At 40.9% G+C, this 71,930-nt stretch overlaps 2 protein-coding genes across 6 annotated transcripts; one reads left to right on the top strand and one right to left on the bottom strand.

Moving 5' to 3' along the window:
- The first annotated feature begins 34,127 nt into the window (after positions 1-34,127).
- PTER (phosphotriesterase related) lies at positions 34,128-54,691 on the top strand. Of its 5 annotated transcripts, none has more exons than XM_066316765.1 (5): positions 34,128-34,214; positions 44,596-45,069; positions 46,782-47,047; positions 50,423-50,563; positions 53,861-54,691. In XM_066316765.1, exons 2-5 carry the CDS (start codon positions 44,638-44,640, stop codon positions 54,069-54,071), a joined length of 1,050 nt encoding a protein of 349 aa, XP_066172862.1. In that variant the 5' UTR covers positions 34,128-34,214; positions 44,596-44,637; the 3' UTR covers positions 54,072-54,691. The 5 variants fall into 5 exon arrangements, with proteins under 5 accessions (XP_066172862.1, XP_066172859.1, XP_066172867.1 ...); XM_066316762.1 differs by lacking the exon at positions 34,128-34,214 and adding an exon at positions 34,990-35,069; XM_066316763.1 differs by lacking the exon at positions 34,128-34,214 and adding an exon at positions 38,492-38,650.
- Positions 54,692-55,974: 1,283 nt separating this feature from the next.
- Positions 55,975-62,711, bottom strand: C1QL3 (complement C1q like 3). The gene is made up of 2 exons (XM_066316753.1): positions 62,094-62,711; positions 55,975-57,559 (listed from the first exon to the last, which is right to left on the bottom strand). The coding sequence occupies exons 1-2, from the start codon at positions 62,679-62,681 to the stop codon at positions 57,380-57,382; spliced, it is 768 nt and encodes a 255-aa protein (XP_066172850.1). The 5' UTR covers positions 62,682-62,711; the 3' UTR covers positions 55,975-57,379.
- Between the last annotated feature and the right edge of the window lie 9,219 nt (positions 62,712-71,930).

The raw sequence follows: 71,930 nt of genomic DNA, 5'->3' as shown, positions 1-71,930 counted from the left end.
TTTTTTTTTTTTTTTTTTGGCAAACCGTTCTGCTCTCTGCAGTAATGCTTCAGCTTTGATCTGAAAGCCCTAGGGCCTGAGAGCTGGGAGGAAGGATTCGGGCAGTGCTAACATCAAAAGCCCCTTCCCTCTCAGAGCACTTTCAGCACCAGTCCTCATAGGGATTTACTGGGCCACCTCCCCAACATGCACAGCAAGGGGGAATGAAGGAGACGAAGAGAGGTGTGGTCTTGCTGGATGTCATGCTTGCTTTGACAGTGCTCTGTAATTCTGAATGGGTGGGTTTGGACACAGAGGCTCACAAAGCATTTGAGTCAGGTGCTAGTTTGCAATCAACTTCAAAAAACAATTGAAGTAGTGCCTACCAATGGAATGACCAAGGAATCAGAGACTGCATGGCTACATTTTGTCAACCCAGCATTATGCCAGCTGGTGGATGGGGTCCGCCGCTTGGGACCCAGAGAGCCACAGCCACCCCAAAGGATGTCTCGCTAGAAACAGCTCCTTAGGGGGTCAGGGCGCTCCTCAGCTGGCAGAGGGGCTTCTCAGCAGCGGGCAGAGCAGTGATTTTTCAGCTCAGTGATTTCAGCTTTCAGTGATTTCAGCTCAGTGCTCTTAGCTCATGCCCTTGTGAGTTTGCCCCTCTTTTAGCCGGCCATAGTGAGAGAGAGAGAGAGGTTTTGTATGGAATTTCCGCAGGTGGTACTTTATTGGAATGGTACCAGCGAAAGGGATCCAGGGACGAGGAACCTCTGCCGACCAGAGGAAACTCAGGGGTTTTTATGGGACACCAGGGTGGGAGGAAAAGGGTACAGAACCAATCAATTGTAACAGATCTACATAAAATCCCAAGGGGGCTTGTGGGTCTCCAGACAGGTCGCCGTTGCTAGGAGGTTTGCCTTTTGTCCTAAGGGCTCAGAGTGAAGCTGCGAAATTCTTCCTTGACTCCTCAGCCTGGCTCCCTCCAGGGCAGAGCAGCCGGGGCTCTGCCCACCTCCACACAGCATAAAGGTCTATGGGACATAATATAATAATTGCTGTTTGAAAGACACATAGGTGGGGCTGTGCTTGAAAAGCAGCATCCCTTATTTGGACAGTCCCAACCTGAGCAACACCCCAACCTCCAAGTCCCTCGGTTAATATGTTATGTATATAAACTTAGCTTACACACATCAATTCACATGTCCTTCTACTTTAAGAAGCTTAAGAATTTCTAACCATGTTTTCTTTGCAGAAAACATTGTTTTGTAAGCACACTAAGAGCAAGAGTACAGTAATGGGTTTCTAAGTCCTTGGCCTTTCACAGACTGTAATGAACACCTCCACACTTCAGGAAGTGATGATATAATCATCTTTATAAATAATAGAAAGAATTCTGCTTTGCTTTGCTGTTCTCCTGCTCTGAACTTAAGGAAAGACCCAGAGAAGCAGAGGAATGCAAACTACATCTGTTTCCAACTCTGTGGCCTTATAACACTTCATAAACAGACAAAGCAGATTATCCCACTCATTACAGGAAAAAGGAGGCAGTATATTGCTCAATGGCCAATAGAGTGATCAATATTCTTCATTGCCTTCAGAGACCATAACATTCAGGAGAACTAGTGAAATTTAGAGCAAGAGGAAACTTTGAAGCCACTGGAGCTTGAGGAAACTCAGCCTTCTGTAGGATTAAGCACAAGAGGGTAGAGAGGGCATAGAATGATTTTGCCTCTCTTATTTTTACCTATCTACCAGACTGCTGCTTTGATCTTGGTTTCCTTACTTTTAAAGTACTAGGATATTATTTTAAAGGCTTAAACTCTGCTGCAATTTCCTGCAAGTAAGAATGGTTGTATATGTTCACTAATTATCATTATTTACAACAACAATTTCAAAGACTTAATTGCTCACAGTATCATAGAATAAACTAGGTTGGAAAAGACCTTTGAAGCCATCAGGTCCAACCTATGTTCCAACACCACCATGTTAAATAAACCATGGCACTGAGTGCCACCTCCAGTCTTTTCTTAAGCACCTCTAGGAACAGTGACTCCACCACCTTCCTGGGAAGCCCATTCCAATGCCCAGTCACCTTTTCTGTGAAGAACTTCTTCCTAATGTCCAACTTAAACCTCCCCTGGTGCAGGTTAAGGCTATGTCCTCTTGTTCTGTCACTGTTTGCTTGGGAGAAAAGACCGACCCCAACTTGGCTACAGCCTCCCTTCAGAGAGTTGGAGGGAGTGATAAGGTCTCCTCTGAGCCTTTTCCTCCCAGGTTACTCTTAACAATTAAAATAATTTTCAAAAGCTGGAGGCTGTTGACGCTATAAAAACAGAATTGAATCAATAGACCCTCAGTCTATTTTTTTGACAATTCTGCTCCCGGGGAACCTCAACCAGCACCAATGAACACCCTGCTGACTCCTTGAGGATAAGAAGCACCCTAAAGTGTCATCTGAGTGGTACTTCTTCTTTGTAAGATTGGTAGAGTGGCTTAGATCATCTGTTGCAGAGCTGTGATAACCACTAGGTTGAAAATAAACATGGCACCCTGTAAAACTGAAAAGAGAACAAACTCTTTACAGAAGAAAGATGGGTTACAAAATATTCTATGTCAATGTTGAACTGAACATATTCAGCCAGAAGAAATGGAGAAATTAGCCAGTGAAGATAAATTTATCTTTATTTTTAACTGGTGATACATACTGATTTAAATAAGTATCAAATACAAGTAACATACAGACCAATTGGATTTCTTCTTAAGAAGAGGCTGTGTTCTGGTCTTTTGTCTAATACAGGATGCTGGGCAGAGAATGTAGGCCACACCTGTTTGGTGGTATGATGTTGTTTTACACTACAGTGACACAGACTCTGAGATTCAGAAGGCTGAAAATAACTCTTTTATTCTTGGGATGTGTTTCTTTTTTATACTATTTTACACAGACCAATTTGATTGGGAAACAAAGGTGAACTTTTTCAATCATGTTGGTCAGACCAGAGAGACATCAAGAAGAAGTCCCTCCTAGGAAAAGGAATTAATGACAAAGTTACAGTTACAAAAACATCTCTTCTGTTTACAGAAAATTCCCTGGAAAAGAATTTCAGAAAACCAAAACACCTCAGGCATGGAACCAGGGCTACAGTGGTATATCATGAAATGCCAAATTCTAAAAATCACAGACCATCTAATGAGTACAAAATCCTTATCCCATGGCTGTAGTTGCATATGCAGTTTTCTTTCACTGTAGGCACAATATTAGCACTACTGTTGTGCAAGTCTTTTCTATTTTATTCCTAAAGATAGCTCAGTCTAGCCTGAAGCTAAGATTTTTTAAATAGTAAAATCACTTTTCATTAAAAAACTCTATTTTTAAGCTGCAATTAAACATTATAGCAACAAGCAAACAAGAATTTGATGTAAGTTCAAATATACTAAGTGCAAAATACAAAACAATAAGCACATATATACACCTTTGGATCTTAAGGATTTGTCTGGAGTTTGGTTTTGTTGTTGTGTTGTTTCGGGATCTTTTTGTTTGGATTGGTTTGGTTTTGTGGCTTGTTTCTGTACCTCAGGTCTCTGGAAAACTACCCTAAGCTACAGAATATTTTGTAATATTTAGAAGTGAAGCACACGGAAGTGAGATGAAAGGAAGGAGTTCAGGTAGGCAGGTGGTTAGAGCACTGTAAGCACTTGGAAAGATTTCTTATACATTAATAAAAGTTTTGTTAAATGGCTACCAAAGCACTCCTGTCACACACCAGGTGGATCAGCAGCTCTGCAAGAGCACAGTGGTGCACATGCATTAGGGACAGCACTTCTGGCTACATGCACCCAGACAGGGCTGTGACTCTGCTGGAGGGAGCAGAGAGCTGCTGGCCAGGATGTTCAAGCACGACAGCACATGTAGACATTGAAGCTCAGCCTCTCCTCTGCTCCCCTTTCTCACAGATGCAAAAAGCCTGAAGCCCCTTCTGCTCATCACACAGGGAGACCCCAAGACATCAAGGCCAATGTCAGCTGTCACTATAGGGCCTGCTCCTACAACACTAACACTTGAGAACAGCTTTGTACATTTTCTTATAAATTATTCCTAAAGGCTAGACTTCCACCATTTGCCCCAACTGAAGAGCAAACCTACAGCATATTGTAAAATACATGTTTCATTCCTCAGCAGATGCAGATAATGGCACAAATTTCTTAGATTAGGCTGGAGAAATTATTTGATGCCTCAAAATAATTAAAATGGTCTGTCATGGAAATGTCAAAATGGAAGAAATTTAGCAGAAAATGGAGGAAAAGTGGCCAGATCTTCCTATTATCACTTGCTGTACATCTCACAAGACAGCTGATTCCCAGCTCTGTATGGGTTCCAGCATTCAGTGATTTATTGGGTAATTCAGCATTTGCCAGTATGTCTTGTGCTAATTAAATGCATTGCACTCTATTCAGAAATGTCACAATTTATTTGTCTTTTGCAAGCACTGACTTTATTTCAATCTTCTAAAAAAGATTTTATGAGCCCTAGATAACTTATCCTGGCACATTCATCTCCCAGGGCAGCTTCTGCATCTGAGGGCAGTATGGGAAGAAACCAACAGTGAACATCCAATACAAATGTCCTCTTTGGACAGCTTATTTATCTCATATATGCTGTATATCCAGGAGTGTGCAGCTTATATGGTGAAATTACAAGTGGGTCTATTAATGTATAAAAACACTAAAACATGACAGAAGTTAATATACTGTATTGGCAGGTTTTATTGGCTGATAGACTGAGCCAAAGAGCCATGAGACTGAAAACACTGTAATCTGTAACAAGGTGCTTATTTACAAGTGGTATTGTGACTGAATTTGGCTATTAACTAAATTGCATCAAGAGAAAACAAGCATAAAATAAGTCTCTCTAAATATAAGATGCCAAAGCATGCTTAGTATAATATTCAGAACCTGAGGACAATCCTGTCATTTTAATTCAGTGCTTTTCCCCACACGCTATGCATAACTGAGTGCTGAGGGTGAATTGCAGCTTTTGTGACTCAGCCATGGAGAACACATTTACAGTGTACAGTAGAAAACTGCTTTGTTCTGAAAAAGTACAATTCCTCACACGAAATTGTGGTTGCAATTTAATCGAAATTGAAAATCTGTGATGCAAGACAAGAAAGGGCACTTTTCATGTGACACAGGAGAAAATAATTACCTGTTTTAAGGCAGGGAATGATTATTCAGACAGCCAGCAGAAGGGTCAGTGCAAATATTTTGAGTATTTCACTATAAACCAATAATTTTCTATTACTACTGTCCCAGACCCTTTTCTGCTTAGATTCTTCTGTGACAGAAATTGTTGCAGGGAGGCAACTTGCTGCCTTGACAAGAAACTTTATGGAATAGGCTCAAATCAGTTAAACACAGTTTGAATTTGTCATTTGTCACATTAGCAACTGAGTGTTGCATTTGTAGCAGTTTGGTGTAAAGCAGAGGGAGGACACTGTGTCTATTTTTTGCAGCACAAGCTTCTGCTGCTGGGCCCTAACCAAGGATGCCTCCTATAAGTGGCTGTCTGAGATATTGCAGCAGTGGTGACATTTAGCTGGAAGACGGTGATTCACACAATTTACTCCCTGGTGACAGACAGTGACTCTTTACACACTGTCTGAAGAAAAGCCATGGCCATGAACGTGGTTATTTGGCTATGCCTGTTTATCTTGCCAGAGCATGGATGGGTATGGAGTAGAACTGGACTCCTGGTTCAAGGTTCCTGGTCATTTGCACATCTCTGTTGTCTCCTCTTTGCTGATTTGTGTGTGAAAGTGAGAAAATACAGTATGTGAACTGGAATAGGAAGGTCTTGGGTCCTTTATTCTGCCATACATTCAGGCAGCCATACTATATACTTCTTCCCATAAACTCATCTGTTCAGGCTGCTGAAATTACCTCTCACGTGAGACTGTTTCACAATCTCACCAACAATTACAAATACTTTACCTCTGATTTCCATCTTAAAATATGTATTTATTTGTTCTGAGCTTATATGATTCTTCTGCTTAAATAGCTCTTCTTATTCTGACTACATATGTCCTTTATGCATTTATAGAGCACTATCATATGTTCTCCCAGTTTCCACCCAGCCAGCCTGCTAAGCTGTACCAACCAACTGTTTTAACATCTATTCCTCTGGTCATCCTTACTCCCTGCACCAATTCTAATTTCATTTAATGTTTCTAGCACAGTGAGAGTCAGAGCTATTTCAAATAATCTATATTATACAATGACTTTTTTACTTTCCTCCTTTTGTTCTGATTCTGCTTCATATGCTACATTAGTACCAAATCCGAGTCTTTCACAATTGCATGATAATTACTGCTTACAGGGACACTGTCATACAGTAACAGGCTTTGGTTTTCTTCTTTTTCCTTTCAAACCTATGAATTCCCAGTTTACATGAAATGATCATATCACTCTTCCTTAAGTGCAATTACATTTTATCCAGTTTTCTATTACCCAATCTATTTTATTCCTCTGGTTACTCAGTTCTTCATAATACTCTGATTTGTTGTTGTTTTCTGGTGCAAAAATTCCATTTGCTATATTCACAATGTATTTCACATAAAACTACACAAATATACTGTTTACATGACAGAGAGGAAGATTACACACCAGACATCTTTGCTGCAACCATATCTTGGTATTGCTTTATTTTCTCATTGACTGACAAAGAGGGTGCCATGGAAGTAGCTGTCCTGTCACTAGTAAAAAGAGCATCTGCTTCTGTAATACAGGGTAGACATTTGTCTACAGAAGTATTTTAGGATATCATTACTGCAAAAGGCTGAAACAGATCACAGGAAAGCAATATTTTAAAAAACTGCAGTTTTTCATAACTGACTGTTGGAAAGTAAGAACTAGTAGTTCAGCAAAAGTGGTATTTTAGAAAACTGAGATAAAGGAACAAATCTAGTTAATGAAGAGGATCATATCACATATGGAAACTTAGCTGATTAGTAGAGTCATGGAATATGCTTCTAATTCATCAGGAAAACTTTCTGGTAATCCAGAAAGCTCAAATCTAACACAGTATCTGGTGCTTTGATAAGTTTTGCTTTTAGCTGCGATTGCCAAGCCGCTCTTTCAAGTCACTAGTGGTAGGTGATGCAGAGTAACCTCCAGAGCATTCACTGCTCATTTGCCAACACAAGAAGCCATGGACCACTTACTCTGTTGTATCGTCCAACACAAAGTTTTACCATCAGGAATCATGTTTTTGGAAGGGGCTTCCAAATTTGCAAATTGAGTTTAACATCCCACCTATCCCACCTGTTGTGTTTGGTAAGTCTTCCTAAAACTTTTGCAAACAGGGTAGTGGCAAAGATGTGGCTGAGAGAGATGGATGAGAATTGATACCCCTCCCCTGCTGCATATGCAGTAGTGAAGGTCATGTTGGTCAAATGGGGTCTCACTGCATGTGTAGTGGAGACACTGACAACAGCATCACTTCTTGGTCTGTCTTGGCACACGCCAGCACTTGCGGGGCAGGGGGTGCTGGAGTCTTAATCTCTGAAGAAAGAACATCCTCATACACTCTGCTGTGTGAGACTTCTCTCATTTCTGCTAAACTTAGCTTCCATCTTGAGCTTATTGCATTCCATGGGGGGGGGGCGGGGGAAGGGGTGCAGACATTAGATTAAATGTTCTAATTGGAAGTTAGAGTAAAAATGTACAATTACCACCTGGAAGATAGAAGCAATGAATCTCTATTTCCTGAAGCACTTTCTAATGGGACAGTTGCTAATGCAGCTGCTTTTCCTTCTATACATGCAAAGCTGATGCACTTCTTTGCACATTCTCTTTCTTGCCAATTTGCCCAAATTCGTGTCATTGGCAAAACTCCCATTGATCGTGCAGGCAGCATGATCAATGCCTTTGGTACCTGGATGTTTGTGTTCCTTTTTAGGAGATATTTGACTGATTTTCTTCTTACTAGCTCACTTGTTCTGCCTATGTGGGCTTCCCTTGATGGCACTGTCAAAAATGAAGATGGTGATTTAACAGAGGTGAGCAAAATCTTACCTCTGAGTCTTTCTAGGTGGTAAAATCAGAAAAGGAGATAGCTAGACAGGTCATAGCGTGCATTTCTACCAGTATTTAGATTAAAAACTATGTAGAAGGATCTTAGAAGGTACGTAGGGGAAGTCTAGTTGCTGACTTTCAGGGCACATGAATCATACACATCCTTTTTCTTAGACCCCTCAGATACAAATGCACCACAGACAATTTCTATTTTAGAGCACTCCATGGTCCACAAATCCATCTTCGCTACCTCAAGTCCTGGGAGAAGTGTGTCCTTCCTTCCTGGCTATGGTATTGCTCTCCTCTGCCTTGGAGAGGTCAGAGTATGCTATTGTGGGCAATATACGTACGTTTCTCTTCCTTCCCACACCATCCACTCTTCTTAGCCAGTAAATGAACGACATTTTCTCTGTTTCTGCATCATCTTTTTGCAGTCCCTCTCTCTCTGTAATGCCCCAAAAGCTCCAGTCTCTCCAGTGCAGTTCCCCAGGGCGGGTTACAATGTGCCATCCCGACCACTTTTCTTTCTAAGAGTGTCAGATTTCACTGGATGAGATGCAAACCCTGAAGACAGAGAAGGGCTCTCTCTAAGACTATGCAGAACTGTTCTACCCTTATTTTTATTTAGACTTCCGTGAAATAAAAGCAAGCATTCGCTGTCTGAGCTGCGTCCTCCCACTGTGGCAACAAACACAGGTTCTTAGAGAGGAGAAAGGAAAACAGGTTATGGGGCAATCATGTACACAGGACAAGGTGCTGAGCCCGCCCTTCTGGCTCCGTGAGCCGCCCCGGCTCCTGGGAGGTGCTGCGGGCTCCCACACGGTGCTGCGCTCCCGGCCCCCGCTCCATCAGCGCCGGTGCCAGGGAGCCTCCGCGCCCGCCGAGGCACGGCCCGGCCCGGCAGCCCGCTTGCACCGGCACTACTGCGCTCCTCCGGGCTCCTCACCTTCCCCACAGCTTCCGAGGAGAAAGCCAAAAAAGCCTTCTCCTCTCAGTCCTTCCTGAAAGACGGGCATTCTCCCCACAGAAGCAAGAAAGCTATGTTTCTTTCATTTGCAATTAAAATCGAGTTCTTAAGCACCACATTTTAAAGCAGAAGCAAAATAAACAATAAATCAACAAAAGCATAGTTTGTTAGTTGAGAGAAAACTGCTACATTCTGCCTTTGCTGCTCGCTTTCTGGAGTATGAAAGACTCCAGTCAGCCTCTGTGTGCCAAGGATTCAAATAAAAAATACATACATAAAAACAGACAGTTACTTCTAGCAGAAAGCCAGGATTCGTGCATGATAGGCACTAGAATAGATATTACTCACTAGTTGCATCTGCTGAAAGTCTGGATCATTCCCTGAAATCTGTCATCTTAGCTTCAAGCCACAAACTAAAGCAAGGGACTTCTCAGGCACTGCGAGCTTGTGTCGGCTGTGAGGGTGAAGATGGCCACAGGTGCTCAGGACAGCTGAGACAGCTGTGTGCAGCTAGAACACTGAAAAATATTAGTCCTACTGTCAGAAAACTGCCAGCAATTGAATGATTTGTCTTTTTGGTGTACAGCCACTGAGTTTCTTTTAATTAGCTGTACACATCTAAATGAGCTGCATGTGGCCAAATCTGACATCCTGATCAGTTTGCAGCATAAGAAATTATGTGCAGAAAACTGCAAGTGGGCGGCTTATCCTGGGCAAGGTTCAGAGTTGTTGGAAGTGGCCCCAAAAAGCATTGAGTAAATTTGCTATATCCCTGAACCCTCCACGTTTCCCCATTCAGTTCTTCCTGTCTGTCATTCCTTTGGTGGTAGAAGTGCTCCACATCAAATTTCTGCACCCGTTACTTTCCTAAAACACCAGAAAGATCTTCCCTTGGTATGAGTGTGGCTATTCACAGTGACACGAGTCTGCAGAGTTTCAATCCTGGCTTAGAAGACACCCACTGTAATTGATAGATGAGGTGATTACCAGCAGAAACACTACCCCAAGGAAAGGAAAAAAAGCAACTAAGCGCTAACTAAATCCTGCCGTCAAGTGGCAACCAAGTTGCAGAATATGAGTCTCGCCTGTTAATTGTTGTGATTTGCTTCTGAGGCAGCTGAAGGTCAGCAAGAAAAAAAATTGTTTTGTTCAGTGGAAAATAAAAGCACTTCTGGGATGTAACACAGTTTTTTTGATTACTCACCTGGGCAAGGTCAGACATAAACTTCATAATTTTATTTGGAAAAGAGTCCTAATGAAGGAAGAATGTTTAGGCAAGTGGGGAAAAATTTCCTCTTTATGATTCCTATGATTTGAACTTGAGTGAGAATTAACCCTTGAAGTCTGGACAGGAGGAAGTAGAAAAGGCACTGACAAGCAAGACTTTGTTTCTCCCTGACTTCTTGTGCTGACACTGACAGGGAACATGATGACAAGCAGAAAGGACAGAAAAGGTGGTCAGATGTCACCTAGGAATAAAAACAAAATGCTTTCGTGCAAAAAGCACAAAGAAATGGGTCAAACGGGGAATTAAAAGGAAGGTTAAGAAAGCAGATCACAAACAAACAACCAAAAAAAAAAACAAACCAAAAAAACACCAAGAAACACCAAACCAAATAATGATTAAGAAGGAAGAGGGGAAATACCAATAAAATGGGGAAAGGACCTACCTAAAAATTTACTGTGGTCCAGGAGAAGAAAATAACTGGACTTGTAGTAGAAGCTCCTCAATCTAAACATCCGTAGGTAACAGAAGTAGCAAGACAGGTCTGTGTAACTTGCTACATCCTCAGCTGCCTTCAGGAAATCAGTACATGTCAACTGAAGTGATACTAATGGAGTTCCTGGCCCAAAGATTTCAAATATTTGTGATTAGCTGGCTGTCAATAGCAGATGTGTAACTGAAGAAAAATCCTTCCTTAAGTGAAGCTGCAAGTGCATCATCAAACACAAATCACAATGAAACCCAAAAACTGGAGGACTCATCCCTGCTGACTCAGTGATGTTTGAGAGATCCAACTTGGTCATAGAGTCTTGTTTTTCAAATTGGACAGAACAATATTTACACTCTGAACTTGGGAAGCTTCATAGCTTTGAGTGTAAGCAATACTTACATGAATCTGGACCAGCTGATCATCTCCGCTTGAATGGTGGGATTATGGTGGCAAACAGCCACATCTGCAGAGCTGGTTTCTGTTATTGTAATTCATGCTCAGAATAGCATGAATTACCAGGTTTAGAAAACTGGTTTCTGTTATTGCTATTCATGCTCAAATGTCTTTCAGCAATTAAATTGCAACTCTACATTTGACAAGCCTAGTTAGAAGGAAATTAGGATGGCATGTAGGTCAGCCAACATAGCCAGCAAAGGAATCCTTCTGTTCTTATTGGAAGACACATGGTGAAATATGACAAAAAGCAAGAAAGTTGCAGCGGGAATGGTGAGGGTTGATCAAGCGCACTGATTTTGGGGATCCTTAGAAACAAATCTGGCCGGCTGTAAAGCTCCTGTAAAGATTCTACCAAAGCAGAGTCATTAGATATGACTTCAACACCAGTCAATGTCGCCCATTCAATATTCCTCGCAGTGTTAACAATAATTACTTCTCCTCAATACAGAAAGTCTAACAAAAGTCTGTTAATGACAATGAGGAGAGCGAAATAGTTCCTTCTCTCATTGCTAGTCCACTCCTCTTGCAAATGCAGATGGACCTATATGTTGGTGAGAACATGGGTTGGCAGGCAGTCTGCAACACACAAGAACTTACTGTAATCAGCTCTGCATGGAGGGCTGGTCTCTAACGGGACTCTGAAAAGTCTAACAAGAATGTCACTGAACCTCAGTGCCAAGAAAATTAAAAAAAAAAAGTTGGAAATAATTCTTTTCTTTTTTGCCATCCTTTTACTTTCCATTTTATGAAGTCTTTCTTACTATTAAACAGTCTTTCTTTAGAGTATTTGCAATAGTTTTAGACCAGATGGAGTCACTCGCTGATAGGCAATACTGCATAACAAGTGTCCACTAATTAATAATTCCTTGGCATTTCATAATTTGTTATAAAAATCATCATACGCTAATTTACTGCAAGTATGAATCCAACAGGCAATTCCAGATGACTGCTATAGCTTGGCATCGGCTCATGTTATTCATGTATGTATGGTACAGGATTTTCATTTTATAAAAGAGGTCCAGCAAAACTTTACAACGAAAATACACAGAAAAAAATCACTAGCTCTCTTCCACACAATGCCCTTTTCTGTGTCAATAAAGAGCGTAGATCTTCTGATAGAAACATTGTACTTTTCTGATGGCAACCTTGCTACCACATCCAGAGCAACGAAAATTCTCCTGTGCAAAAGCAGTAGGCTAAAATTTTACTGTATTTAAAGGAAATGAGGATTTCTGGCCTGCGACCTTTTAAGAAAAGCCTCCTAAGTAAGGAGTATCATGACTCAGGTACAAAGCTTTTCAGCTACATTGCATGGAATGTGCAAATGTGGGGTTTTTTACAGCATATTGGTGAGATCTTGATATTATAGGAGAAACTGCTCTGAAGGAGCAATAAGGAATCTATTCACCTGTGATGTGACTCTCACAATGTTCATATGATACAATTTCATAGGCTATTTTGTAATCAACACATGATCCCTCGGGAGCCTAGAAGTAGGAGCAAAGCATAATTACAAAGGTTGTCAGCACCTTTCTCCAACTAAAGTGGCCAAAACCTTTTTCCCTTAGTTCCAGTTTATCTCAGAAGCATAACTAAGGGAGATTCTGAGATATGGGGGAGTTTCAAATGCTTCTGAACAGTTTCCCCAGTATGGCACAATGCAGCAGTACTAGGTTTAATCTTGGTGTGATCTTTTTAAAATGATTTTGCATCAGGTTAAATCAGAGCTCAGGACTAGTACTCAGAAAAGCCAAACTTCTTATTCACTCAGAAATGCAAACTATTCCCACCAACCTAGGGTAACTTAATTTTTTCTCATGATCTAACGGTATCTATCAGCACAGTAAAGTATCTGAGAATCTTTCAGATATGAAGGAAAGTACTATCTAAAACTACGCTTGCAATTTTCCATGACAGATTTTTGCATGTTTCAGAAATGTTGGTGTGTGCTAATTGGATGCAGTTAACTATACATTAATGAAAATATGCCTACATGGGCATGCAGATGCAGGGTCCAGTTGCACAAATCTCTAGATGTGCTCTGACAATACCTGGCAGATTTGGTATACAGCATCAGGACGTGGGCTTTTCTCTATCAGAGGGATTCTGCACAACTGTCTGTGCCATTTGCCACAACAGGAGCTATGAAGAATGAATTTCCAGGCCACATCTAATACACAATTTTGCTATTGAAATATCATGAGCCCTTTGCAATATTTCATGGTGATTCTCAAAATTTCATCTTCTCAACTTATATAGTTGAATCTAAAAATGTTTGATGTTGGTTTGAAAACCAAAACAAATCAGCATACCTCTCCCTCCCCAACACCTCTAGTCCTTAAGGGAGCTGCTGAGAAAATCCTATGAACATAGTCCAAGTGCTCTCAGAGACTGAGAGGCTAAATGAGAGCTCAAGCTGCATGACTTTGTCCCCCAAAAGCACCCCTTCCCCAGCTGCTGAAGGAACCCACCCCATGACACTGGGAAGAGAGCAGCAAAGCTCCCTGGTGCTGTGCAGCAAAGCTCCTGCTGCAGAGCAAATCCTTCACTTACCCTGTGACTCTGTCACCAGGAGCACCCATTCCAGCAGCTCCCTGGCTGCTCCCACCTCAGCTCTCTGAGACATGAATGGTTCAGTTGTTTTTTCATGTCTTGTTTAAAGCCCTAGAAGAGCCTTTTTGAATAAGCCTAGTTTCAGTGCATTGTGCAAGCTCAGTCTGCCCTGCAGATTTCAGATTCCAGATTTCTCCTAGCCTACAGGCAAATTAGAATACATGCACATTTTAGGAGACTAGAAATCTCAGAGGGACATCTAAAGGGAACTGGAATGGTTTCACAGTTAAGTCACACCAAGGGATCTTACCTTTATTCAAATAACCTTTACATAAGTGATCATTTGTACTGCTTGTGAGATGTCAAAGCAGTCGAGACAATCAGCAAAATGTCAATTCTCCTGCTTTCAACAGACTTTGCTACAGACCCCAGCAGAATCCTCTGGCCCTCTGGGAGTAAAGTTGTCATGCTGCAGGAGCCAGAAGTGAAGGTGGGGTAGTTAATATCCCCAGCAAGGCATCTACATTGATCTCCAGTCTACTGCTGTTCATATTTCTCTCGTTGGGATTAGATGCAGAGCAGGCTCCCCAAAGACCACTTAGCAGGCAGTCTGTGATTTGAACCACTTCAGGGCTTCTCGATCGGCCTGTTACCAAGCACTAACAGCCAACATTTCTCAAGCTGCTCTGCCCTTTTGCTTAAGGTTGCTTTGTGCCTGCTAACCAAACTGATATCTCAATCATGGCAGATTAATGTCACTCTGCTATACCCTGAGAAAAAAGGCAGGAAAAAACCCTTGTGCTTCTTTTTCATAAAGGCTGCCATGCAAGGAGGGACAATGATGAAGTTGCACGATACACTTGCCCATCTGCTCTGTACCCTCTCCATCAGGCACTGTATTTAATTCCTCTTTAGCAAGGGAGAATATCCTGAGCAGTGAAAGATTCTGGGTAACACAGTTATAAAAACTATCAAGCCTGTAAATGAGACAGTAAGTGTTAAATAATTTACCTTTATCAGAATTACTAAATCTTATTACAAGTTCAGCAATTGCATGTCCTTCTATTCAACAACCATACCAGAAAAGGGAAATACTTTCAATAGTTTGGTGGTTAGGTATATTGAACTGCTGTACAGGTATTGAACTTGCCACTGTTTTACCTTTTGTCCTTTGAAAGTTGCCAAGGCCACTATTATGGTGGGATCTGCAAAATGTGAAATACAAATCGTTTCAATTTGATTTTTGGAGAAGATTTTGTCATAAATAAATGACAAACTGTCCCTGGAGGAACCAGAAGGTATATCCTCACCTTCTTTTCAATACATTTGTAAGGCTTATATTTTATATGATCAAAGACATATGAAACTGATTGTCTCCTGTTTCCCTCACCACTATTAGTATCTGTTTATAGAAAAATTATGTATAGTCACAAAAGAAATCAAGCAAGGCAAAGTAGGGGGGCCTTTACTAGCCCTGCAGTCTGGTTCTGAAGTGACTGCTGAAACACCCACTATGTCATGCTAAACAGAATAAAACTCTTTTGACACCTCAGAACTGCCAAAAGACCCAGGGTGTGATTGCACTCCAACTCCCATTCTTGTCTTTTATAACCAAATTTGGCAACAGCAACAAACAAACCTTTCTGATCTCTTCTTTTCTTCAAAAAAACTGGAAAATATTTTTTTACATGTTGATTTTCATCTTGATTCCAGGAAAGAAACAGCTTGAGAAAGCACATGCCTCCTATGAAATAACCAAAATTCCAAACCACTTCTCACTGTCTGTTCTGTTTCTGGCCTTCTGATCTATGCTAATTACTAAACTTTGAGTATGCACTTGAAATTTTCTGTGGGCAATGTGACTCTCTTCAAATAAAAATAGATGCCAGAATTTTTTTTCTAACTGAAATACATGTGAGAGAATGACATTTAATATAAGTGTTTAATCATTATTAATTGCTTTGGTATTCATTGAAATCATGATGGGTTCATTTGAATGTATAGCACCATTTAAGAATAATCTGAACAAGTAAATATTCCAGATCAGTGTAAAAAAGCATAGTGAAGCCTTCTAGGAATGTTATTTAATCCACAAATGTGTATGTTGGAGATAGTTAGAACTTCCAGTTAATTGCACGAGATACCTTCAAGAAATAACACCACCTATTTCACTGAATAAAGACTTTTGTTGAAAAATTAAAGTCTAAAACATTTTAAAAGAGAAATCATTAAAATAATTAAGTTCAAAGTTTGAAATATTTTTTTCCCTAATAAGTTTAGTTCTAAAACTATGATTTGTATTTTCTTTAAAATGTCGTTCAAAAAAAAAAAAAAATAAATGCCCAGCTCTAGCCCAGGTAGGCAGAGAAAAGTTATCAGCCAAAGTACACTTGACCTATCATAGAAGACAGCATCCCAAAGTCTTGCCAAAACGACCTCTACAGAGCTCTTTCTTGTGAGTCCAGAGGAAACTGCAATCCTGCCACCTTAAGGACACAGAGACTCCAGATTACAGTTTTCAGCAGATACCCTTTCTCCATTAAAATATCTCTTAACCTCTTAACACAGAGATCTGGTGTAAATTTATCCACTTTTCCCCTCTCAAAAACCCCTGAAACCCTGTAAGACTTTCGAGTTCTTCACACCATCAAAAATATAGTCAAAAGAACTGACAGATGTAGCAAGCCAAGCAGTTATAGCCACACAGGGCAATATTCAGACATCTATTAACATGTGCATGCACAGGTGCCATACAACTGAGTTTCAGAAGAAATAAGTTTAAAATTTTATTATTTTTTCCTCTTACCTAGTAACTACACTATTTATTCCAATTTCCTACTCATTAAACAGACAATTTTCCAAGTCTCAGTTATGAATCCCTTAGCTGAACAGGGTCAAACTTTTCAATATTAGACGCCAATGTTTCTTATTGAGCCCGTTGATGGCATTGCAATTTTACTTAGTTTTATTGCTGGCAATGGGCATCAAACAGAAAAGAGAAACAGAGGCTAGATAAACGAATGGAAGACAGTTTTTCTACTGGAAAAATCTATCTTGATGATTGGGAAGAACAATTGGTTTTCTTCTTAAAGTTGTGTTGCTGAGCAGAGTAGTGTTTTATAAACTGCATATCTACAGCTGTAGAAACTTAGAGCAATGGATGCTACAAAATAATGGGTTAAAAGTAAATGATTTTGAAAGACAATGAAATTATTTACATGACAATTTCTATTGCCATTTCAGAAGATGAGTGCACACCTGAAGATACTCAGTGGTGAACATTTTGGTATCTATCCTACATTGTACAAGTGCTACCCATCCTTTCAGCCCTCCTGCACTTCAAATGCAATAGCACAGTAATGCACTTCTCTCTCATGTTAGTAATTTCACCTTAGCTCTCATGCTCTACAGTTACAGTTAAGAAATCTTAAATGGAAAGATTCATCTGGCCTTTTACATATAAAAGTTGCCATTTCATCTTAATTCAACAAAAGAATAGTTAAAATACTTAGTCATATATGAAGACTATTTTGAACCAGGCAGGAAGATTCCAATAACAATTTTTCTCTGTTTTTTTACAAAATATGGAGATGTTTCTCTCTCCTGGCTTAGAGCAGCTGAAGCAAAAAAAACCCCAAACCAATGGTATTTCAAAGTAAGAAGAAGAAATTTGGCTTATTTGTAGAAGCAAGACAAAAGACAATGGAAAATATGAATTCAAGACAAAAGGCAATGGGAGATGTTAATTCTCTTTCTCAAATTAGTGAAAATATTTGAAAACATGTGCTCTAAACTCTCTATTTTATATTTGTTGGTGGAATTCCTGATGGAATTGGAGTCCTGTTTCTCCCCTCCAAAAGATCAGCATTGGAGTTGGTGGGAATTGTTCTGGTAAAGTGGCTTTCTCTCACAAATATATCAACTGCTCAAAGCCAAAAGTTTGTGCAAAATATAGATGTGCTTCCATAAAGATGAACTCCCCTCTGCTGGGGGGGAAGCTGGAGGGAAACAAAACAAATATATTCAGAGATAATATTTGCATCCCAACCTTTTTCTCTCAGATGACTGGCCAAAATACTGTATTTTCAGTCATTCTGAGGTGAGATGACCAGAAACAGAATAACAAGGACAGGATAGGCACCCCCCCTTATTTTGTATGGTGTGACTTTCACTTTTAAACCTGAGATGAGGAATAAGCTTCCCCTTTCATGACCCCATTCACATAACATTTATGTCTATCTGGAATGAAAACCAGTCTATCCAATTTTCTCATTTTTCCAGTTTAAAAACAGGTGAATATGTTTGGGTTAATCCCCATGTGGAAAAGGCAATCAAGAAAACTTTTCCAAGGAGGCTGAAAAACATTTCCTATTTGGACTTTATTAACATTACTAGTGGCTGAAGAGCACTTTCAGAGTCTTAAAAAAGCATTAAAAGAAGATGACCTTTCATGGCTAAGTGAAATAAAAAGCTTGACAGCAAGATAGCTCTCTTTGCAATTAAAATTATCGGCAAAGCTGTAGCTAAATATGTTTCAAATTCACTTCTAGCAAATGTTAATCTGCAAACTGTATGAAGCCAGCTCTAACAGTCAATGGCTTGTTAGTGAACTGCATGCAAGTTCTGGCACACTGATGCACACACATAATGAAAACAAGGCATTTGAAGGTACTTCATGCAATTTTTTCAAACCACTGAAATTCAATTCTTTTTTACAACTGGAGTTTTCCACTGTGGTAATACCAGCACTCATATGATGTTCATAGACATCACCAATATGAACAATTACTGCTGTAGGCACCATCAAAAGTGCAATTGGAAACCAACAAACATGTTCAAAGCCTTTTCTGGGAAGATGACTGAGGGTAAAAAGGTAACAGTATGAGAATTATAGGGGAAAATATGGTTGCTGCTCCCTGGAGAGCATGTGGTCAGCACAGCCAAATTCCCACACACAACACAGCCTGAGGGGGACTAAACAGAGGGTGGAGAGGAGTGGAGACACAGCGAGTGGCCAGGCTCTGTCAAAACTCTTGCAGAGGAGGGAACTCAGTGGTACTTTCTTGGTGATAAACTGCACAGCAGCTAAAACAAAGGGAGATTAAGGAAGATGTTCTGCTGTTGAATCAGCAGCCATGGCAAAATCACTCTCTTTGGACTGATGCATGCCCCCATCCCAAGGTTGTCTCAGGTACAGAAAGATGAAACAACTGGCTCACTGTCCACATGGACCATGGTTTCCCAGAACCCTGATGGGGTATCTAGCTCTGGATACATTGCTGTCTTGCAGAGATATTAAGAGCTCTCAGTAGAAAGTACTAGAGAGGTATAGAGTGCTGTCATTGAAGCAGAGCAACAAAAAACAATTAGTAGACTCCCAGAGGGTGGGCCTTATGGAGCAGAGAATTTTGTCTCAACATTGTAACATCACAATCAAAAGTTTGGATTGAATGACTATAGATCAAGTACAAATGCATCCTTTGATTTACAATCAAGATGAGGATACTCTGCTCTTTCCCTTAATAAAATATTCGAGGGATTAATTACTCTCACTGATTAAACAACAGAGTATTTTAATCTGAGTGTGTCTAGTTCAAGTTCACTACTTTTACCTTTTCAGATGAAGAGCTACGTACAACCAGTTACCACAATTTAATGTATAAGGATCATATATATTTTAATCTTACCTTTAATAAACAATATTTGAAAGACTAAGGGATTAAGCATTACTCTTTCCATTTTCCTTCCTTCTGCCTTGTAACTCTTCTCAAAGTTTTTTTTTGTGATTTCTAGTACCCTTTGTGAAGAGACAAGATGGGAAGGAATGGTCAAAGAATACTTGAGTCAATGTCACTGTAGATTTGAGACAATTCCATCTGCCTACTTCTGTTAGATAATGGCAGATGTAAGCATGAAGGAATTACATTGCTGTATGGCATGTGACATCAGATTGGGGTCTTGGCTTCTTTTGATTGTTTTCTGTGATTCCCATAGAATTTTCAGAATTACTTAATCACACTTTCACCTTACCACCTCAATATTTTCTCTAACTCTAGATACAGGTCTTCACATGGGGATGAATTAAAAATATATTCTTGAGGTAAGCAACTTAGCCCACTGTGAATTTCATACCTATCTGTAAATTTTAGCATGAAGAGTCAAAAATAGTTGGCAAGACAATTGAACAGCAACAGATATTTTCTGACAGATAATTATTTTCACATTTTGTGAGACAAAATATACAAGTTCTAGGTAATACAGGCAACATTAATCTTGCCTTCTCAGTTTCTTTTTCAAGTTTGAAATTGAATTTCTAAGAAATAATTTTTATCTTAAAAATATCAAAATTTTATTAAGAAAAGCATTACTCTGGAACACCCATGGATCTCTAAAACCCATCTTCTTTGAAGAATTTATTAAACACACTATTTTTTTTAATATATGTATGGAATATGCACTTGTTTTGGAAATGTTCAGCCTATTCAGGGACTACTGCTATTGAACAATATCTTACTATTGGCAAACAAGTATAATTCATAACTTGGACTATAACTTCATAAACACAGCAATTATAAAGTCTGTGTGTCGGGCTGAAACAGATTCACATTAATGCGTACATAGGACTATTTCAGCATGCATTTACCACTTATTATTTAATATATTGTCATTAAAGGCTGCACTTAGAAGCATGATAAATAAGGCTTAAAAAAAGTAAACTGATTTTTTACTACACATATTGCAAGTACGTTTATTTTCTGAAGCTTTCTTGCTTTAAACAAGGTTTTTCCCTTCCCTTCCCTTCCCTTCCCTTCCCTTCCCTTCCCTTCCCTTCCCTTCCCTTCCCTTCCCTTCCCTTCCCTTCCCTTCCCTTCCCTTCCCTTCCCTTCCCTTCCCTTCCCTTCCCTTCCCTTCCCTTCCCTTCCCTTCCCTTCCCTTCCCTTCCCTTCCCTTCCTTTCCCTTTGTAAATTAATGTAAAGACAAGAGATTTAGAAAAAGCAAATATTGTGTCCAGTATACTATGGGGGCAAAACCTAAACTTTTGGTTTCAGGTACCCAGGAAATCCTTTTTGTTGGCATCCACTGATTCTCATACCTCTGAAACGTAGACATTTTATACAAAGAAATAGAAAATGAGAATATTCTGACAGGACGAGGAAACAGCCTTGTCTTTGAAAATCCACATTAGAATGAGCTGGATTCCACCCAAAAAAAAGCCAATTTGTTTTCAGGAGAGGAAGTTTCTTGAGATATTTAATATTTTAGCTACTGTTAGTAAATTGTGTCTACATTTTTACATTACAAATGAGACCATTTGCTTGTACTTGCTCTGCCAGTTACACAAACCATCTCTGTTTCATTAGTCTGCCATTAAAAGATGCTAGGGGCATAGGTTTAATTTAAATGAAGCACCTTTCTTACAGTGAGACACCAGATTGATTTACAAGCTCTTGCAACACATGCCTCATGGCAAAATACAGACAGCTCTCATCTGAAACCTGAGAGACATTTAGCAGTGCACAGTGATGCTAAACTATACTCCAAGCCTTGAAGATAAGAATGTTTTATCCAAATCCATTACCAGGGTTTTGGACAGCATAACACATACCTGCCACATTTTCTAGCACATGCGTACATACTCAAAGCTGTAGGACTAGCAGCCTACACCAAAGACCTCATCTTTCACACAGCTACACAAAAGCAAAGTCCCCTGAACATACTGAACAAATTACTTTTTGCTGCTTTAATGCAGATCTGGTATATTATGTAGGTTTGCATCATTCTGTTTTCCTAGGGAATGAAAACACATTCCTGGGTGCTTCAGTGCACCAAGATTCAATGCTAACATAATGATGGCCTGAGAAAAATGAATGTTCTGATGCAACAGCTTACAAACTGAAGGACTAAATAGCTGAGCTCTGGACTCTGATTTGCTTTACCCCCTTACCCCTGGTCTTGACCCATGGTTTCTCCAGCTTACAAGCCACCTGGCAGAGGAATTACTGCTGCTTTCACTAACACTTCTGTGCCAAAAAACTCACCCAGTAAGCCTCATCTGCTTCTTACTGGGACAACTAAGTATGGAAGCAAATTGTATCACTATGCTGTGAATCTACATGTCAAGCCTTGAGAAAATCCTATTGTGAATCTACTGATAATGTTATGTCATAATTCCTGCCTGGATGTTTCATCAAAACTGTAGTTTTAAAAATCTTATGTTTCCCCTATTCCAGCCCTATGCATATGCAAAAACCAGCAAAATCTTAAAACAACAAAACATCTGAAGTTTTAATTAAGGAACAAAATTTGGGTGCTTTCATTCGCACTGAAGGCCAGTTTTTCTTCTGTATCTGCAAAATCAACTGCAGGTGCATTTGTAAGTATTTGTAGTGCTTGACTGTTTGACTGACATCTTCAAATAAATTGTTCATGGTCCAAGTACTCAGGTGTAAAGTTTACACAATTGAATTCTAAGTGGATGAGAGAAGCAAAGCTTGACACCTCCTATATTATGGTTGCAAAAATATATCTCTTTGAATCTGAAGTCTTGCCTGCACTAGAACAACATGTTCCTATCAGCTGAGATGCCAGATCCTAAGTAATTCAAACACACACATGAATACCCTGTACCCCCAGATATCTGCATGTTTTGATACATAAAACAGAAGCCATGTCCTGGATTTACCTGGCTTTATAAAGTGTTACAGGAGGACTTGATCATCACCCAACAACTTTCAAGCAAAAAAAAAAAAAGAATATTAGCAGAGAGCTTTTGGTAAAATAAATGTAAAGAACATTCAGAATGTAAGTTTAATAGAGTGCTTAAGTAAACACCACTTAAATAAAGACAGGTAGACATTGTCTTCTTCAAGATCATGTTCAACTGCTTTTTTAAATTCATTCCTACATAGCTATCAACAGCAATTTAAACCAAACTTTGCAAAACACTTTCCTATAGCAAGTGACAGACCTTGCAAACTTACGTGAGGAAAAGCCAATGACTTGTCATGAATGCCACAGAGCAGCGCTCCTTCTGAGGCAGTGTGAGCAGGACAAGCATTAAACACCCAGCCTGCAAGAGTCTGAACTACCTTCTCCTTCCATTGACTCGTTGACTAAATGTCACATTACTGGGACAGCAAACACTGAATTCTCACTGCTGCTACTTGGAATGTCCACTGGGGGGGGAAAAAAAAAAAAAGTCCCCCAAACCAAAATAACCCACGAACCCCCTCCCCCCAAAAAAACCAGAAAAACAAAACAAAACAAAACCACAAACAAACAAACAAAAAGGGAAAAGTTACTGAGCCAGTTTCAGCAAAATGACTGCAAAGTTGCACTGAGCTGTGATAAACCACCAAATCCCAGTTTTGATAAAGTGTGGAGTGACACTGTTTTCAAAGCAATCGAAAACGTACTCTTCAAATGCAGCACTAAGCATAACTAATTTGTTCTGGTAGTGTCTTTAGGCTGCCAAATGCATTTTAAAAAGAACATAATTTAAAATGCATCCTTATAGCAAAATGTACCAATGTTATCTAATTGGACAGTGAAAGGAAGGGCCAGCTGCCTTTCCTTCAAGCAAGAATGGTTCAAGAAAAGAACATTTCTGTTGCACCATAATAACAAAGCTGTAGGTGAAAACTGCATTTTCCTATCAGTTTCAGCCTTAATAGGTCAGTACTAGCACTATCACACTGAACTTCAACTTGCTGTATCAAAAAAATTAGAACAGACGGGCACCGCTTTAAGGCAATTGGTACAATTTACCTTGACTTAATAGGGTCTTTCTGTGGGAGGATGGCTAGGGGTATAACAGTCCTAAAGATTTATTCACACCTTTCTTTGATGCTTCATAAAATCAGCTGCTTTCATGATATCGATCATAGAGATATTTATCTGGCTCAGAACATTTGCTCAGTTCTTGTTTGAATACCCCAGTCTTCATTCTATTAAATATTAGCAGATTTTTTCTTTAAATTTTCATCAAGTTTAGATGCAAGCAATGACAAAGCTTTTTTTTTAGTTTTTTTATGGGTTAATCCCCATGTGGAAAAGGCAATCAAGAAAACTTTTTCAAGGAGGCTGGAAAACATTTCCTATTTGGACTTTAATAATATTACTATTGGGAGAGCTCTTTGCCCTCCACTCTATTTTCTGTGCAGACATATTTTGGAGCTGACCTATCATGTATTGCTTTTGCTGCACTCCAGATATCTTGAGAGGCTACCTAGAACAGAGGCAAGTCAGTGTTAAAGGAATAAAGTAGGTATTTATTTAAAAGGCCTTCAAAGGATACACCCTGGGCAGTACAAGAGCCTGGCTGAGGCTACATGCAAGATGGACAATGGGTCACACGTTTGCACACTTTTATACGTTTTGGTCCATTTACATATTGGGGTTAATTGTCCAATTACTGCTTCAAGTTATGAAGCCCCATCCTCCCAGATTGCTCTCCTCAATTTGCTGTTGTTTGTACATTTTTGGGCCTGGACTTGCAACAGTGTCCTTGGTTTTGGGCTGGAAAACGATTGTTTTGTCTAACTAAACTGTGAAGAGAACTTGCTAACACTTTATATGAAGTTCAGAGTTATATTTTAACGTAGTACAGAATCTGGAAAATATGAAAGCTAAAACTTAAGGCATCATTCCCAACAGCAAGACTGATAGAGCAGTAGACAGTTCCTGAATTCCTTCTTTAGACAAAGTAACTATTAAAGGCAATTTAGACAAACTAGCAACAAGTCTCCTTCTGTTTTATAGAACATCATATTTTCCATCAATTAAAGGTTTCCTTCTAAAAGGAGGTATCCACTTCTCCAGGTCCTTGGGGTAAGGTACAACTGAAAGGAAGGTATGACCAGGATCTTCATCATCTGGATCACATTTTGAGGGCTACCGGCTGAAAATCTCATTGAGTTGGCTGAGTCCAAAACTCTGGCATGCAATTATTTCTGAGTTGTAAATATTCTATTAAATTTAATAGAGGGAGCCACAAATTGTTAGAACACAAATAGCTGGAACTGGGTCTGCATATTTCTAGCAAGCTGGCACCCACGTTACAGACAATTATAATAAATACACCAAGTTAATATTTCTGAATTGATAGATTTTCAATCAGGAAACAAAAATAATGTCCCAAATTTAAAAATGTGCCTATTATCTCTTATTAGTTTGTCCCACCCATTTTCCTCAGAAAACTATCTCTCTGTAAACATGGGCTTCCATGTATGACAGCTGTCACTGGTACAAGTAAGAGGTGGAATTTCACTAAGTAGACTTTTCACATTCCTTTGCCCAGGTGATTACATAATCTGCATGACAATATAAGAACTTAGATTTACAGCTTGTGCAAGGCAATTAAGTAGGAAGATACAGTGTCTCAAGCGCACTGAGATAATTAATATAATATTCAGAAATTGTAACTTATTCTCTAAAAAATGCAGCTCTCCTAATTCATCTATCACTGAGAGAGGAGAGAAAACCACTCCCATTCGTAACAGGAATATTGTGGCATGAGACTTGGGATCTTGTCCAACAAGGCAATAAGGCAGTAAATCAAAGAACACAGCAGCCAGATTTTTGAAGAAAGAATATTTTCATCTGAAAGAGAATTGTCCTTGACTTTGTTCATGTGGATGTAAAAGTATGATTCAACAGCAAATATGAATAAAAAATTAAAATATACATATAAAATAACTGTAGCTCTAACCTCAGAAATAAAAACATGGGAAAATGAGAAATCTCTCCCTGTAAGATGTTGCAATTGATAATGCTGTTTCAGGATACAAGGGGATACTGTCAGCTCGTAATTAGAGAACACAAAAATTAAACAGAAAAGCTCCTTTTAATGTCTGTTTTGTTTTTGTGCATGTGTATTTCCACGTGCATGTGGATGAGGATGCATGTGTGGCTTTCAGTTCTTTGCTATTTCTTATCTTTTTTTTTTTTTTTTTTTTTTGCCTGCAAGAGCAACACAAACAAGGGAAGAAGACTGACTAATGCACCTCAAGCTGAAAGTTTCTCTCCAGGGAGAACTGCCTTTGCCCACATAGCACACCATTAAAGATGGTGAGGCTCCACATGGGAGCACAGGGCTTCTCACATGCAGGAACCTGCAGGATCAGAGGAATTAATGATACAAAATGTGTCTAAAGCAGGCACATGACTAAAGCATAAAAAACCATATAGATGTAAAAGTTCAAGAAACTCCTTGTAAACGCAAAATAAAAACAAAAAAAGGTTTCTTTTGTCCTGTTCTTCCACAAACATTCAATAGGAGAAAATCCCTTTTACTTGTTTGTCTGATCTCCAGTTAGTTGTTCTTGAAGAGCTGTCAGTTTTCCCCTTTTCCCATGGCTACATCAATTCCTGCATGGTGTGCACAACACAGAAGGGAACTACTTTCAAGCCAGATTCTTGTCCCTGTTAGAAATTTGCGACTGAGGAATTATGCAAGAAAATGGTGAATCCAGGTCATCCTCACTCCGGCAATCCCCAGCAGCTGCTATAGCCCCTGGAAGCAACAGTAGTCAGCCTTGAAATTTCTACAGCTATGTAATATGCCTGGAAGCAATACCATTGAGTATACAGTTGGTATCATACAAATTAATACAGTGTAAATTCTGCCACTTTGCTGTTCACCCCAGTGAGCTCTTTCTTTCCCTTTCAAGGAGTAGCTGTGCTGATCAATAACTAGAAAATTTCTTAGAACCAGAGAAAATTGTTTGCCTTGTGAAAACTGTTTCTCTCCTGTAAACATTTGCTTTTAAATAGCATGGACTGCAGCTGCATCCTAGATTGAGCAAGCCTGCAGAAATTGCTCACCCTGGTTTGACTTGAAAGGGGCAGTCATTTCTACTTCCATCAGTCGGCCTCAAACTTGACCCCTCTCCCACCCAACTTATGGTCAACACCAAGGGATTGCAGGATCAGGATCATTAAGCAGTGCTGAATGGACAAGTCCTAAAGCAAAGCAAAGGGACAGTCAATTGTAGGCAGAATGCAGCAGATTTATATCCACCAGGTGAAAGAAAAATGACTCCTAAATGGGCTGGAGCAGCTGTGAAACTAGTCTGCCACAAGCAAAGATGAAGCATGGGAGTCTCAGAGAAGAGCCTCTTTGTTTTCCAGCTCTAAAAGCAATTATCATAGATAAAAGCAAGAGTTCTTGGCAGGACAGGCAAACTGACAGGGCTCAATTCTTAAACAGCAATCTGATCCCAGGGGACCTTCCAGATCACTTACAGACCTACCATCACAGCACCGTTACTGACTGAAAATATGACAACAGAGTAGGAGCGGGAGAGACTGTCCCTTCAAATAAACTGATGTTGTCCAAAAAGAGAAGCAGTAAAGAAAGGATTCCAGTGTAAATTACTGTCCTCGATGCATGTGTTAGGGAAAGCAATACAGTCAGCATTGGTAAGAGTAAGCTTCCGTTCTGCAAATCAGAATATAAAACTCTCAGGCATTTAAATGCTTAATTGAATCCCCTTTTAGTGTGCTAAATCTGATTGTGATTAGTGTTCAGTAGTTAATTTCATGGATCAGAACAATTGTTCTATAATCTCCCAAACATGATTCTGTAAGGCCTAAAGCTGTATTACATTTTAGCTGTAAGCACAAACTAATACAGTTTTTAATAAAATATGAAATAGTAATATATTACATTGTATGGAGGGGCAATTATTTGGTCTAGCAGAAGGCATTGATTTATTAAAAAAAAAAAAAATCTGAGAAAAGCCCAAGGTTAAAGTGAGGAGTTAGGAGAAGACTGGAGAAAATACAATATCTTTCATTCTCTAAAAGAAAGTTTTGAACTATGTGTCTCATGAGCCATAACAGAGAGCAAAAACTGAGAAGATAAAGCAGAGCAAGAAGCTGGACACTGAAGCATGGAAAGATGTATGCTTATTATTACTTAGAGAGACAGGTGAAAACAACAAGTAAGTGAACAAGCAGGAATAAAAGATCAAGAAGAAGCAGTTAAAGTTGAAGTGGTAGCAGGTGGCCATGCTGCAAGAAGGGAAAATAAAGAAACCCTACTTCTAAAAAAAAAAAAACAAAACCAACAACAAAAAAACAATATACTTTTACAAAAAGAAGCCCTCACAAATAAAACTTTCAGTATGTGGAAGGCTGGAGTCAGAACTATCAATGTTTTACCCAAAAGGGAAATGGTTAAAGGCACTGTGTGGTAACCCCTCTGCTGATGGTGCAGTTCCTTGGATCAGGCTACCTTAGTGCAAAGTCCAGGCAAGCTTAGGCATGCATGGGGGCATCATGATCACCAAGGGTAACCTAGCTAGCATTAATAAGTACAAATACTTAAGCTTTCCTTGATCTAGCATTAACCAATTTCAGATCCATCTGTTCCACTTTGGATTGCAGCCTGAATGTCTCATGTTAACTTCATATGCTTCTAAATTGCCATCAGTTGTATCTTCTATTAAATAATGTTCATAATTCAATAACCATCTGGACAGAACAAGGGCAGTGTTCTCACTAATTTCAAAAAGCCTACTTAGAGAGTGAGGCATAGAAGACCTGATCCCATGCCCCTAAATTCATTCCTAGGTTTAAAGAACACTACTTATAACATCTTCCTGCCTCCAAATTAACAGTGAAACATGTTATAAACAAAATAAAAATGTGCTTTAAGCAAATAAACCAAAGGCTTGTAAGCCAAATTTTATCTCTTGTTAAACATAAGCAGTCTCATGACCTTCAGAGCCCTTTAGCTAAGCAATGGAAATTTGAGGTGAATAAAGAGCAAATCATATTTCCAATAAAGAAATGGGAAGTAGGGAACTGATTTAAGGGATAGGATTTGATCCAGTGAATTAGTAGGAAAACAAAACAGTCTAGCCTCCTTTTACGGCTTACTTTGAGCCTGTAGAGCCATCTCCATTTCAATTCCCTTCATTAAAGAGTTTTCTCATTTTCAGTTTCTCTCATTAAAGACATAAAGTTTAAAAGGTGTCAAATAACTGGAAGAAATTGTGTTTGTACAGTGAATTGAAATCTAGCAGCCTCAAGTTTTGCCCTCAATTACATCCACATGAACATATCTGTAACTTTGGTACTAATTGCAAGTACAGATGGTATCAAAGTCATTTATCTGCGCCTCTTGGGATTTATCAAAAAAATGAAGGTAAAGTGGCAGGCTGAAGTGACAACTCTTGGTTTACTCATGTGTGCTATCATTGACCACCAGCAGAAATAAGCTTGAATTTTGTGATACTGAATGAAGTCATCCTAGCACCGAGCTGGAAACAAAGCAGCAGTTGTTCCAAAATTTCCTCCACACAGCACTATAAAATGATGTTCAAATCAATAACAGTGAGTGAAACAGTAAATTTACTCTATTTTTTGTTGTTGTTGTTGCATTGTAAAAAAAATGTTTATTGAGAAGAGCTGGAAATGTTTATTTGGGAATTTTTTGCTGTTGACCAGCAGCCATTATAAATTATGTACATTTCCCCATCAGCCCATCTTACACTCTGTCAGTGAACCTTTCCTCTCCTCTGCTCCTTTTCATTCCTCTCCTTCTTCTGTTCCTTTACTGTGTATGTCATCAACAGTAAGACACCTGCAGTTTAAGATTATATGTGACTTTAATCTGTCATTTTCTTTTAAAAGTCTGTGTAGTCACTTGTCATCTAGATCCAGTAAACTTATGTACATGTCTTTGAAAAAAAATTCTCTTCACACTGAAGGTGAACACGCACTTTTTGCTGAAAACACCTCAGAAGCTTACAGACTCCCAGGAATACTTGTCTGTGTACTCCTCTCTGGGAAAAAAAATGTTTTCGGATCAAACAAAAGCTTGAAAATTCTTAGCTCCTAAAATATTAATCAACAAGAAAACAGGAGAGGTACCATCATACAAGCTGCTTAGAGTTTCTAGCCTAGTCAAAAGAAAAACAGATGAAGGTGCTGAGAGAATTGAATTCAATGGTATTCTGAAATAACATTAAGCTGAATTCTGCAAACTTTCTTAATGATCAGCCCAGCTTGGCATTTTCTAAATAGCCTCCACTAACCCAAGTAATAACTAAGAGTGTAGGATTAAGTAAGTCTAGTCAAAGTCAACATTGCTCTGCCTTTTGCCTCCAGAGAAATATTTCCTTTTGCTGTTAATGAATAGCTTTGTGTTATTTCTATTTAAATATTATGCATTGCCCACTTCTTCCAATTTTTATTTGCTCCTTTGAGCAACTGCAATTTAACACTCAGCTTGGTACCTACATCTTCAGTACATCAGAATTTTTTTTAAAAAAGTCATTGTCACCATTGAAAAACACTTAATCAATAAAACCCCATTTCCTAAACAAAATGTCATACCTGAAGCCCCTCCCAAATAGTCATGGTTGATTTTAAAACCTTACTTACCATACTATTCATGTCCTGCGTGCATAGAAGGAGTCCTGTCATTTAAGAGCAATAGGCATATGCCAGATTGACAAGCAAATTATTCTAACACTCTAAATTCATGGAATCTCTTTGGAAAGAGCATGATCAATGAAGGATTAATGTTTTTTTTATTTTTCCCTTTTTGAATTAATTATCTCTACAGTGTTTTTTATGCTCTGTCATCCTACCAGCTTGTGGGTTATATGGTGCATGTGTGCAAATAATACCCTCACTTCCCGTTTCTAAACACCATGTGCAAATGCTTATGTTTGCAATGGCCCTTGCACAAATAGTGCCTAAATTACATTATGCCTCTTCTTCCTTTTTGTGCTTACTATCTTTCTTAAGAAGGACAGTAATCTGTAATAGTAATAGTAATCTGGGGCCTTCAATCACTAAGTTTTATTATAGCAAACTGGAATTTTCTGTCTTCAAGTCATATCAGAATAAAAACTCATTTACAGCATGATATTGAAGAAGTGCTTATTTGTACCTGGAATTTTGTCTGGTTTTACAGTCACATTAGAACCTCAGAACCATAGAATTTTTGGATTGGAGAAGACCTGTAAGGTCATTGAGTCCAACCATTAACCTATCACTGCCAAGCCCACCACTAAATCACGTCCTTAAGCAGCCCATCTACATGTCTTTTACACCTGCAGGGATGGTGACTCCACAGCTTCCCCAGGCAGCCCAGCTGGCTGGGCATATGAATATTGTGGTGTTTTACCACAGTCCCCCTCAAAGGGAACTTGTTTCAAAGAAGAAAAATATTGCATTTAAGCTTGAGTAAACCTTATCAATTGTTCTCTGAGCAAAACTAAAACATGGCATGGTTTTTCTATCTTCTGTATCACCTGAGAAACTGAACCCCGAGCAGAAGATTTCAGCCTGGAAGAGATCACTCAGTCTCAGGGGTTCTGCTCCCTGGGGTCCCCGAGTTGTGGCCCAGCTGTTTCCATAGCTACCCAGGTGGCACTGGCTCTCACAGCCTCTCTGCACTGGGAAAACTCACGTGGCTTGGGGAGCTATGCACCCCCCCGGGTACGGACCCTTGAGAGCACTTTCCCCTAGGTCATCCTGGCCTGATGTTGCAACTACTGATCAGCTCTCTTCTTCATACACCTTTGGAAAGAGAAAATATGCTACTGAAGCTCAAACATTCCAAGTATTTGGTCCTTATTTTGTGTCTACTGTTAAACAGTAGACAGAGTTTACAACAGTGTCCCAAATGGAAAAGGAACATTGGCTTCAGTGCTCCTTCTGGTCATGCCATGATTGAGGTGGACAAAAGCACAGGCATGATTTAATCCTTACCAAACTGTAACTTCTACAAAAACTACTGACATCAAGCTTTGCTTTAGTGCAGACCTGGCAAAATAAAGAACACTTTTTTTTTTTTTTTTTTTTTTAAGCAAACTACTTCTTCTTGTTTCTGAACTATACAATATGGATATTTTAGCTTGTGATGATACTGACAGTTGTCACTGCCCTTTGTATAGCTAAGAGGCTTTGGAGGGCAAGGGTGGTGGGTTGACTCCCCAGTTTCATGAAACATTTCATCTGACAACCATTTCGGTATTTCTAGAAAGACCACAGCCTGGTTTTCAGACTTGGAAAAGTGGATACAAATGCCAGATACATTACACAAGGTTGTATATCACCTAAATTGTGAAGCAAGTGCCACAGGTATAGACTCTGCCAGCTGCTGACTTGTTTTCACCGTTCAGTATGCATTTGGTCTGAACGAGGCAGTCCCATTAGTTTATGTTTACAAGCCTCTGTTTCTTAGCAGGTTGAAGTCAAGGACATAAAAATATAGTATGTTACTTTGCTTTGGACATAGTGAAGATTGCTTTAAAGAAAAGCTCATTCTGCATGTGTAAAAATGCAGATTGAATACAGGTTTACTTTGTACCTACACAAGTTTTAATACTGCTTGTATATTTTAAAACACAAAAGATGTAGAAGTACAGGCCTTATGTAAAATTCATCACAAATCTTCAAAACAGGTTGGATATGGCCAGTGACAAATTATGTTCCATAAAGTATTGCATGACTATTTTTAACAAAGCTCTCATACATAATTTCTCCTGCACTGACTGCCCAGCAATATGAACATGTTGAAATACTAGCCATTAGAAATGACAGGCCTTCATATCTCCACTTAATCTCTGCAGGACCCCTACCCACCTGACTTCATATAAGAAGCAAATAAAAAGAAGTGATGTAGATAACTGGAACCATCCCAGCAACTTAGCTCCAGCCATCTATTTGTATTAATCACTACTGCATATTCCTGGTGAGTGGATGCTAATTCAAAATATCCCAAGCATTTCAATTGCATCACTGTCTTCCTCTTTACTTTCCCTTACTGGGCAGTAATTTCACTTTAGTTGAGATCCCAAACGTTGTGTCCTCCTCACACCAATATCAGTAGTCACTGTGGATGGACTCTAACCCTCAGGACTAGTATTCTCAAAATGCTTTTTTTTTTTCTTTTTTTTAAGCCAAGATTTCATTTCTCCATCACTTTCATAAAAGAACAAACTTCTTTTACCTCCTACCTCTCTAAGGTTGTTTACTTTGGCACCCTCCTCATTTTTCATCCACTACCTCCACTTTTGTCCTTCACTGTGAGATAGATGATAAACGGCCCATGCATCAGCATGCATTGGCTTTCATTCCCAGTTTTGCCCACTCACTTCCTGCATCACAGGATTATCTGGGATCTGAATAAAAGCTAGGATCCATCTCCCCCAGGCCATATCAAAGGCAGGCATGCAATAATCCATTTGCTGGCACCGAACTGCAGTGCTGGCCCCAACCTGTTACAAATGGGAACAAGGAAGACTCAAAGTAGAATAGATAGCAATGAAAAGTGTAAGTACTTCTCTCAGAAAAGCTTGAGGTCCACTTCCTGACTTCAGTTCACACGTCTTCACAATGCACTGGGTGACTTTGCTGCAGGTTCGGCTCTGTGTGGAGGTTAGAGTTCTGTCCCCCGTGCGTTTGCTAGTCATGTTCACAGCACGTTTACCCTTCTATAAAATGGAATAGTACCACTGGATGCTGTGAGCCTTAGGTACACAAGACACTTTCGAGATCCTCGGTAAAGGATTCTGAAGATGAATTCTTCATCAGAAAAATTTATTTACTGAAAGGGTTAAAAAACATCGGCGTGAACTGCCCAGGAAAGTGGTGTAGCACTCAGTGACAAGATTTGGTTGACATCGTGGTGCTCAGTCAAAGGTGGGACTCTATGATCTCGGTAGTCTTTTGCAACCTTAATGATTCTATTATTCTAACTTGGTGTTAGCTGTGTTTTCATCTCATGCTCTCGATCTGCACTTTCTTCCAGAGTCAGTCATTGTCATCCTGTGTGAAGATCCTTGGAAGCGCCTCTTCAACATTCCTATTTCCACTGAAGGGTATATTAGAAAATATTGCCTCTTGCAAGCCCAAGCACTCAGCACGAACTCCCACCCCCCGCGCCTCCCCACAATGACTCAGTGGCTTCCAGCCTCCTCCCTGTGTAAACAGGGGGTGCGCACAAGGACAGGCAGAATGCTCACAGCCACCGACTTTTACTCGTACTAGGAGCCAAGGCTGACACAAAGCGCAGCTGCCCCTCACTCCACGGGGGCACTCCTGTGGCCGGGGAGCGGGCACGAGCTGGCGGCTCCCCACATGGAGACAGAGCGGCAGCGCTCCGACCCCGGCCGTCCTCCCGCCCTCCCGTCCGGCACCCCGGGCTCCCCGGCCCCGCCGCCCCCAGCCTGCTCCACCACTCGCTCCCGGCCCCGGGAAGTCCCGCCCCGCTCGGGGCGGTCGCGGCTCTCGGCCAGCCGGGGCCCTGCGGGGTGCGTGCTGCCGGCGGAGGGCCTGGGCCGCGCCTGTGGAGCCGCTCCGCCACCGCCCGCGGCCCGCGGCCCACAGCCGTGCCGGGCTCGCCCTTGATGGCCTCGGCCCGACGAGGTGCCCGGGCCGGGAAACTTCGCCCGAGTTGAGGGGCGAGAGCGGCTTTCGCTCGCTCCGCTGGTGGCCCGGGAAGGTCCGAGGCGGGAGGCGGCTGGCGGTGCTCGGGGCCGGGGCGGGCGGGGAGCGCAGGGCAGGGGCGGGCTCGGGCTGCGGCGGGCCCGGCCCGGCCCCGGCGGCTGCGGGACGAGGGGCGGAGGTGGCCGGGACGGCGGCGGGGCAGGCAGGGCTCCTGCGGGGAGCCCCGCGGTGCGTCTGGAGTGTGAGGGGACGGGCAGCTCTTCTCTGCAAAAGCGTTTTACAGCACCAGATGATAGCTACCAGCAGAGTAAACCCCGAGCTCAGGCGGCTTCACTGTGTGAGTGCAGCTACGCTGCTATTATTAGTGCTGGTATTTAATATTTGTACAGCCATAACAAGTTAAATATTGGAACTACGTCCTCTCTAGTACTCCTCTCCCAACAGTTCCTGAGAGTGTCTCTGTGAAGGAACAAATGCCTCAATCCAAAACTGGGACCTTCAGAGCCTGCCTTCAGCTGCCTCTCCATCTGGAAGCACCAGCAGCCCTCTGCACGAGGCTTCCAGAGTTGCTGAAGTAGAGCTCCAGACTTGCCTGTGTGCCCCGCTGGGATTCCTACACCCATGTTCTCGGTGGCCTGAGGCTTGCTGCCCGTTCCAAGACAGTTGTGGCACCGGCTCGGGGAGCTGCGGAAGGGAGCTGAACCTGAGCGAGGGAGGTTCTGCTCCCCCTGCCAAGTGTGCTTCAGCACGGCGCCAGAGCCACTGCTGGGCAGTGGCCTTGGGGTTTGGCGACCCCTCTGCAGCAGTCTTGTGTTGTGGTTAGTTTGGCCTTGTGGTTAGTTTGGCCTTAAGTTGAAGCATACACGTTATTTTGGTGAGGAGCTCTGAGGAGCCTAGCAAGTACTTGAATGTATGTATGGTCTCCAAGATACCTGTAAAAATATTTTTTTTAGGTGTCTCTTGTTAAGGGTGGTATCTTCTGTATGCTAGAGGCAGTTCTGTATGCTTGTGACAGTTCTTGAATGAAACAAATTTTTAGCTGGAGGTCACTTACTATTGGGAAATTTTGTTTTACTTGTCTGAAATTCCCTTCTGCTTTACATTGGATACATTATTCAACGTCCTCTGTCATAATATGTTCTGTAGTGTTTAAAGGTTGCTGCCTTCTTTTTGCTGGGGGCTGTGTTTCAGTGATGGGTGAAGCAATGCTTCTAATAAGTAGTTTTGTATCATTTTGTCAGGTACTTTGGGATTATTTTATGAAAGACTACATAAGTGTCATTTATTATGAATGCTTCTCATGTTTTGGAATTTAACAGACATAATATTTGCCATCCTATCACCATCATCACATTCATTTTTATAGTTCTAATCAAAGGTGGCAACAATGGCATTCAGATGCTTAATTATATTTTATGTAGGTGACCAGTGCTAATTTATTAAATTAGTTCATGGTGCAGCAGGAACAAGTGTCACAGCTTCCCTCTATGGTTAGGGAGCCATCAGCTTGCTTCTCACACATAAAAATCAGTATATAGTGAAACATATGGCTCCAGTGAGTTCTGTGTTTATTAAAGGACTATGCCTCTGAACATTCTGTGAATTTTTTTCCTTATTTCACTTGATGTAGATCTAAAATGTTTTTCCCATCTTTCAGGACTTGAAATACTGAACAAATTCATTTTTTAGTCAGATGAAACCAAGACTTTTTAAGGTTCATGAAAACAGTGAGGCTTCTGTTTGCAGCAGACTGGCCACCTGTCTGGTATGAAGGAACTAGAGATCCATCTAGACTGTGGAAACCTAAAGTTCAAGTCTCTGGTTTGATTCAGAACAGTTTTGAACTCTTTTACGTTTTCCGCATTTCTGGAAAATTGGATTGCAAGCTGTATTGGAAGGGAAGGGAATTATCCCATCCCTCTCGTTCTAAGAAGAAATTATGTCTGGTAGGGTAGGTTTTCTGCTTCAATGTCATTTTTCTGGTCACAAATTAAAAAACTTCCTCAGAATTTTGTAAGCAGTGGCCATGTCTTCGATCTGATAGTAATATGTGTGTTGGTAATAGTCCAAGAAAAGCATTTTATCCTAACAGTAGCTGGAATATGTTTCACAAGTACTTAACTCCTCAGATGAGAAGGGAGTAAGAAGAGAGACAACCACCATCATTTCTTTGATGGCAGCTTTACTTAAATCACGATTTTTTACTTGGATCTCAGAAATGTAGAATCATTCTTCTCAAAGATACTGTGATACTCTACTTTTGTGTATCCAAAGCCACAGGGTTTTTCCTGAAGTAACTTCTGTGGAGGAGGTAGGATCAAAGAACATTGTGTTACCTGCTAAACTACTCCCTTTTTCTGCTCTTTTGGGATTTCACCTCTTTCCTCAAAATGTAAAGGGAGAATTGTTTTATCTCACAGTTGTCTTTGCTCTGTCCAGAGTCAGTACAGTGAGGATTAGTGATCAAGTGAAAGGAATGTACCTCTTTTTCTCTTTTTTTTTTTTGCTGTCATTTGTGTACCTTTTGGCAGATGGATTGTTTTCAGGTGGATCTGGAAATCTTCAACTGGTTTTAATGCTTGAATTCTGGTGTTCTGTAAACTTTATTGCAAGACTTTGTTCTTTGTTGTTCACTTTAGACTGGGTAGCCAGGATTTTTTGAAAAACAGGTAGTAGTTTCCAGGACGAAAATACTGAATTTGTATCTTTTTTCAGAAATTCTGTGGTTCAAAAAGGCAAAACAGTGGCAGGGTTCTGTGTCCAGTTCTGGTTAAGACTGAAGATTCAGCAATACCTGGAAAAGAAACAGAAGGATATGTAGGAGACCTGACAGTTGTGTCAGCTTGTGTGCGTTGGTTGTTTCTAGCATTCCACTGTTGTACCCAGATGGGGGTAAGGACTTAAAAACAACAGGAGTTGGATAAGCTAGAGGTCATTGACTGACCACTGACAGAGCATGCAGAATGTAAAGGCAGTATCTGAGGTAAAAGATTGCTCCTTGAGCTACACCCATCAGCTTTGAGCTTTCCCTTGACTCACATTAACTTTTCTTGTGTGGGCTCGTTTCTTTAGAGCAGAAGTGGACCTTGAGAAGGACATGAAGCTATCATTTCCTGACACAGTCACAGAGAACAGTCACAGTCCAAAGGCTTTTCTCAGGGTATTTTTTTTTCCCATTAAGTCTTCAGATTGGTTGCAAATTTTCTGATACAGTTGTTTGCCATAGTGGGACATTGAATTTAGTTCTGTGCATCTAAGCTTATCACTCCCTAGTAAAGAAGGTGGTTTTCTGGGAGCCCTGCTTATTTCAGTTGCTGCAGTCTGTGATACTGAATGAGACACTTTACAGGTCTCAGTGGATCAGTGACTCGTGTGTTCTGTGGAAAAGCTGACACTGGGGTTCATTCATCTGAATTTTTCTAGATAGTAGTAATGTTCAGTGTTGATCAAGAGGTAATGCATATCACTCATCCATTGCTTAGATTTGTGTAAAGATCATAGAGTGGTTTGGTGTGGCTCTGTAGGACTGTAGAGGCGAGTGATAATGCTTCACCCAGCATGCTTACTGAAATGTTTAAGCTCCTGTGAAAACACATGTATGTGACCTTAAGCAGAGAGGAAACCAATGAAACTCAGTGATAATAACAGCAAAAAGTGGAGTTAGATGTATGCTTGTTTCAAATTTGAAGTTTAGAGGGAATGAAGGCTAGATATGCATTCCTTAAAAGGAGACTCTTTCGTACATCTTGCTGTCCTAGCAAGAAAGAGAGTCTGTGCTTGTACCCCAGAACCCTTGAGAAGCAAATGTGAGTCCATTAAGTCTTAAGAATATGAATGTACGTATCAACATGCAGGACTTAGCTCATATTTGCATATAGCATAATGTGACTTTAGTTCTGATTTTTGGCCTAAAAACACTGTGCATGTAAAATATAATTAATGTAATGTTTGACCCTGGAGGAGAATTTTTATCTGACCTTTTATCAGGAGTAATTTTGGAAGCTGCCCAAAATGAAAAATCCCCTGAAGTTCTTCTAAAGAGATGTTAATGAAAAAACACTTAGGGGTATGCTGGTCTCAGATCTCTCTGAGGAAGAGAAACTTCAATGTGACTTTGCTCAGAGAAGCCTAGATTTTGAGACTGTTATCTGCACAGAAATAAGGTGAAATAGAAGTCTGACTATTCTGGTCACAACAGCTAAACTTTAACCAAATTGGAAAAAAACTGTGCAAAGTTCTATATACAAAGTGACTTGGACTCTGCTTCTTGGGGCAAATCACACATGTTTGCTTTGATCCCCAAGGTTTGTCCACCCTGCGAGACTGGGACGAGACACTGCGCTTGTCCTGGTGTGGCAGTTCAGCTGTAAGGAAGCAATCTGATTTAGATATGCCTGGCTTAAAGCCTGACTACAGCCAGAATGTGACCTTCAAACCACACAAAGCTAGGAGGTCTGTCTGCCACGAGCTGAGCCACAGAGGGAAGATGCTGTAAGAACTTTCTCTTTCCTTTCAGGTGAACATTTAAAAGCTTTGCTTCTCACTTACCCAGCTCCTTATCTGAGTGTGCTTTTTGGAGGTCCTGAGGGCAGGGGGTCAATATATTTGCCTTTCCCATGTGTGTACTAGTGTTTACATTTCTCTTAAAATTGAAGTGACTTTGCTTTTAGATTGTAGAATCTTGACAGTGCCACTCAAGCACTGCAGCTGCTGTGGAGTGTGTGTACCTGCATATTTTTGTGGGACTTCTCTATATCATGGATTATATAAGGCTTCGCTAAAGCTCCACAAATTCTTTTTCATAGCATATACTGTAACCTTATATAAAAGTCTTACTTTTAGTATTCCTTCTCACTTCTGTAGTGTAAAGGTTTTTGGTTGCTCAAACCATCTATAGAAAATGTAGTGAAAAGCAATACTTAGCATTTCTTTTCGCTTGGCTTCTTAAGGAAATACATTTTTGAATGGTTTGGGGTCCAGAGGTAGGTTACTGAAGGCCACAACATTAACCCACCATTCTGAGTATTTCCAGAATAGCGTGTTTCATGAAAAAATGTGGCAAGGTAGAATAGATGATGTTTTTTAAATAATCCCCCCAGGAGTTCTCTAGGCTTTGAGTCTGTTGGCCAATTCCTACCCAGTCAAGGGTTTACATGTCCGAAATGGTGGGCTTCGTATGCATGCTGCATGAAGATCAGCCACCCAAAGGTGAGAAAGTGCAGGTGCCCCACGAAGGGAAGGAAGAGTTGCGGCGTATGCTCCTTTGGGGTTAGGCAGGAGTTTGTGTGGGAGAGAGGCAATGTAAGTGTTCCCTTCCTCTCTCATAAGAACTTTATTCAAGGCATGAAATATCTCCTGCGTGACATCATTCCTTAGGACACAAAGCCTTGAGTTAGCTTGAAGTTCAGCAAAATGGTGCTCTCATAGCGCCGTTTTGGGAGAGGAAAAAGACCAATGCCACTTCTGACTAATGTCAATTCTGAAGACAGGAAAGAACATTTATGACTTCTCATTAAAATAATCTGTCACCTTCGGAGCAGAATACCTGCAATTTCTACAGGAGAGACAGGAGTTTTCCCAGAAACCTCAATTTTTTCAGTACTTCCACTCATTTTCAAATTCTGTTTCTTGGGCAGAATAACCCAAAAGCAATACAAGATGTGTTGTTATCTCATGTAACACAAACTAGTGATGGTGTGAGAGTGCCTGTGTAGGTGTACAGTGTCATAGGTCCTTGGCACCTTTGCGGTGACTGGTGCACAGGGAATTGCTGGACTAAATGACAGGTGAGTCTGCATCTGTCCTGGAGCAAATGCAAGTTCTGTCTTCCTGCTGCACTCAGGCACCCAGCTGTGGCAAGTTCAGCTCCACAGTGCCTGTAGCTGTGCTTCCCTGACAACATGCGTGGGCAAAAAAGCCATGCTTACTGAAATCTATGTCTGAAGTGAGTGCTGGGTTTCAGGCATCTTTGCACTGTAATTAGCACTTGTGTATATATTTTTGAAGAAGGTAAAGTAGATCTGGCATCCATCCATTGGAGAGGTTAGAAAGCTTGCTTATCTGGTGGGGAAGAGGAAGAATTGTGTGGGCAGAATTGAGTTCCTTCCTTTCTGTAAACCTTTACAGGCTTGGCAGAAACATGAGGGAAGAGAAAAATCAGTTAATTTTTAAAATTCTTCCTGACACAGTCTACACGTGTTCTCTTACTCTCTGTCTCTCCTCTTTGTCTTGCTAACTTTTTTCCCTTGTCACAAAATGTTTACATATGGGGAGCCGTGAGATGACACAGCATAGACTAACTAGTAGTAATTTCCTACAGATGTGTCACATATTTCTAATTAGTGGCTTTTCCATGCTCCATAGGGGTTGCTCAAACTAGAACTGAATATTGAAAACATTTCCTCCATTTGTAAATATATAGTCAGCCTGTGCTATGTCACATTTTCCAGGGATGTGTGGTTGCAAAAGAAAGACCCACTTAAAATGCTCTAAATGCAGCCAGGGCAGCCCTTGTTTCTAAATGGCAGCTGTGTTTTAACTTTTCCTGGATACAGTTAATACCCATTGAGCCATTCTTTTTGCTTTTTTTTTGTAATTTTATGTCACAGCAATGTGCATTTAATGTTGCTCTAATCTCACATTGTAATGTAACAGCAGTGAAATGATTCTCACACTGGTCTACAGAGAATCTGTGCTAATGCCATTAAAATGTGCTTACCGAATCAAAACAAACGCAGAATTAGCATATGGAAACTGTGTTTATGTGATTATAATGTTTCAGCAATATGAGATTACTGTAGGAAGCAACTAATCCAAACCTAGAGGGACTTCCCATTACAAGGCCATTAAAATGACACAATGACTGAAGTGCGTGTTTCAGATGGGAAAAGGGGAAACATAAATCTTGTCATCAGTATTCAGGCAAAACATCTATTGAACTCAGCAGAGTTTTTACCAGAGTCAGGAATGCAGCACCATGACCTTTTTAGTAGCAAGTCTCTTTTCTCTTAACAATACCTCTAGGAAAAATATTTACTTCACCAGGATTTGATAGGTGGCTAATGGTGAGAGTTGTATTTTGAGTACTATGGTGGTTATCAAGATTTGTCCAGAGTTTGTTACAAAAATGATAAGGCAGTGTTTCATGGCTTTTGTGAAATAATACAGGCTTTGGTTATATCTTAAAGCAATTTTCTCATTTTATAGTCTGACTTTGTAGTTTTCAGGAAATATAATTTATTTCTCTCTTTATACAGCACCCAGAGCTGAGAAGTCTTGGTCTGTGCAGGAGCTCCTTGGCAATGCCAACACATAAATTAGTGATTTTCAAAACCAAAATAGCTGTTATTGCCAGATATGGGCCTGCCTATTTATCTTCTGTTGTAGGAATCAACACATTTTCCCATCCCCTCAGACTGGGTTAAGGTTAAGGAAATATAATTCACAGATCCTATGTAGAACCATTTGAAATATATTTGTCTTGTCCTGGATTGTTTCTTGGCTTCCTCCTTAGTCCATGGAAGGAGGATAACAGTACAGAAGGTGATTTGCCCTATCATATTACAGGCATTCAGAATAAGCTGGATGAATTGCCTATAGATATGTTCTTCCATCTCCACTATGAAAATAGTCTAGATTATTGTTCTGTAGTACACATACATCATTTAAATGGCTAAATGAGGTGATAGGAATGCAGTCCTTGGTGTATGAAAGAAGAAATTTTTTTGAAAGAAAGTTCTGTGTTAAACATGGCATGCTGGTCATAAGTAAACCACACAAACAGTGATTCCTGTAGTAACATATACATAGGTATTCCATTTAAAACTATTTGCACCTAAAATCTGTTTTAAAAACACATAGTTCTGATTCCATCAAGTGAATTTTAATAGGAGTACTGTATCAGAGCATAATCAGGGCAGGCTCTTTATGTGAATGACAGTAGGGAAGATATCAGGACAGTGGTTTCAAAAATAATTCCAGTCACAGGTTGTTGACTATCTTTATTTTTTATAGTTCTTTTATTAAGAATGGTGGGGTTCTAAAACTGTGTTAATAAGCAGGAACAGGCATTAATATTAGTACATTTTTCATTAAGATAAAATTTGGCGTACTTTAAATGCTGTTTATGTCAGTTTCCATTTTTTGTGATGCTTCTTATATTTATAAAAATCCTTGGCCTCATTCAAAAGGTTCTGTAAATTCTGTATGTGAGCTGTAATCTGAAATCTAGAGTTTAAAAAAATCAACAGGTTGCTGTCTGCTACAAGAGAAACATGGCATGAGAACTGATAATTGATTTGTGTCAAGTTTCATCAAAAGAAATTAAATACTTGTATATTTAATTGTATATCGGTTTGTTTTGCTGACTTAATAAATAGATTGGAAAATTGTCCGTGAATGTGGGGAAAGAGAAATGTGAATCCACTACAGAGGGTAGTTATCACTCTGTGCTGTCAGGGTTTTACTCAATGCCAGAGTGTGGGTATTTAACATTAAAAAAAGGGCGGAGGGGCAAAAAAATGAAGCAAAGGTAACGCTTAGAATTATGTCAGTTGCTTTGCTGTTGTTGCATATAAGTTGTGCATATAAGAATGACTCAGATCATTGAACTTTCTCCAATATAGTGGGTTGCTCTATATAGAGCACCAGCCTTCTTCAAGGATGGAATTAATGACTGCTTAATTGAATTGCAGTTAGGAGCAGTTTCTGACTAAGACAGGTATTTTGCTTTTAATTATTTGCTCAAGAATAATATTTTCTGAAATCATGCACTTCTTAATTTGTTTGGAAGAAAAATAAATCATCCTATTAATCAGCCAGCAGTCTGTTCTTTGAGAGTAATTACTCTTCCGCCTTCTCAAACAAGTTAACATGCTAGTTCAGGAACAAAATTCCTAAAAAAAAAGTTCTTCCTAAGTCTGATTCTACTCAAAGTAAGTAAACATAGTAATTTCTCTTTTTTATAGATGACCAACTCTTCATATTACAATGAGCACCAGCACTACAGACTTCACTGGGGGGCAATAGCTGCCTTTTCCAGGGGCTGGGTCACTTTTGTGCATTGGTGCTCTGACAGTGACTGCTTCTCATGAGATCAAAGTATCCCCAAAGAGATCTTGATGTTCCTGTGCCCTTTGATATGTAGAGTTCAGTGCCCTTCAGATTTCAGTTTTTCTGTCATCCTGGTAGATTAACTTTAGCAGTTAAAAGGAAAGTGTCCTCTGAGGGCTTTACCAGTAACAAACCCGTGTTTATGACATTATTCACTAAAAGGGAGGCAGAAATGGGAAGGACCTCTCTCTTTAATCAATAATGCATGCTCTAGTTAGTCCTTTCCTCTGGACATGATTAAACATGTATTTTGTTTCATAACTGATGATTTTGGTTGACTAGGGATTTTAACTATATATCCTCAAGCCTTTGTGACTAGCATCTGGAAGATCTATCATGAACTGGTTAGTCAGGACTAACTACCCCCACTCCCGAAAGGAGAAAAAAACCCAAAATCCCGGTGGGGAGAGCTGCAGTTAATTCTAACCTGCAGAGTGAGTTGAGCTAAACTGGCACAGGGCCTTTGACATGAACCATGCAGACTGTAGCCTCAGTGTTTGTCACTGCTCGTTTGAAGCTTTGAGACGTAATATTGTTTCATTGATGTTAAAGATGAATTAAAAAGCGTCCGAAATGCTGAGCCACTTATAAATTGTTAGATTAAGGCCTGTTAACTGGTAAAATATTTGCCTGCTGAAGCACTCTGCCTTCTTCACTGCTTTTTGTGGGCCTTGCTGTATCACAGGTGGCTGTTGTCAGCCTTAGAGGAGTGGTACTGGGCTGTTCCAGACCTCCACAAGGCAGCTGGTAGGAGAACCTGAGCCCTGCTGAAGCCAGAGGAGCAGATTATCACCCTCACCCCTGCATTCCACATAGAGGGGGCAGACAAGGTGCCCAAGCAGAGACAGCTTCCTCAGCCTGTGAGGGGGACACTGAGTCTTGGAGGCCAGAGATAAATAGACTGAATATACCAGTAAGGAATATTCAGCCTTGTTGCCAAGTGTGTTCATCTGATGGCTGAAGCTGACAAAATTTGACAGCTGCTGAAGAGCAAAGAATCCTAAATGAACATACAGTGGTTTTATTAATTAGGAAACATTTCTCTTAATGTGATACTGACTGCAGCACAATAAGTGATGACAATTGCCACGTTCTGGAATGTGATGTGTTTATGCTGTTGGAGTACTGATACAAGCACAGTTGTGTAAAATAATTGCCTTGTTTTCCTATTGACCACCCTGCTGCAAACAGCTTTTGGAAACATCCCAGCAAACACACACAGAGTGTAGGTACATGTGCAAGAGGGAGGAGGGATTTCAGAAATTGCCTGAGAAAAACGCTGCTCTTTCTGAAATGGTTTTGTTTCCTTTCTTCTTCCTTCCCAGACTCCTTTAGGATCTGATTTTTATTCCCTTTGTTAAAGAAAAATGCCTTCTTTGAGTGGAAAAGTGCAGACTGTCTTGGGCCCTGTGGAGCCAGACTGTCTTGGCTACACGTTGACTCATGAACACTTGACTATGAACTACAGCAGCTGCTTTTGTCCACCTTCTCCAGGCCAAGAGCCTTTGTCTAATGGGCCCATTGAGATGAAGAACTTGTTTTGGATTAAGCAAAATCCCTACAGCCATAAAGAAAACCTTCTTTTGTATCAGGAAACAGACGCTGTGAGGGAGGAGCTGCTGCATTTTAAAGCAGCAGGTGGCGGGACAATTGTGGAAAACACAACTACAGGAATTGGTCGGGATGTGAATACTTTGAAGAAACTTGCTGAAGAAACTGGAGTTCATATTATTGCTGGTGCTGGGTTTTATGTGGATTCCACTCATTCAGCTCAAACACAGGCCATGACAGTGGAGCAGGTAAGTCTTAACTGTTGCTTCAGTGCCTCTGTCATAGGAATTATCTCTGGGTAAGCCAAAGTTGGAGAGAAGTTCCAGTAAAACAGATGAAATGCAGAGGTGCTCAGCATAGAAAATGGGAACAGCGTTACTGCTTGTGTGTAGTAACTGCAGCAACATTACTTTCCTGTACTTTGGCTACCTGTCAGAATTTCCAGTTCTTAAGCTCCATTTTCTCTGAGGGATTTGTTATAATGCAGCAGTAAAAGGAAAATATAGTATTTCCTGTGTGGCCATTTGGTACACCACCAACTATCATGAGTTTTTACTATTTTTTTAAGGAAGGAGTTTATCCTTGCTACCTCTTTTGTCACTTTTTCTGGCTAATTGCTTCCCAAAGAGTTTACCCATTATTCTTGTAAATAGCATAAATAATTGCAGTATTTATAGGACAATAATAAATCACTGTTCTGCTTGGGCTATGTATTATAGCTCTCTTCTCTATCATTTGTCCAGGCTTTCCAGGACATAGTCTACATCATCCTGTTTGTATGGTGACTAAGACAATGTGTTAATAATAACTGAGGTCCCCAGGTATTCCTGTAATAATAAATATTCATCTTAAGAAAATGTGGTGATGAGGAGAAGGGGGAACAGAACTCTCCAAGGTAGGAGGCTGGGAATGTGTATGAATAGAGCTGACTGTTTTTAAAAAGAAATCTGTCACAGTTTACAAATGAGTCAAATTAATGTTGAAAATCAGTGGTCAAAACTTGAGCAGTGCTGCCAACAAAACTGGAGCCAAGCTGGCCCAAACTGTACACAAGAGTACTGCATTTCCTAAATCTTCTTCCATTGCCTGAAATACAAATAAATACAAATAGCACAGACACAAATAGATTTCTCAAGGCAAAGGATTCCCTTCTGTGTTCGGTGGACTGATGGAGACCCACAGATTTCCTGTACTCAGCACTTAGAAGGTGGGCCATCATCAGTGCTGTTTTGTGCTCTCAATTCTGAATGTATGCCCAAGATATATGGCCTGTTCTGGAAAAGAAAAACTAAGGATTTTATGACAAAGTAGTTTTTTGAAGAGATTCAGCTGGTTTTTGTCTATGCATGCTGTAAAGCAGGCTAATTTTGATCCTGTAAATTTGTCAAATGAGCTTTGTTTTCGTAGTTCTGAAGTCAGCAGAGCTCCTGTTGTTTTACATTGGCATTCCCATAAGCAGGTTTTGCCTTAAACTTGTCTCTTCAGGATGCTTGCCAGAGTTTCTCTCTTTTCTGAGTGACAATATTTCCTTATTCTCTGATCTCTTGTTTTGCAAAAATTACATTGAACTATGTCTGGAGACAATTTAGGAGTGCAAGGCAAAGGTTTTGGAATAAACTAACTTTTTTTTTTTTTTTTTTTTTTTTTTTAATAAGAAAACCTAATGTCTGCCAAAATCAGAGTTCAAATTACGTATAGACCAGCTTTTTTGGGAAACCTGGACAAATGTGTGACTGGATACTGTTAAATTGATTTGCTTCTGTGTTTGTTCTGGTCTTAGTGAATGGCTAGCATAATATTAGTTGACAGAAACTGCAGTGTTTCCACAAACCCAGCTGTTAATTAAATAAGTTCAGAAAGACCTTCGGAGTGTAACTAGCCCAGCGTCCATAGGCCAAATTTGATGCTATTTAACACAGATAGTAATAATAACCAAAAATCTGCTTTTCCTGTTCTCTAGCTGACAGAGATTATTGTTGATGAGGTACTCAAAGGAGCAGATGGCACTAATATCAAATGTGGTGTGGTGGGAGAAATAGGATGCTCCTGGCCTTTGACTCCAAGTGAACACAGAGTGCTTCAGGCAACAGCACAGGCTCAGTCACAGCTTGGGTGCCCTGTTATCATCCATCCTGGCAGGAACAGCGACTCCCCTTTCCAGGTCATCCGCATTCTGCAGGAGGCTGGGGCTGATGCTTCAAAGATAGTCATGTCTCACCTTGACAGGTAAGGAGACTGTTCTGTGGTGCTTCCTGCAGTGTTGCCACAACTCACTGGGATTTTGCAGGACTACACTGGGAAAAGTTGACATAGAATGTTGTCCTCAAGTTTACTGACTTAAAAATAAATGCTTATGTAGAGCTTGATCTGCCTCCAGCACTTCAGTCAGGATCAGCTTTTAGATTCACATTGATAAGAGATTTTGGTATTTTAAATCCTGTCTTTGAAAGCCTGGCAGAGGAATTGTGAATAACCATAGCCGCATTTAAAAAATGGGAATTCTATTCATTTGTATCACTGCACAAATCCCTGTATTTACAAAGCATTGGACACCGAGTAGCTCTCACTAAACTGGGTTGGAAGTTGCTGATCTTCCAGTTTCTGAAAACTGGGTCACTCTTAATGGCCTTGCCAAAATCTCACAGAAGCTAATGGAGATTTCCTTGATTTGGATGGAGTCTGGATCAAAGCAAAAGGCAGATTTTTAATATTTTAGTACCAGACAGAGGAAATACGGCTTAAAAAGAAAATAGTCGGGTTTTTGATAGTTCATAGCATAGACCAGATAATTAACTTTTAGATTCTTTGAGAAGTTAAACCAGGAGTTCCACATGAGACATGGAGAGAAACTGGGATGCTTTTCTGTCTCCAGCTTAGAAATACAGCCTCTATTACCAGATCAGTTTTGTATGACCTTGTGTTGCCCATGGTGAGCTGGAATATGTCCAGACATTGATTAGTTTGGCCAGTTGCTGAATAATGGAGACTATTTGTGGTCATATGATTCTCAGCAATTGGATTGTTTACCCTCAGTGTGAATGTAATACAGGCAACAGCAGTGTGCTCCAAATTTCTCATGGTTACAGGCTCTAAGAGCTTGCAAACTGAGCTACAGGTGTTTCTTATTCACACAGAGCTCGTTTTGCTTGATGATTTTAGGAACATGAAATTCATGCCATGAAAGTGTATTTGAATATGTATAAATTACTTCCTATAGGTATTTACCAGCATTCCACTGTATCTGTAGCTGTATTTTTCACCCCTTTTTGAGGAAAAACTGATTACTTAAAACTTTCTGTGAAAGAGGATGGAGCAAGCTGCAGGTATCAGTACCTAAGTAGCCATTTTGATACAACATAAACCTACAATTATGGCCTTTTGCCTCTTATACACTGTTGTAAATTGTTTAATTAAGTAATTAATTGACGGAAATTAAGCAATATAAGTAGGAAAAACAGAGGTGCGTTTTCATTAACAGCCACTGATGCACAATATGACATTTCCTTTTATCTCTTTCCATCATTACTTTCACACATTCAGGTTGGCACTTGCTATAACATAAACTACTGTGAAGTTTGGCTTTGCAATGTGCATTTAACATTTTAAGTCTCCTCCAGTAAGAAAAATCCACGTGGGAGCATTCCAGTCCCTTAAATGTGAGATAAATTTGTACATAGCTCCATACTTCATGTCTGCATTTCACATAGACAGAATGATAGTTTTCCAGTGGATTTACAATTAAATGATAAAACTAAAATGCTAGCTAGCATGTCTTGCAATTTAGCACCTTAGAACAAAAGGAAACAGGTATCCATAGGGGAACTACAGTAATAAAAGGCTGGAAGTAAAAGCTCTTGAGCCTTGGCTTTAGGTATTTGTTGGGGGTTAAGGTTATGAAAGAGATAAACATCTTGACTCTATTTGCTTGAGTAACTTTTGTTAGAAGACTCACAGCAACTGTTACAAATTTGGGGCATCCTAACAGTTTGGTGTCTGTCCCTGTGGTATTTATGGCTGAGGTCCAAGTTACAGGGCTCTTCACCATATCCCACCTCCTGTTTCATGAGTTCAGGGCTGTTCAGGGACAGTGTTGCCCAAACACCCAATTCCAGCTGAGAGATCAGCCATTTGATCTGGGAGCTGCTGCTGCTGCTACATCCTTGTGGCTCACAGTGGGACCCAGTGGCTGAGGAAACTAAGTTCTCTTCATTGGGATAGAACACCCAAAAGCATGACACTAACAATATAAACTGTTCTGGCTGTGATTTTGAAATAGATTGTTGGATGTTTTTGCCTCCTGCACAGGATTGAATACTCTCGGTGATTGTGTTCCTGTGAACGGAGCATGGCTGGATCTAAAATAATCTGTTCTTTGCTCTGCACTTTGAAAACTCATTTGGTGATAAATGTTCAGTCTCTGTAAACTGTAACATTTCTTTTAGAATAACATTTTTTATTAATTACAGTTGGCAAGTCTTACACTCCTGCTGATGGCAGGCTTGTTTGAACATGGATTTTCTTTCTCTCAACCCATCTGTTCCTCCTACTTGATCTGTTGTTAGGTCATAATATTGAAATTGTGACATCAGTCATTTCCATAGCAACAGACTGTGATATAATTGCATACGGAAAAACTGCTTTGTGACATCAATATCTGCAATAATAAAAAAAAAAATCCCCCAACAGACTACTGCCCTTTTGGTTAACTGTGCTGCTTTTGTGGGAATTTTGTTTCTTCTTAAAAAAAAATTGTGTAGCAGCTATAAAGATAAAATTGTATCATTTGAATGTTTTTGTTTTTCTTTGGACAGCATATAGACTTGGTAAAAATGGTTCAAAGAAAACCCAAAATATTCCAGAGAGCTCTTATTTTTGTTGCTGTTCTTTTCCAAATGAGTGAGAGGTGTTAGAAGCTTTGTTCCTTCACTTTTCAAATCTGCTGCAAAGCCCATGTCCCAGATACTCAAAGTGCCACTATATATTTTGGTGAGAGCATTTCTTTAAGGCGTTCTGGCCAGATCCCAGTGCAAACAATGATATATTGCTGTTCTAATGGCAATCTAAAAACATCACTGTACAGAATAGAAACTAAAGACAAAGTTGTGTATTACTGGCATGTGATGGATGAAACAAGACCTGGATGAAGCTGTCTCTTGTAACTCTTTTGGGAAAGTAAATCTGTCTTGTGTAAGTAATCCATTGTCTTTTTTTGTTCTTTTAATATCACTATGAATTAACCTCCTCCTTAAATGTCCTTCCTTGTTAGGTTGTCTGTTGAGAGGGTTAATGATATCAAAAGTAAGTAATTTTCCTGTTTCCGTTGAAAGATTGTCATAGAGGTTTTCATTATTTCATGGGGCAAGGGTTGGTTTTGGTTGTTTTTAATGCATGAAGTCCCAAATGAATGTAAGAAGGACAATGCTGTGTATCATCTTAAGTTGCATGTGTCAAACAGGAGTCCTATTTTTCAAATAGGTGAATTAAGTCTTAGATTATTTGTTTTTTTCCTTGCAAGTAGGAGGTCACAAAATACCTGTCCTCATAGAACAAGATGTCTAATTCCTGTTACTGTGCTGACTCTGTGTTATGTATGTTCTGCAGGACCATATTTGATAAAAAGAAACTTCTTGAATTTGCTAAACTTGGATGTTACTTAGAGTATGACCTATTTGGTACAGAATTCCTTCATTACCAGTTCCATCCAGATATTGACATGCCGAACGACAATGAAAGAATTGCAAGGTATCTGCTCCCATGCAGTTTCAGCTATAGCATAGCCATTGATAAAAAATACTTTTTGAATAAATAACATTTTAGTTGTTTGAAGACCATTACAGAGTGATTCTGCTTGTTGCTCAAAATTGTTTTCTGTCATACTGAAATAATGCCATTCTCCAGTGCTGCTGTCACGCCATTAGAGCAGCATCTATCATTTCTTCTGTCTGAGAGGAGGATGCAGAATCATAGTGTTGTAGGAAGTTACTTGAGAAGAAGATCAAGAGCTTTTTGAACTTCATTCTCTGTCCTAATTCCATGCTGATCTGGTTGAATTTATACAATCTGTAAAAACAAAAAGGCTGGAAATATTGCATTTATATTAGGATTAAGTACTTCTGTTTGAAACATAGTATTGGAAACTTAGGGTTGCTACTAAACATCATCTGAGCCTGTTATATCTCCTCACTGGTTTGCTAACCCAGCAAAACTCATTGGTTGTTTTGGATGGATTTGTGCTTCCATCCTGAAAACCTGCCTTTTTTCTTCCAAGCACTCTATCACCTTTCCTCCCCCTGTCCTTTTGCCCTTTGTCTCTTTTGAAGGATGTGATTCCTGTCTCCTCAGAGCTCCCATTCTCCTCACACTCACTCACAATGTGAAAACATTGGCCTCACAGGCAGGATACCTCTTCCCTGCTTCTCAGCAGCACCTGCAGTCTCAGCTCAGCTGCACAGCAAATCTGTTGTGCTGTGCTAACACAAAGTTTTGCCAAGGAGAGACATTCTGTACGGATACTGTGTGAGAGAAGGTAGGATGAGCTGGGAATGGACGCCTCACTCCTTCCACTCTGTCTGGAGGTGTGATGCTGCCGTGCTGTTTGTGCAGAATGTTTGTGAGCAGTGAAGTGGCAGGTGTCTGAGGGGTGGGTTGCCATCCTGCCTGTGTCTTTTTTACCTTCCAGAGTCTCAAACAGTTCTTCCACTCTCCTTGATGAGAAAGATTTTATGATTGCTGATCACTAATGAAGTAACTTCTAGCTTTCCCTTTCATCTCAGACATAGCTTCCCTCCCCCTCATTGTCAGATTAATCTTGAAACTGATCTATTTTCAAACTGTTCTCTCCTAAGAAAGTGCTGTGGTTATTCTTCCACCCTCCCAAGTGTTTGCTGCTGCTTTTCACACTAGAAACTGTTTTTCTCTTAACAGTGCTCTCAGTCTTGCACTCAGTATTTTAAACTGTTGCAAGGAATCCACAGTTTTCTCATTTAGAATGAGTAAAGTTGCTTTCTCTGCTGTGCCTCCTGCTCTCTTCTGTGCCATGGAAAGTCAGCATCTACAGAATCAGTGGGGAATATATAGAGAGGACTAGACAAGGCCTTGGTTAACAAGCACGCGTTCAACCGTGGCAGAGTTTTCATTCCATCTGTGATACTTGCTCAGCCACCATTGTTTCTCCTGAAACTCTCTAGTGTCTGAGTATTTCTTGCAGCAGGCTGTTCATAGGAGGAGAAGATGAAAGGTTTGTCTTCTCATTGCACAGTGTGAGTATGTGTGTTTGAGTTATGTCATTGTATCTGCAGTGGACTAAAGATGGCTGGGGTAATCTCCTTTAGGATTTTGTCTTGTCAAACAGCACCACAGAGGTAGAAATCAAATTGGCCTCTAAATGAAAATACTGAATGGAAAATACTCATCCACATCTTTTCTGTTCAAAACACAAACTTCTGTTGTCATAACCTGACACAGTTTAGCTGTCTTTGTACTTCAGCAGTTTGGCTGCAGTCTGCTGCCAATGCAAGCAAAACACTGACTTTTGTTCTGGGGCAGTTTGGAGTCAGAAGCAGGTGATAACTAAATATAGGGCAATGAGCAAAAAGGAGCAATGGATACAGAATGGAAAGGATCATATGCCTCCCCAACCCATGAAATTAGTCCAGTAAAAGGAGGTGATTCTAATAATATGTTTGGTCAGCAAAAACTTAGTCCCTCCAGTGCCATTGCTCCTGCTTTCTGGTCTTCTGTATTTCAGGCTGGAGGAGATTCTTGTGATGTGGTAAGACTATGGTTTACGTAGTGTTGTGCTCTATGGTACAATGTATGGTGGGTTTTTGAAAAACAATAACATTTTACCAAATTCTATCCCATTTGCCTTCTTTCTGCTGCCCATGCTGATTAGATCCTGCTACATGTATCTCCTTGTAACTACTTGCAATGAAAGCTGTCAGTAAGTGCTTTCAGATAGAGTGTGAGTACTTATAAGACTAGTTTTTGTTTTCTTGCTGATCAAAGCATTGTCAGGAAGGTAAGGAGCAGAATTTCACAGTGCTGGAAACTGATGGAATTGGAGGCCTTCATGAGGAATGAGCACTTTCCAGGGCAGTCTGTCAGTCCCTGTCACTTCAGTGCTGCAATCCTCTGCCAAACTAAGTGGAAGCTTACTGACAAACTTAACAGTCATGCAGAACAGGAGTGTAGACATCCACATAATATAAATGCTAAAAATGAGCTGATCAAAGGAGTAAGGCTACCTGAATGAAACATGGAACAGAAAGACTTGTAGTAGTCCTGCTATAAGAGTGTGACCAGAAAGATTACTTCTTTTTCCAAGCTGAATTGTCATTTTGCCAAGGCTGTTTAGCTGCACTGCTATATTAATGCCTCTTATTTCCTGGCATGTGCTAGTGCTGTGCCATGCCAGTCTTATTTATCTTCTTTAATGAACATCTTTCAAATGTATTTTGATGATAACAGTCTATGTGGAGTATGATACTGGCAACTTCAAGTTTTTATTAGCCTGCCTTGCTAAATGGGGTCCAACTGAAGATATGAAAGTATTTATGTAATTGAGGCAGGCTCCTTTAAAGACCTGTCACACAGAGTCTGGTCATTAGTAAATGGAATGGGACCAGCTTTGTGACAGCAGCAAGAAGTAACCCGCTGAGAAGAATTTATGTAGGAAATTATTATTTACTCATTTATATAAAACCTGTGTCCTCTGCATGGTGATGTTGAAGTTCTTGAATTCCTCTGTGGACTTAATGGGTCTGGAAAGGCAAAGCCATATTCCAAAAGGAAGGAGTTTTACTTCTCCATTTTGATATGTGTGGTTGTGTGTTTTCAGAGGTGGGGTATTTTTAATGAAATGAAAAATGTATTTAAGTTTCAGATAAATGTTAGGAGTATATCCTCTGAACACCTAAGTATTTTCTATGTTATAATACAGTCCAGTAGTACAATAATATAGGAATTGTAAATCCTGGTAGGTTCTGTGCTGCTGCAGTGAGAACTTTCACTGACAGGGATGCTTCTTAACTTTTGCAGGATTCGTATGCTGATTGAGGAAGGCTATGAAGACAGAATTCTGATGGCTCATGATGTGCACACCAAGAACAGGTTGATGAAATATGGAGGTCATGGATATTCACATATCTTTAAAAATATTGTTCCTAAAATGCTAATTAGAGGCATATCCCAAGATAAAATTGATAAAATACTCCTAGCAAATCCAAAGCGGTGGTTGGCTTTTAAGTAGGAATAATGAATAAATATGTCTGATTTATAAGGAAGCTTGATAAAATTCAGATTTCAGTAGAACAATTGTTTAAAAAAATTCTGAAAAGCTGAAAATTGTTAAGTGGATGCAGACAAACAGATTATGACTTTCCTTTTTAATTAGAACATCAAAATTGTGTACTGTCTCTACATTTTCTCCCTTCTGAAAGTTTCCTCATGAATGATTTACTGAATATGAGCCTACCTACAGAATCTTTTCAACTGAAATTTTAAAATAATTGTTTCAAAAGCATAATCTAATACTGTTCCTGAATGTTACCTCCAAACTACTTCTGAAGATGCGTCACCTGGACTTGGAAGGAAATTATGGTTTTCAGTTAAATTTCCTGTCTCTAGGGACTGATTTTAATCCTTGTAATACTGTCAATCTTCTCATTATCCTCATATTCTTTAAGTAATACTTGATGAAAGGTCTGGAACTTTTAATTAGCTTCCATAGACAAGAGAAGACAAGACGAATCTCAAATAAATCTGAAAAGATAATGTTTCTTTCTGCTTTAACAATTTACTTAATTGTAACTGAAAATGTAAGAAATACATGGAAAAATATATTTTTGAATAAAGCGTTTTGATCACCTCTTAAACTATGTGCGGTATTGTTACAGATGTCTTTTACTAATTGCATTAGTTTTTTATCATGAACTTGGAGTCTCACAACAATCATGTAAAGCTTGACACATACCAACTACTTTTTGTAAGGATGCAACACCAGCACTCAAAATATATTACATAATACAGTTTTAATGAGTTGTAATAGTTATAACAAAGGTTGTGATATAAGTCTTTACAAATCAGTATATCAAGATATGATGAAAAAGGAAGAAATGTTTGCCTTATATGTGGTTTTCACATAAAGTGTGTTCTTTGCTCTTGTCTATCTTTAACCAGGGCAGGTGATTTATCCAAAAATGGTCTTATCCAATAACCTGATTTCAGAAGCTTCTTCAAATTTGACCATGTATGTCTCATAGCACTGAGCTTTACCAATGAACACCGTAGTAAATGCACATTGCTGGTTGTGAATGGTCTCTAGCTCTAGGTGCAGGATTTTTGGACACTACAAAGGGAATCTCTAGCTACACTGCAGTGGGAGTGCACTAGCCAGCAACAGCAACAGTGGAGCGAACAGACAAGTCGGGTACACATCTGTCATTAAAATAATTGCCTCGTAGAAATTAAATAGGAGTAACCACTGCAATGTACAGATATAGGCTGGCACTTTGTCATAAGGTAAAAGCATTCACCATCTGGTGAGATAATACACAAGCAGCTGGCAGCACAATGTCCCCTTGTAAACCCTGGATGAGTTTGCCTGGCGATCCTCTCAGTCAGCCTGGGCTCACTTGGCATTTGTTTTGAATTGGACGACTCAGAGCAGAAGGAATAACACGTTCTGTTTAACAAAAGGTTCACTCGTTCAAGTGAGATTTTTAGAGATGCGTAAAATCTCTATCAGACTTCTGCTGAGTAGCCAACACTGGAGAGCTTCTTTGTCCAAGTGGCAGACACCTGGGAAATTTTAGTGCAGATAAATCTAAGTTTGCACCCTTATTACATTAGACAAGGTTGCTTGTGACAGAGTGTATGAAATAGCAATGCTAGGAATAGCCTCTATTACTCTTTACTGATTTATAGAAATTTTATCTTGATTTTGCCAAAAGGTTAAAAATAAATAACAAACTGTGCTAAAGAAATTTAATAATCTTGCTGAAATTTAGGCTTAGAATGAAATCTCCAAGTTTTAACCTGAGAGAAATAGCCTCCCAAAACCAAAGTAAATAATAAATCCATTTTCTAAATAAAAAAATTCTATGGACATTACTGCTATGACTGATTTTAAAACATTTTTATAACTATCTGTGTTTAGTTTAATTCTCCAAGCCATTAATCCTCTATATGGATTAAGCTTCTTTGAGACTTTATATATCTATATCTATATGAATGAGAAAAATAGGTTTTAATACACACTTTTTTTGCATGTAAATATCTCTGCTTCTTTCTTTGCATATGTGTTATTTTTGGTAATATGCTTCTCTGTGTCCATCTCGTAGGCACACCTTACCACAAACTGGTACTAGCTTCCATGGAAAAGGTCTGTGTGACAGCATTTTCTCATGTGTCAGATCTTCCACCCCTCCTTTGTTGGAAAAATCTCACAAACCTCAGTGAGACAAGACACCTAAGACAATTAAGGTTTTGACCCATTATATTCCTATGAAATTCTAGTGGAACATCTGCTGTATATTAATCCGTAACTACTTTATTAAAAACAGAACCCAGGTACAGGCTAAGTGCTAAAAGGCTAATGAAGACTAATTGCTGCAAAGAAAACACTCTGCCTTAGTCTGATGGTGTGGATGCCAGACTTTCTAAATATTTACACAACTAACCATCAAGAATGGGCCTGTAATAATTGTCTAAATATATATTTACATGTATACAAATTAAAAGCCAAATCCCTTTTCCACTAATAGCAATGAGAGTTTTGCCATTTGCTTTGGTGGAATCCAGGATATGGTCTAATAGAATAGTTTGTCAAGTGTTAAATTTTCCAGGGAAAAATAGTGTTTCTTCTACCTTTCTTTTTCTTTTAGAAGACAGCTAAGGGAAAGACAAAATTTAAATAACTCCAGTGGATTGATTTTATGTTAAAAGTCTAATGTAAACCTACAAAGCAGGATCATTGAGTTAAGGCTTGAAGCTTATTAGTTTCTAGTTTTAAGTGGGAGGGTAAGAAAAGTAGAAGGCAAACAATTTTTTTGCAGAGAGAAAGTATATTTTGATTACCTCTTCCTTTTATTGTAATATCATTCCTCACCACACTATGAGTGGACCCCAAGCATCGTTAGCAGGTAAGTCACAAGAATCAAAGCTGAAGTATGGATAAAGCAGCAAGATCATAACACATCAAAGTATCATACACACTGAAGAAATAACTCAGCTTCCTTAGGTGGGCTTTTCTTCCCTATAAAAATTTGATCTATGTAGAACTTTATTCACATGGACACTAACAATGAGGAAGTATTTGCTTTGGCGGAAGTGGATCGCACATCTGTTTAACTTGGTTTGTGGTTTTTTAACGTAAGGTTTCTCTGTGTTGTACAGATGTGAATCAGGTAGCATTCGACTTTTTTCCCCCGCTGCCGAGGTGTTCAGTGGTCACTCTCTGCTGGGGTGCTCGTTTCATTGGCTTTTGCCACACAAATCCATCGCTTAGAAGAGCAGGCTTCATTTCTCGACTGGTTTGGTGGGTCTTTTTACTCATTATCAGTCAGCATAAATAATAAATCCAGAAAATGTGCTGTATTTGTTGTTGTTTCCTCCATGTGCTTTTCCTCCATCTAATTTAATGTAAACTTCATCTCCTGGCTCCAAGTGAAGAACCACGCTGTTACTGGCATAGTCGTAGTTCTGATCAGCATCCTGAGCAATGGCACTAGCTCGAACCTACATAAAATACAGAATGACTGGTTAGGAAAACGCAGGTAATTTTTCCTGCCTGGTGCAATTAAAGCATATCCTCAAAGTTTTATTCAACATGCATCAGTTGCTACTTTAAACATCTGGCAATGTATACTGTAGTTTATTCCTACAGCTACTGTTTATTTTCTCCTACTGTATTTCTGAAACTAAAGCAATAACATTCTCCTTTCTCAGTCATCCGATGAATGCACAACTGCCTGATCTTCTGTAGATGTCTGGAGCCTTTTTAAAAATATGTGTAAGAATAGCTGGAGTTGGGAGAACTGGTTCTGATAGTGTGCCAGTTTTACATTGGTGTAACTTTTGTATCAGTGGGACAAGTGATTGACACTGGTGAGGATCCACAGGGAGGCTCACAGGGAGCTCTCAAGATGGACTTTTTCCAGAGGCAGTTTATTGTCATACTAAGCAATGGGATCATGCTGCAAAAAATAATACAAGAAGTACATCCCCCCACACACACACATGCACACAAGTCGTCTGGGTTTGGAAGAACAGCTATTACCACATTTCAGTGAGCAAACATTTCATTTCACTGTGTTTTAAGAGATGCACTTTTGAAAAATCACGGGCAAGTCACTATTTGCTGTAGGAGTTTTTTGGAAATTAGAAGTCATTGAGGGCTTTTCATTTGCAACTTTCCCTTAAACATACTTTCTTCCCATTTCTCCCTTGGTATTCCACTACTGATGAAATTTGGCATTTCTTGCAAACTAGAAGTAATCTGTAATTTCAAGATATATGCTGGTTTCCAGCAATGAACAGCCTGTGCCACTGTAAGTCTCCAAATCATTTATATATAATTTGACTCTGTTTGGTAAAATATTTAAACAGGGTTGTATGTGATTTATTTCAGTGTAACACGTCATCTGCTTGTTGCTTGTCTTTGTTCTAGCATAGTTACAGAGCAGTAAATGATTTAGTGGCATTGCAAATCTGAACTAAGTAATAATGCATGACTTGGCGTACTATACGTGGGATTTTTTCTGCTCTGAACTGAAAAAATAGGCTATAAGTCACAATTTTCCATGGATTCCTTTCAAAGTTTACATGATAAATTTCCAAATTAAATTTTCATGTGATATGATTTCACATTAATATTGAAATGTTAAAAAGGAGGGGGTTCTTTTACCATGCAGGATCTTATGGCATTATGCGGCTTAGAAATCACAGTAGGTGGAAATTCTTTATGCATCCTGTAAGAACAGTGGGAAAGGCTGCAAAGGCTTGCAGAGCTGTGACAGGCTGCAAATTTAAACTGATACATGGCATGATGAAAAAACCCGACTATTTCAGAGCTTCTTGATCCTGACTTGCCTGGTATTGTTTACAGAGGTGATCTATTTTGCTAGTTTTCTAAGCAATAATTATTCTAAGTACTGGATGTTTCCTTTGGAATAGTGACTGGCAGGGCAAAGGTGAAGGCTCCGGGCCATTAACCCTCGAAAGACCTTCCAGAGAAAATAATGGACTGAGATGGTTGCTGGCAGTGGAAACAGAAATGGCAAACGGGGAGGAGTGAAAAGGCTACTAACAAGGTAGAAAAACTTTCACAGAGAACTAGTATCTTGCATAATGGTGAGAACAATGGTTTAAAGGACTTTTCAAATTCCCATTTACTTCTTAATGAAATGCTAGTTTGTGGATTTGTGTAAAATCTTGTGGATGATAAGGGAGAATTCAAATTACTTCAGTGACTATCCTAAGGGAGCCAGCATGTAGACCCTGGCTAGAACAGCAATGGATAGATCATTTTTTAAGATTCTATGTGATTCACATTGGCTGGAAAAAAAAAATTCTGGATATTGAAAGTCTAGAAACCAAAATGCAGATCTTACTGCCCTGTATGTAGCAGCAAAGGTGCTGTATGCTATTCTTAGTAGGTTTACCTTCTTGCTTGGTTAGCCAGAGCAATTTCTTTTTAAAGCCTAGGAGAACAGTCTCAGATGAATTCTCCGTGAGTGTACTGCTGCAAGAGGGTAAATGTATCTCAAAATTAAAGCATTATGAGACAATACATTTCACAAGTTCCATGTAAGTTCTTTCATGAAGCTACACTCTCAGTCTGCACACACATACCTAAGCTGTATGCACTTTCCTGTTCAAGCTTGATAACCATTAAAGCAGACAATGTGGTAACACTGGAGACCTTGAGTTCCATCTATGTATTGCTTAAGAATGTTTTTTGTTTTTGTTTTTGTTTTTTTCTGTAAGTCATACAGTTTTCAGTGTTTCAGCTATTTTCATTGTTAGAGAACACTGGATTTATAATGGTGCCTTTGTCACTCCATTTAACTACTTACTTCCAAAATTTCTGAGCTTCCTCACATAAATATACATTAAGGCTGTCACATCAGCATTTAGTGGTTTAGGTATAAATCATAATCATTGAGGCATTAAAACTGTGGGTTGATTAAAAACCATTTATATGCAGGTATTTACCTAAATATCTTGTATATACAAGTATATACAAATTTATACATGGAAGCCCTCTTTGAGTGCGTCTTTTTCTTTCTTCTTTGAATAACTGAGTTTAATTTGTCTCATGTCTGGCACTGGAAGTACCTATATTTGGAAATGGTTAGACCTCAGGTGCAATTGAATATTTCTAATGGGATGTTTCTTTAAAACTACTGCTACCCATTTATTTTTCAGGGTTTGGGGAAAAAACACACTCTACAACATTATAAATAGGGGTAAAAATAGATCAATTCTTTAATTGTAAGTAAAATTGTATTCCTGCAGTGAACAATATTGCTTTTGTAGGAAGATATCGAAATGAATAAATTAGGAGGTACTTTGTTTTACTAGTCCTGGTTTATCTGCTGAGACAGTATTTATGGTAGACATTTTCTAATTTAATTAGTTGTCGCTGATGTCCTCATTATTCTGTTTTCACAGTCCTTCTGAGGAGCCATAAACAAAAGGTTAAGTGGCATATCAGGTTAATTTACTGGCCGCCGCCGCTCCCGTGTGCGCTGAGCACAAAGGGCCGCCAGCCCGCCGCGCTCGGCGGGGGAGGAGACGCGCAAACGAACGGGTTTTTCCGCGGCCGCCAGGCACGGCGGGGACGCGGGGTCCGGCGTTCAGTCCTGGGGACACGGCGGGGAGCCGATCCATCCGCCAGCCTACCCCGCCGGAGGGCGAACATCCCACGGAGAGCGGCGGCGCCGGCTCCGGGCTCCCCGAGCGGCCAGCCCGCCCTGCAGCCCCGGTGCGCCGGGAAGGCTCGGGCGCTCAGGGACCTGTTGAGCCGCCGGTGAGCCGCGGGTCCCTCGCCCTCCTGCCGCTCGGGGGGCCGGGGTACCGGCGAGAGCACCGCGGAGCTCCGGGGACACGGGAGCGTTTGGGCACCTCACGGTGTCCCTGGGCACCCAAAGCCTGGAGGGATGGCGCTGCCTCTAAGCGCCGTAGGAATTAGTACCAGCATAACCGTGTTTGTTAACAACGCACGGAAGAGGAGCAAAATTGCGAAGGACGGCTCCCCGGGGGCAATGTAACAGGCACAGCCCCTGCGAGCCCAGTGGCTATATTTATCCTAATTAAAAGGGATGATTCCTCTATATTTCAGACGGCAGCATCGTAAGGCCTTTAATTATTTCCGATGTTTTCATCCTGCCCAGGAGATGCCGACAGACTCAGGTCCTGCCCGGGCTCTCCGGACGGACGGCCGCTGTGCCTCCTGGCACGGTTCGTCTGCCGGCGCCGGCCCGGCAAGGGTTCAAGCCGCCCGTCTGCGGGCGCCGAGCACGCCCTGTTACCGGCTCTCCCGATAAGGAGAAGAAGCCTCGCTCCCCTCCGGGGGTTGAGCGTGTCAAACCCGGCGCTCCGTTGCGTGGGAGCCCCGTCCCGTGCCGTGGCTGCGTTCCTCCCATCCACCTCACCCTTTCTCCACACAGCACCACCCTCTCCTGAGCTCACCCACGGCTCCTGGCTCCCTGTCTTGCCAGGGACTCTCCCCTCCCCGAGGGCGCGCCGAGCTCTGCTTGCCCGTGCGGGGGCAGCGCTGTTGTACGCCCGCTGCCGTCCCGGCAGAGCTGCGGGCAGAGCGCTCCGCGGCCGGGGCGGCGGCCAGGGCGGGCCGGGAGCGGCTCTGCTCGGACAGCGGGCTGGGAGCGGCACCTGCGGCGCGGCTCTCCAAGAGAGCATTCACCCAGCGGCCCTGGCGGCCTCGGCACTGCGGAGCACCCGGACCCTCGGGAGCCTTCGGGCACCTGAGGCGGAGCGGGGCGGCGCTCCCGCAGGTTCCCCGCCAGCTGCAGAGAGGCGGCAGCCGGTCCCCCTAGCCCCCTTCGCGCCGCCCGGGCTCGGGCTCCGCTCTCCCGGCACGCACCCGCGCCGCCTCCAGCGGCCGCCCGGCTCCCCCTCCCCGCCCGCTTCCCGCCCTTCCCGCGCCGCTCCGCCCGCTGCCCGCACAGCGCCCGCTCCCACGGGAAACCCCCTCTACCCGGGCGCCTGCTGCCCTCCTGTCCCCGGCTGCCCCCGGCGCGGCGCCCACCTGGTTGTTCTTGCAAAGGTCGGCCCACATGCTGGTGCCGTCGCCGCCCCGCATGAGCACATGGTAGGTGAAGAAGTAGATGCCGGGAATGGAGCAGGTGAACTTGCCGGTAGTGGGGTCGTAGTGGTTGCCGAGGTTGGTGACCACGTCGTCGAACTTGAGCACCTCGTAGCCCTCGTGCTGCCGCTTGAGGCCGGCGTAGAAGGCGATTTTGGGGACGGTGCTGTAAGTGGCGGCGCTGATTGCCCCCGCCGCGTTGAGCCCCGGCGCCCCGGGGGGGCCCGGCAGGCCCTGCCGCCCCGGCTCGCCCTTCTCACCCGGCGGCCCCACCGGGCCGGGCGGCCCCGGCTCCCCCGGCGGGCCGCGCGGCCCCGCTTTGCCCGGCCGGCCGGCCTCCCCCTTGGGCCCCTGGATGAAGGTGGGCAGGGACTGCATGAGCCCGCGGTCGGGCGTGGCCGCCGTGCTGGGCGCCTTGGTGCCGCCGTAGGGGTCGCAGACCATGCGGCAGGTGCCCAGCATCTCGTAGTGCGCCGAGGTGCCGGCCGAGCTGACCAGCACCGGGATGAGGATGACCAGCAGCAGCACCATCACCACCCCCAGCGCGCCGGCCGCGATCAGCCGCCGCCTGCTGCCCACCAGCCGGCTCAGCGCAGGGCGATCCTCTTGTCTGCTTTTGGACAAAATCTTGATGGTTGGCGGGGTTCCTCCTCAGAGCCGAAAAAACGCCGAGCCCGCGCGAGCTCGGCTCCCCTGGGGCTCGGCCGCCCTCCCGAGGTCCGCCGGTGTTGCGGGGGCTCCCGCGGGTCGCGGCGCTCCGCTGCGGCCGCTGCAGCCGCTGGGCGGGCGAGGGAGCGGAGCGGAGCGGGAGAGGGAGAGCTGCCGCCGCGCCCCGGCCGCCCGCACTTTTATGCTCCCGCTGGCGATCGACTTTTTTTTTTTTGCAGGCTGTGCCAGTCCGAGTCAACTTTCCCTGGAACTTGCCTTTCCTCTCGCGATCGCCCCGCTCGCCTCCTCGCTCTCTCTCTCCCTCCCTCTCTCTCTCTTTTCGCAGAGACGACAGTCCTCAGCGGGGACGCGCCTCCCGGCCGTCCCGGTGCCCGCCGCCCAGTGCCCGCGCCGCCGCGCCGGAGCCGGAGCCGGAGCCGAAGGGAGAGCGGGATCCTGCCCGGGTGCCACCTGCCAGGAGAGGAGGAGGCTGACGAGCGCGCTGGAGCAATTTATAGGCACCCAAAAGCGCAGGGGAAAGGGGAGCTGCTTTGGCATCTCATTCCAGCATCTGCTCTGCTCTTCCCACTCACAGAGAGTTTGGCATTACTCTGGCAGTGTGGGAAATATATATTTTTTTTTCCCTTTCTCCCTCCCCCACCCCTCCCGCAAACGGATGAACAGCGAAATCGTGAGCCTCACTCACTAGCTGCATCTTGCGATGACAGCTCTTTCTGAAGCAGACCGAAAGGAAGAGATGTGCTTTGCAGCCTCTGGGTACCCTTCAGGTCACCGATCGAGAATTAAAAGGTCAATCCACCTCCTGCTTTAACGCTTCCCTGAGCCCACTTTGCCGTGTTTGTGTTTTCTGGGAAATAGCGCTTTAAATGCAGGGATGTTTTACCAATTGTCCAAGTAAAAGTTATTTGAAAATATACCTCCCACAATAATAAAGAGATTAATGTATCTGGCAATTTCGGATCTCCCTCGTCGTGCCAATTGCAACCATAAAGGCAGAGAAGGAAATAGTTTTCCTGTGAATTAAAATTGACATTCTCATCACCGGCTACAGTGTTTCCCGGTGTTGAAGTCACCTACTGCTCTGCTTGCAAACTGACACTGAGGGAAAGTGTTCCCTTTTGTTTAGAAGCCAAAGAAAAGCCCGGGGTATATGCAAATCGACAGATGCCTAAGACCTGAGAAAAAGATGTCTTTGGCTTAGCTCAGGGGGAGCAAAGCATTTTGTTAAATCCTGTAGTTTTGTTTTCTTGTATTGGGTTTTTTGTTTGTTTGTTTTGTTTGGGGGTTTGTTTGTTTGTTTGTTGGGGGTTTTGTTCGCTTTTAAATTTTTTTTTCTTTTTTTTTTTTTTTTTTTTGTGGGTTTTTGTTTGGCTGAGGTTTTTTTGGTTTTGTTTTTGGTTTTTTGTGCATGAAAGGCTTCTCCTCCTCCAAGGTCTGGTGGGCACCTCTGTGACTGGGTGGGAAGGTGAATGTGCAATATTAGTGGCATTGTTGCAGAGAAAATATTAAAGAACTTGTCCTGCCTACAGATATACAAGGTACACAAAGAGCTGTTTAAATAAACAAACGGAATTGATTCCTAAATCATACTTCTGTATTCAGGAGCAATGGACGTCAATCAAACCTGGGTGACATTTGCCTGTCAATATAGGGATGATGGCTGGAAAGAGTGTGACTTATTACAGCAAGGCGAGAATCAGAAATGAGCAACAGCGGCAAATAGGACAACAACCAAATAATGGCATCTCCAGTGATGATCAGAGGGCTGTGATCTTGTCTTGGATTTTATTAGCACGAATCTGCTCTCCCCTCACCGTTCTCCTTTATTTCTTTTCTATTCTGCAACACAATAAGGTCAAACAAGCAGGCAGTGGGAAACAAAGATTCATTGATTCTTCCTTTAAAGCAGAAATGTCAGCAGCTCCTTTTGCTCTTTCCTGAGAGACTCAAAGGCATCGAGTGTGTCCATGCCGTGCAGAGATGGACCAGTCCATCTCCTTATCTCCTCAGAAAACTGTCGACAAAGCTTCCATTCATGCACTTGTAAATATTCCTCTCTCTCCTTTTTAAAAAAGTTTTTTCTTTTCTTTTTTCTAGTGTTCTGTCTTAAAAAAATTCCTTATCTGGCACTGACACAAGCTAGCCAGTTCCCTTAGCTAAGGGCTTCCCCTCAAGACCCAGGAAGGCAGTCAAACACACTTGGAGGATTATGTTCATATCTCATTGCTCTCTTCACCCCATGGGAAAGGGCTTTCAGCAATGTTTGTTCTTCTGGGCAAGAAAAACTGAAAAGATGTGCCAGAAGTGACTGCTCTTTCTCAGCCTGTAGCTGGGCCCTCGAGGTGCTGTATTTTAGTCATCCCTAAGCCAGCTGGTTTTTGTGACATCAGGGTGTGCATAAACCTTCATTGCAATGGCTGTGTTACACGCTAGGCAAAGAACAGATCTCATTCTCAAATAAACACAAACCTGTTGTGATCTGTGAAACCATTGTGGTGACTTTTTGGCATCAAGCACACCCTGTTTCTTACTCCAGCTATGATAAGCCTGATTCTTGAAGTGAGGTCCTACCACACCAGCCATTTTTTCTTTAATAATTTTATCCTCCCTCATATTGCCTGGGATGCTCATTCACTCTGAATTGTTGCAGACCTTCTCCCAAAGAAGACAGACACAAAAATCAAAGCCAGAGTAACCAGAACAGAGAGATCAGGGCAAATACTGGGTTGTCAGCAGAGCTTGTATGTTAGCTTGGAACATAACCTAGGACCTTGGATTTAGTTACCAGATTAATCTTAGTTTCAAAGGAAAAATCATGTGTTCTTGGAAAACTAAGAATGGGAAACCAAAGTGCTCAGAAGTTAGACACCAGAGATCTCAGTAGCCTGGTGCAAATTAAAAAGAAGAGTAGAAAACTCTTTTTACTGTGGGATCTTTGTTGTCTTGAAACGGGGTGTCAAAACATTGATTTGCTGTAATTAAGGCTTGTTAGCACTTAGGTTATAATCTCCTCATGCTAAAGGCTGACAGTCCAGATTGACAGTCCATTCTTAGTATAACCATTAAACCTACATGAGCTGCTGCTAGTCTTAATGTGCTACATTTATTTGTATTTTTGAAGCCCTCTTGCTGGCTGGCTCCAGCCTTTCAGCTTGTTTGCTTCTTTTCCCGTTCTCTGGGCCCTTGTGCATTCAGACTCGCAGTTGGTGTTCGAGCTGTATCCCCTGCAGCTTCTGCCATTTGCAACAACCTTGTCACAGCCTCTACTGACTAATTAGTTAATATTCATACAGACACTTAAAGACACACTGCACAACATGCATGTCCATTTTACACATGGGCTGTTGCCTCCACGCTAACACAGGGAAAAACTAAAGAAAACCATTTACAAATTCATCCACTGGCACACAGGGCAACACGTTCTGCAGGCACCAAGCACAAAATGGCTCCTCATGCCTGTGCTGCTAAATTCAAAGTTAGCCCAGGAAAAATATTCTGTGAAAAAGGGGAACCCTTTACCAACTACGGTAGACAGGAGTAACATAGAAAAGGGCGTATGTCTAGCAAATGAGTGTGCCAATGCTGTGCCAAGCTCTATACCGCTTTTGCTCACTCCTATCTGCATCTGGTTTGTTCTGAATTATATTTTTAATATCTTTTATTATTACTTTAGAGAAGTGTTCCAAATTTCACTCTGATCAAAAATGAAGGCTTTGCTATGCTGTACTGTTATAAACACTGGTTTAATTATGTATGTAAAGGTTAGCATTTCAGCCTGGATACCAGTGATATGGTCAAGGAAAAAAAAGACATGCACTCATTCCAACAGTAATTAGGTTCAGTGTTGTAAAATATAAAGAGGGAAAAATATTCTTATCAGCATAGATGGCTCAAAGGTAGCACGATGACAGACATGGCAGTGACGTATTGCTATCCCAAACCATCCTTGGTATCCTGTTCTTTTTTCCTTACTTTGGTAAAATCAGCACTGGCATTTGTGTCACATAGCAGGTCCTGGAGAGGACCATGGCCTGCACCAGTTTTGGTAGGAGCTTGATCAGGCAGCTTTAACTAAACTGTCACAGAACTCATTTTGTTCAGGATGACTGCAGACCAAATATGTTTATAGAGCTGCAAGATGCCCACTGTATTCCTTGAGAAAAATTAGGGTTTTCATGCCCATGGAAAGAAAATCAGCTTTAGTGTGTAAAAGAAAAAAATGGTTTTGCTGTTTTTTTGAAATTTTAATCTGTTCTTTGGAACATAGGAAGTCCTTTCCCAGGCTATACTCCACCACTATGGGATTTAAGCCATCTTTATGTGTGATTGGAAATTACTTTAGATTAAGTTTTATTGTAATTAATAAAGCCCTTTGAAGATCAGTCTCTGAATGCAAAGGCAGGAAAATGACCCAAAGCAAATGTGTCCAGCCTTGAAAGGGTTACATCCACTTTTCAAATCCAAATTAGGAAGGAATTTGAGGAGGGCTGTCGCTAAAGTGACAGGGCTCAACAAGGAGAATTTGCAAATAAATTTGACATATTTCTTCCTTTTTAGTTTTTAATCTGAAAAGATCAGTCAAATATGACTGGTTACTGGGGGGAGGGAAGGGGCGAGAGCAGAATTGAAGTGGAAAGATTGGAACCAAAATCATGCATGTCATGTTTTGACTGGTGAATTACCGCAGATATAAAAATGTAACTGTGTATGTAAAAATAAGCCTTAAACACATAGAGAGCTAAAGATTACACATTCAACTGACAAAGTTTAAGGATATAAAATAATCATATATGACACTAGATAATTGACAACATAAATAGCAGTAATTAAGCATAAAAGATGCTCATAATTGTTAGTGCCCCTGTTTATTCAAAATAAAGCACTAGTTGCAAGCAAAAAAAAAAAAAAAAAAAAAAAAAAAAAAGTTATTTTAGGTTTCTTTTCTCCCATTCACCTTCAAGCCTATTGGTCTGTGTCTTCTCTCTATTCCACCCCTCTGAAATTATGATCTGAGGTGGTGAATATAAGGTTGTAGTGCTGCTTGGAAAGCATATTTTCAGTCAACCTTGGGACTGTTTTTGATTATGATGCAAGTACCCCTCCAACCACAGTGTGGCCTGAGCCATTCATGACTCTTGCCCTGGTGATGCTACAGAACTGCCAGAGCTGTGTCAGATTCATGGTCTCTGGGTAAAGCTGTACCTACTGACATCCTCTTTCTTACCAGTCCCCTTTTCCAGCTGGCAGGTCCACACTTTGCTTTGCACAAGGAGCTGGGATTTGGACAGTTTCTGGAGAGGGTTTAAGAGCCATGGTGCTATAGAGGGCTATTTGAGCATATGCTTGCACCAACCAATAAATGCTTCCTGCATAAATAGACTCAGTTTGTCCGTAAGTGCACTGCATTTCAGGAACTGGATTTCCAGCATGAAGGCTTTTCACACAGCACTTCTACCAGCTTTTCTCACAGGAGCCTGGACATCCAGTGTCCCTACAGACCACGATAGCATCTGCTTGCAACAGGGTCCAGCTCACAGCCTAGGTCAGGTGTACTTGCTGAAAACACCGTTTTTCTCTATATACCCCACTTTTCCCTTCCTGTAGGATGTGTATTTTAACTCATCACTCTCTTTTAATGAAATGTTGTCTTCTGCCACCACCTATGTAACTGCAATGGTGTTGGCAGCATTTTCCATGTAGGCTTTCTGCCTGATCCATTCTCTTCCTTTTAACTCCCTTCTAGTCAAAATCCATAGAAGATAACCTGTCAGAAGGACGCACTCAGAAGAACTCACAGTGTTCATTAATAAAGCTCAAAATATAGAGGTAGTCATAAATGCTATTTAATCAAGGAGTATTGATAATAATGAAGGCTACAGGGTCGGCATTCTTATGAGGACGTAAATAGTAAATAGAAAGGGGTGGAAGATAAATGCCTTTAACATGGGAGTAAGATTAAACAACCACTTTGTCCCTGCTTAAAACTATACCAATAAGCAAAGGCATATATCATGTTGCACTTCTATTAAAAATTATGTCAGTAGTTAGAGTCAATCAGGAGGAGATTTCCAGATGATTTGCCCATGAGAACGATTTTGGTTACCTTTGAAATGATTATTAGACTGCCAATGCCATTAAAGAGAGATGTTAGGGGAAAAAAGCAAGAGCAGAGACAAGCTTTTCTAAACTGTCATCTGTGATTTTCCCTTCCTCCTCCAAACCTGAAAGACTCCCTTTCCATTGTTCTACCAACCCAGAAATCTTCTGGCATTTCATACTGGAGTCCTTTATATTCATCAGGAGGTTGATGGATGGGCAATAAGAATGGATAGATGGGAGTGGAAAACTCAAAATTAAAATCCCCAGAGTGGCAAGATGCCCAAGAGATTTATTTTTTCTTCTGTCATCCCCTCAACTGAATTTCTTTTTGTGCCTGATTATTGATTTCTGGAACAGTTAATGGTGTAATTTACTTTGCAAGTTGAAATTACTCGTGATCATTCATTTTTCTTCCTATCTGTTCATTAGCTAAAGCAGGAGACCATTTGATCCCAAACAATCTTCCCCACAACAAAATAACAGACAGTGGACTTTGGTGTGATGCTGCAAGATGCTGAGCTTTTGATTATTATGGTAGGCAACTGTGTTTGGAGTTTTATGAAAGTTGGCTATGCATTGTTAAAAAAGGCATGTTGCAATATTATTCTGTAGGCCAAATCCATCACAAATTAGGAATAACTCCACTGATGCAAGTTGTAAAACTGAGATGTTAACTAGCACATGTGAGATCAGAATTGGGTCTGCTATTTGCATCAAATTCCTGGAATCCTATTCCAATTCTGTTCACTCAGTTTGCTAAAATCAGTTCTTTGCAACAGAGTTGCAAATCCCAGGGAGATACAATGGGCGCTCTCTTTGCCAAGAGGGACTGATTATGCCTGCACAATGAGGAGGGGACCAGGACATTCCTCATGGCATTGTAGAGATACAAGCCTTGCAGAGAAACCATTGTGTATTTTTTTTCCAGCATAATGTATTGCCAATGTCATTATTAATAAGCTATCCTGTCTGGATGTAACTTTGGGTTTGGTATTTGTTATTTTCTGTTATGTTATTTGGGCATTTAACAATAATAACAAGTAAAGTATGCAGATCAAAGGCAAAAATAGAAGTATTTACCCCCTCCTGAGATATGCATGTGTTCCTATGCATTTCATACATTTTCAGCTAGACTGTTTGTGTTCTTTATATGTAGCATTGAAACTCTAGCGTGCAGAATTACTCCACAAATCCAAAATGTCTCAAGTGAGAAATGGAACATGACTGGGTAGAGAGCATGTCTGCCATCTGGGATGGAGATTTTCTGATCTCCAGGAAGTGAGAATTTCAGCTAGAACGTTGCTTTCATGCACTGAGACATTACACATATGTTTTCAATATAGAGAGACACACATATGTCCATGCACGTGTATGAACACCAGTGTAAAGTAGAAATGTGCATGTTTATGCAAAATCAGAACAGAACAAAAAACCCCTATGACTCTCACAATTCAGGAACCTGCTATTTTGTGTTTTATTGTTTAAATGTAATCCAAAAGAGTATGATAATATTAGCAACATCCTATGAAAATATTCTAGATCACCGGCATGCATTACTCTACTGAGCTAATTGATGGAGTGCCAAATGCTGTTTGCACTTCACTCATGAGTGACTCTGTTGGCCTGGAAGGAGCCCTTGCTCCTTGTGCTGCCACAGAGTGAAGCTCACTGAACTTACATTGGAGTTTCACTGCTATTTGTGAGAATGGAATTTACCCTGGAATCTCATGTTTCATTAACTTTATATCACTAATGCCAGTCTTTCAGTATCTTAAAGAGGCAAGAATCTTTTATGGATTTTAATGCCTGGGAGAGAGAATGAAATGAATTTTCACGAGTGTCCTGATAAATGCCACTTCTCCCTGCAATGCTGGAAGGGATCAGAAAAGGATATCTGAGCAGAGAGCAGTGCCTCGGAGCAGAGTAAGACTGTTGTGAACCTGGGTTACAAAGGAAATGCCATTTCTGGAGAGCAGCATTTCCTGCCATAATGTTGCAGTGATAATATGTTGAGAAAAACATCTTTAGGTATTATTTTGAGAATTAATTTTAAACCAGGCAAAATGCAACAAAGGGAATGTGTCTGCAGGAGGAATCTTTGTATTTAGGCACAAGGAGCAATCTGCAGCAAAGGTGAATGACGGCAACTTCAAGGCAGCTTTGAGCAAGTTCTTCAGACAACTTGTCTGGTGAGTGCTTCTCCAACATTTGTCTCCCACCAGGTAGGAATATTAACGACTATAAACACAAACCAAATTTGTCCTGCCAACTTTGTGGCTTGGGTTCCTTTATTCAGGAAGTATGGCAAGTGGGAAGAAATATACTGTTGTGCTGCCAAGCATCGACACCGTGGGATTCAGACACCAGAGAGACTGAGCTTAAAGACTTTGAGTCAGTTTCATTTTTATGTATTTAATCATCTCCTTGGGTTTTATATCCCAAAATCTTTCTTTACACTGGGTAGGCATTTAACATATAGCTTTTATTATGTTTCTGTTATTAATTATATCCCTATCACACCTCCCCTCTCAATCTATTACAGCTTTTTCATTTTAAAGTGCTAATAAAACAGCTAGTCTGAAGCTAGCAAGTGGGTATCTCAGTGGCAGCATCACACCTGGGCTTGCCTTTCTCTTGGTGTGTTCACTGGACAGGTGAAAATATGGCTTGGTTTTCTATTTTCCAGTCAAAATAAACTGCTTCACCTCTGTGATTTCAGCATGTCATATTGGAATAATCTTCTTCATCTGGGCAGTTTCCTTCATCTGTGCAACTTCAGAGGAGGGGCACAAAGGATAAACTGAGCTGCCCTTGCTGTTACCTTCACAGGGTTCTCTTTCACTTGTACAGAGGTGAGATCTCAGTGCAGAGGATGCTGCTGCCAGAGGACTGCAAGGGGATGGCAAATGCAAAACCATCCCCAGAACTCAAGTCACTTGGAAGATTCATGTGCCTCCACTCTGGACAATCACACCAGCTGTGTTCCTGTTTATACATGTGTTAGTGCCGGGT

The sequence above is a fragment of the Sylvia atricapilla genome, chromosome 1 (genome assembly GCF_009819655.1).
Source record: "Sylvia atricapilla isolate bSylAtr1 chromosome 1, bSylAtr1.pri, whole genome shotgun sequence".
In the NCBI taxonomy this organism is placed as follows: domain Eukaryota; kingdom Metazoa; phylum Chordata; class Aves; order Passeriformes; family Sylviidae; genus Sylvia; species Sylvia atricapilla.
The sequence above is the reverse complement of the archived record's forward strand: the minus strand, read 5'-3'. Positions and strand labels throughout refer to the sequence as shown.

What these genes read in the sequence shown, in the direction of transcription:
- PTER (XM_066316765.1), top strand. Translation starts at nt 44,638, where the DNA reads ATGCCTTCTTTGAGTGGAAAAGTGCAGACTGTCTTGGGCCCTGTGGAG. An exon ending in AGGCCATGACAGTGGAGCAG is followed by an intron (nt 45,070 to 46,781) that starts GTAAGTCTTAAC and finishes CCTGTTCTCTAG; the next exon opens with CTGACAGAGATTATTGTTGA. An exon ending in GTCATGTCTCACCTTGACAG is followed by an intron (nt 47,048 to 50,422) that starts GTAAGGAGACTG and finishes TATGTTCTGCAG; the next exon opens with GACCATATTTGATAAAAAGA.
- C1QL3 (XM_066316753.1), bottom strand. Translation starts at nt 62,681, where the DNA reads ATGGTGCTGCTGCTGGTCATCCTCATCCCGGTGCTGGTCAGCTCGGCC. An exon ending in ACCTTTGCAAGAACAACCAG is followed by an intron (nt 57,560 to 62,093) that starts GTGGGCGCCGCG and finishes TATTTTATGTAG; the next exon opens with GTTCGAGCTAGTGCCATTGC.